General features: G+C 46.4%; 2 protein-coding genes across 7 annotated transcripts in view; both read right to left on the bottom strand.

Moving 5' to 3' along the window:
- Positions 1–13,932: 13,932 nt before the first annotated feature.
- Positions 13,933–66,320, bottom strand: LOC147033373 (uncharacterized). 5 transcript variants are annotated; one of them, XM_085854521.1, is made up of 4 exons: positions 65,405–66,320; positions 60,556–60,666; positions 32,764–32,823; positions 13,933–17,462 (listed from the first exon to the last, which is right to left on the bottom strand). In XM_085854521.1, the coding sequence occupies exons 1-4, from the start codon at positions 65,412–65,414 to the stop codon at positions 16,612–16,614; spliced, it is 1,032 nt and encodes a 343-aa protein (XP_085710647.1). In that variant the 5' UTR covers positions 65,415–66,320; the 3' UTR covers positions 13,933–16,611. The 5 variants fall into 5 exon arrangements, with proteins under 5 accessions (XP_085710647.1, XP_085710613.1, XP_085710631.1 ...); XM_085854487.1 differs by lacking the exon at positions 13,933–17,462 and adding an exon at positions 24,898–26,240 and having other exon boundaries at positions 65,405–65,917; XM_085854505.1 differs by lacking the exons at positions 13,933–17,462; positions 65,405–66,320 and adding exons at positions 24,898–27,663; positions 27,769–27,817.
- Positions 66,321–69,698: 3,378 nt separating this feature from the next.
- The window catches only part of LOC147033372 (uncharacterized), a 10,750-nt gene continuing 8,359 nt past the window's right edge, over positions 69,699–72,089 (bottom strand). For both annotated transcript variants that reach the window (XM_085854406.1, XM_085854396.1), the window contains exon 4: positions 69,699–70,881. In XM_085854406.1, coding sequence (XP_085710532.1) covers positions 70,352–70,881 — 530 coding nt within the window. In that variant the 3' untranslated portion in view covers positions 69,699–70,351. The remainder of the gene's footprint in view (positions 70,882–72,089) is intronic.

Genomic DNA, 72,089 nt, shown 5'->3' with positions numbered 1-72,089 from the left:
ATGGCCTACCGCGGCCGACTAGCCTGGTGCCCGGGTACCCACTCAGCGATACTCACCTTTCGCAGCCACGCTCCCAAGCCCGTCAACAGGGCTCCTGCACCCCTCCAAATGGGTCTCGAGCCTACATTCCCACCAACAGCAAAACGACCTCCGTTTTGTAAATTTGACTAACCCCCTAACTCACTTTACTCTGACCCCGGGGTCCCTTGGGCGGGAGTCACTCCTCCCCCCAATCACTCATCGCACCATGCATTCCCCATTCGCTCCACTCACACAGACCCGCTGGCCACACTCACTCACCATGTACTCACCTCACAACTCACCAACTCTTCAACACACATACCACTGAACTCTGCCATCCTTCTATCTGCATCCCCTAACTAACTCGTGCTCCCACGTCGTCCCTTAAACTACAGCACGTTCCATTTAACACTACGTAGCTAAGCTACGTTCCCGCTACACATCCACAAGTCTGTCCATGTCCTCAAATAATTCCATTAATCAATTTCCCAGGGGGGGGAATTTCCTCCCTTCCTACTGGGCTCGTGAACTCGTCGCAAGACTCTGAGAGCCCTGCGCCTCTGCGGGAGCGGCTGTTCCAGCACCGACTCCTCCGGCAAGACATATCCATGAGGGCGTAAGGTCGCCCTTGTAAGGCCTCAGGTGGTCCGCGTGGACGATCCGGGGGAGGGCTCGTGGTCCCATTTTAATTTTTAGGACCACGTCACTGACTTGTGCCAGGACGACCCCCGGGCCCTGCCAAGGTGAGGTGAGCTTCGGGCATCTGCCCTTCCTTCGCCGGGGGTTAAAGAACCAAATCTTTGCCCCCGGTGGGTATTTGCTCACCTGGCTCCGGTGGTCGTACCTGCGCTTCATTTTTATGCCCGCCTGTTGGAGCTGGTGTCGTGCGAAGGCGTGGACCTTCTCCAAGCCCTCCTCCAACCGACGGGCATAGCCCTCCCCCGGGGGCCTATCAAGCCGCTCAGGCGTCGGACCGCACAATAAATCGACGGGGCTTCTCAGCTCCCGTCCATACATCAACAGCGCCGGACTACATGCGGTAGACCCGTGCTGGGACGCGCGATAGGCCATCAGGAGGTACGGAAGGTGTTCGTCCCAGTCCTCCTGGTTAGTGGCGGTGAAGAGGGCCAACTGTTGGACCAGGGTCCTGTTGAACCTCTCCACCATGCCATCAGACTGTGGTCTCAGGGGGGTTGTCCGTGTTTTTCGAATTTCCAGGAGCCTGCACACCTCTTTTAGTAATTCACTCTCAAAATTTCGTCCCTGGTCCGTGTGCAGCTCCTGCGGAATCCCATACTGCATGTAAATCCTTTCTACGAAGGCCTTGGCCACAACCCCTGCTTCCTGGCTGGGAAGGGCAAAGGCTTCTGGCCATTTGGTGAAATAGTCCATAATTACGAGGACGTACTTATTACCCTGGCGAGTGGGGGGCAGTGGTCCCAAAATGTCCATGGCCACTCGCTCCAGGGGAGCCCCAACCTGATGTAGTTGGAGTGGGGCCCTCATCCTCTGTGGCGGTCCCTTTTTTGCAGTACAGGCGTCGCATGCTCGACACCAGTCCTGTACATCGCGCCCCATGTTAACCCAATAGAACCGCCGGCGGGCCCGAGATTTTGTTTTGGTCCTGCCCAAATGGCCGCCGGCGCGGGTACCGTGCACCTGTTTCAAAATTTGGGTCTTAAACCCATCAGGGACTATCACCAGCCAAGAAGTTTGTTCAGAAGGAATCTCCACCCACTTGCGATACAAGATGTTGTCCCTCATTTCTAGGGTCCTCCACTGAGCCCAGTATGCTCTTTGTTCGCGCCCGAATGGGGCGATTTCCTCCCCACTGGGCCTCCTGTTTTCCTGGACCCATTTGTACACTGGCCCTAGCACGGAGTCTTCCGCTGGGCCGTGCTCCATGCCAATCCACCAAATTCCTCTCCCGCGGTTAGTGGCAAAGTTGGGCCTACCATCCGGGCCGCACGGACTGGGAGTTTCGGGGAGGCGTCTGCCAATTGGTCCTCTCTCTCATGTCTCGTACAATATTTGCAGTTTTCCCTCAGACAGGGCGTCGAGAGAGCGCATCGCCATTCCCATGAGCCTTACCGGCTCTATGGACCACACTGAAATCGTACTGCTGCAATTTTTCAACCACCTGTAATTTGGCCTCCGGTTCCTTGAACCGTAAGAGCCATTGCAAGGAGGAATGGTCAGTTCGAACCAAAATTTCCTCCCGTACAAGTACGGGTGGAAATGGCTCACGGCAGACAGCATAGCCAATAGTTCCTTACGAGTTACGCACACCTCTGTTCGGGGCCTACTCATGGCCCGACTGTAATACGCGATCACTCTTTCCACGCCCCCCTGTGTCTGAGACAAGACTGCTCCCAATCCTTCCTGGCTTGCATCCGTGTCCAGGGTATACATCCCGTCATCGGTGGGGTACGCTAAAACAGGTGCGGATGTCAAACACCCCTTTAATTTGAGGAAGGCCTCCTGGCACTCCTCCGTCCAATTAAATCTCAGCCCCTTCTCCGTCAACCGGTGAAGGGGCCTGGCTATCTCCGCAAAGTTTGCCACGAAACGCCGGTAGTAGGAGCAAAGTCCCAAAAAGCCCCGCACCTGTTTGACAGTTGTAGGTACGGGCCACTCCTCTACCGCTGTAATTTTTCCGGGGTCGGTCTTCACCCCCTCGCGGCCTATCACGTGTCCGAGATAGGCCACCTCTGTCGCGAACAAAGTGCATTTCTCTGGGCTCAATTTCAGCCCTGCCTGCCTGAGCTGCCCAAACACCTGGTCCAAATAGGCTATCTCCTGGGTGAATGTTTTAGCGTGTACCAGGACGTCATCCAGATACACCAGGCATGACTGCCACGGCATGCCGCCTAGTACACGCTCCATCAGTCTCTCAAAGGTGGCGGGGGCGTTACACAAACCGAACGGCATCACAGTGAACTGATACAGTCCCTTCCCTGTGGAAAATGCCGTTTTCTCCTTCCCCGTCTTATCCATCTCCACCTGCCAATACCCACTCTTGAGGTCCAAAGTTGAGAACCATTTAGAGCCTGCAACGGCGTCGAGGGTATCGTCAATTCTAGGCAGGGGATAGGAGTCTTTGAGTGTCACGTTGTTCAGCTGGCGATAGTCCACACAGAAACGCGTGGTCCCATCCTTCTTTTTAACCAGCACAACTGGTGACATCCAAGGACTTCCCGAGGGCTCGATGACACCTGCATTGAGCATCTTTTCAACCCGTTCATCAGCCTCCTCTCTTTTGCTCCATGGGAGCCTTCGAGCAGGCTGACGGACAGGCCGGGCCCCATTGGTGTGGATCTGATGTTGCACCAGGCCCGTACGTCCAATATCCTCGGGTGACAAGGAGAAGATCCCGATGTGTCGGTCGACCAGCTTGTATAAGGCCTCCCGCTGGGCCTCCTCCAAATCTACACTACTCCGATTTACCATCTCACAAATGGGACCGGGCCAATTCCTAATCGAGTCTGGAGACTCCTTCTGGGGCCGGTCCGGCTCGACGTTATCGTCCCTCAGCTCTGCGACCTCTTTTACTGGGATGCAATCTGCCACCTTCGTGCCCTTCCTGATAGTGCGTGGTTCCGTGCTAACATTTATCACCCGTACGGGCACTACTGGCCCATCGGTACTTACCAGGGTGCGGCCCACGACTAAGCCCGGGGTTGACGGCCCTGCCGGTAGTTCCGCTAGGCCGCAGGGGCCCTGCCACGTTGGGGGTGCTCGCCACCGGGCCGGGACCACCGCCTCGGCACTCGGGGGAATGACCACGGAGTCAGGAGCCTCCAGCTCCACCCTCTCGTCCGTGCTCACGCCTCCTAACGGCAACTCCTCACCACCCAACTGCATGACCCCCCGGCCCAAGTCGATCTTACAACCACCGGCCGTCAGCACATCCAACCCTATTAGACATGGGTCGTACACCTCTGCCACCCAAACCTCTATCTTGGTTTTCACAGTGCCCAATTTAAACGACACGAAACCACGTCCTATGATAGGGGCCGTTGCCCCGGTAGCTAGCTGCAAACTATGGTTTTGCAGACGGTGGATCTCATCCCAACCGTCTACACTCGAATCAAGGACCACAGGGCTGATGATCGTGGCGCTTGCTCCTGTGTCCACCACGGCGTCTACCCCTACGCCGGCAATCTTGCACCGAATTGTTAAGCTACCTTTGCCAATTTGGCCACAACTGATGACCTGTCGCAGTTCTGAGGGCTCTTCTCCATCTGAGTCTGCCGAACACGGCCCTACATGTTCGGCACTTCTAGTTTCCCGGGACTGGTGGGGGGATGGTTGGGCCTGGCTATCCCTATTGACCCGGGGCGGAGTTGGTGGTCTAGGGGGCCGTGGCTCTTCTCTTCGCGGGGGCCTTTCCCTGCGCGGGGCGTTACACCTCCGCTGCAGGTGGTCCCCTGCGCCACAATTATAACACCTCTTCTGGTAAGGTGTTTTCCTCCAGTACGCCGAATTATACCCCCCTCCATTCCGAATTGGGGTACCCCCCGATGGCCCATCTCCCGCCCTTCCCGGGCCTGACCACCTCTCCACAGGTCTCCCGAACCGGCGGTCGAACATGCCCTGCACCATCCTTTCCACTCGCGCTTGGTTGCCCAGGGTTGCCCCGGCTCCCAGCGCACTGTCGTGCACGGGGTCCACCTGTCGGACTGCCACCGCATGGCGCCCAGCCCCTCCCAATGGCGTTCTGGCTGCCTCCCAGCAGGCAGCAGTATCAGCCGCCTTCTGGAGGTTGTCCGGGCGCCATACGGTGAGCAATGCTCCGACATCGGTGCCCCCTATTGCTCGAAGGAAATGGTCCAGGGCAATCTCCTCCCGGTACTCCGGCGGCATGTTGGTGTGCACGATCCCCACCAAGCGGCGAATGTCATGTGCCAATTCTCCCAGTGATTCCTGGGGACGTCGTTTGCGCCCGTTGAGCTGAGCTTTAACAAGCTCGCTCTGCTGGTCCATGCCAAATCAGTTTTTTAGGGGCGAATGGAGATCCTCCAGGGTCGCCCCCTCACTGGGTACCGTGGTCAGGACTTCCAAAGCCACGCCACGCAGGGCCGCTGTGAGTTGTGCCACACCCTGCACCTCGTTCCAGCCATTGCCTCTGGCAACACACTGGAACTGGGCCATATATGCCCTCAAGTCCGTCTTGCCATCGTACGGGGGTAGCGGCACCCTCGGTTCTTTCGAGGTCTCCTCCCGTTCCCTAGGGACTCCGGGAGGAGTGTACCTCCCCAGTCCCAACGGTGCCTCACTCCCGCAGGGTCCGAGCCATTTGCCCGGGGGCTCCACCACCCTTGTCTGCGTCTGTCCGTGCCCCGCGTCGTCCCGCTTATTCTCCCAAGCCATTGGACTCGCACTCTGCACACCCCCTGGAACAGTCATTCTGGGTACCCCCATTAGGCCAAAAGACCCCGCGGTCTCGACCCTCCCCAAGCTTGGCATGCTCACCCCCGCATCGGGCAAGCCTCCTCCTCCGCCCTGTGACACCGGCCCCACCTGGGCACGATCCGCCTCGAGGGAGTATATTCTCTCCTCCTGTTCCCGAAGGAGGCCACCCTGCTTCTCACACCGGGCCTCCACCCTATCCGTCAGTCTCTTCTCCATTTCCTCCATTTTCCCCTTTATTACCCCATTTATTTCCTCCCCTATCGTTCCTAACGACAGTTCCCCGACTTTTTCTCTTATTTGCTCCACCTCCCCTTGTACCTGTGTCACCATCTTATTTGTCTTGGATATTTCCTCCCTCGTTGTCCTAAACTGCTCTTCTGTCTCACCCCGGTTTTTTCCTATCTGCTCCCCCAGTTCCTCTGTCTTTTCTCCGGCTTTCCGCTCCATTTCATTAATTACCTCCTCATGTCTCTTTCGACATTCCTCCGCCACCTTCTTTAATCCTTTCTGTGTCTCCACTTTTACCTCCTTTCGCATGTTTTCAACTTTGTCTGTCATTTCGCGATGTCTTTTCTCACAGTCCTCCTTCACGGCTCCCAATCCCTCCTTTATTTTCCCTTGTTCTCTTTTAATTCCTCTATCGCCGTCGTGTTCCTCCCGATTTCCTCCTTTATTTGGTCTTGTCCCTGTTTTACTTCTCCCAATCCTTTTCCTACTTTGTCTATTTTTCCCACCACCGTCTTTATTTCGTTTACCCTCTCTTGTTTACTTTCTTCCATTGCGACTCCCAGTGCTTTTACTTTCTCTTTTAACCCGGTCACCTCCGCTCGTATCGTGTCGACTTCCTTTTTCATTTCGTTTTTAGTTCTTCCAAGCTTCCTTTTAGGCTCATTCCCATGTTCTGCGTCTCACCCGTAGCTCTTCATTTCTTCCTTCATGTTTGCTTCATTCCGGTTATTTGCTTGTTCATTTCGTTTTTCATTTCATTTGTATTTGTATCCATCTTTTCGTTCATGCCTTTCATTTCGTTTGTATTTGTATCCATCTTTTCGTTTATTTGTTTGTTCATGTCTTTCATTTCGTTTTTTATTTCATTTGTCATTGCCGCATTCATTTGTGCCAGCATGGTGAATAGCTGGGCCATGTCGGATGCACTCAAGTGAGCCGTTTCGGCAAGGGTTGGGGAAGGGTTTTGGTGGAGAGGGGGGGGGAGGTGTCATACACCGCTGCCGCACCCACCTCGGGCCCTGGGTTCAGTTGGGCGAGTCCGTGTTCCTGCACAATCAACATTTCCTGCTCGGGGATTCCATCCTGGACCATGGATTCTACACATTCTACATCCATTTCTAATACCCCCGGCTCCCGCTCGCCTTGAGACGCCATCTTGCTTCTCGTGAAGGGTTAATTTGCTCGCTCGTAATTTGGAGGGAATCGGGGGTCGCTTCTCTCACCCCTGGACCGATTCCCGTGAATTTAGCCGGAGACAGGAGAGCCCGTTTTCCTGTTCTCCGATACCAGTGCCGCGAGGAGGGCGATGAATTTGTATCGCACGACCCTGACACCAGTGTTGCGGTATTCGCGCCCGCCGGCGTGCTGACGGCCACGTAACTCGAATCGCGGCACGTCGCCCACCGGACGGACAATCCAGTCAGGACCCTCTCGGACTAACGCCGGGAACCAGTCACGGGTGGACCTTTCGGTCTCACCGCGATCGGAGCCAATCAGCCCCGCGTGATAGGGTTGCTCGCCAAATTCGACCAACCCAAGTACCCACGCGGGAGGGTAGACCGGGACATCGCACCTCGCCGCAGGTCGATTTCGGACACGGGCCACTTAAGCGACCTGTTCCGTACTATCAGAATAACCGAGCGGTGTTATCGCCGACCTCGACGGTTCGATTAATTATCGGGCGTACTCAGCCCACTACCAACCCTTTACGTGAAGCAAGATGAGGGTTCAATGGGGGAAAAGACGAAGCGAAGCGGAGAACAGTTCAACAATAAAGCACATTTATTCGCGGCACACGGGAAGCACACAAATACAATTCCACCAAAAGCACACAAAAAAAGAAAACACAATTCCATTTACACAAAAAGCAAATATAAAAGTGAAAACACAGTGCAGAGCTAATACCGACTACCGAGCACACGGCAACACTTATACAATTCTACTTCACAGACGGCGCCGACAACACATACCCAAAACCAAGGAAAAGAAATACCCTCAAGGATGAGGCGGGCCTGAGGCCGAGACCGGGTCGCGCCTACCCGTCTGGTGATGAGACGCGGAGCGGCGATGGCGCCTCACTCCGCGGGCCTCGCGGACAGTGCCTGGCAGGGGGTGGGAAAAGGGGCCCCCTTGGTCGCACTATCTCAGCGCGGGGGGAAACAGGAGGGGGTTGCTGATGCTCGGGGTATAGAGGATCTTTATTATCCCGCGACGAGCGTCTCCACCTCGGCCAGGTCGCGCTGCCGGCCTTCCTCGGGCGTGCAGCTCCCGGCACCGTCGCGAGCACCCCCTCGTCTGCCTTCGCCGCTGCCGCCTCTCCGCCTCTGGACTCTCCACCCTGGACTCTTCTTTGGGCTCTCCTCGTTCGACTCTCTTCAGCTTCTCCAGCTACTGCAGGCTTCGGGCTCCAGACTTCCACACTGCTCTGACTGACGAACACCGTCCTTTTATCCCCCCGTAGCTTCGCCTTTGACCCCCTCCCTTCGACCTTTCACCTCGCTCCCCATTGGCCCGAGAAAAAGTGGGCGTGAAGGCTTTTTGATCCACAAATTTGCATATATCGATCGTTCTGGAGGCGGGGCCAACCGCCCCTCGCTCACCGATTGGACGGCAAAAGTGGGCGTGTGTCGTTTTGATCCGTTTTTGAAGCACAAAATCCGTGATTTTGTACACGCTGTTCAACGTGCGCCCTGCACGAGTCCAACACCGGTACCCACAGCGGGGCAAGAACGGTGGCGATGCTACGGTTGCGAGGTGTGACGTGAAGCTCGTGGCGGTTGTGGTGAAGCGGCGTTGTGGTTGGTGGTTGATGTTGTGGTTGTGGTGGTAATCATGGCGGGTGGTCCAAAATAAAGATAGTAAAAGAAAAACGGCTATCCTGAAGAGTCGCAGCTCGCATAAATGACATGTATTCCCACTAGACAACGGGTTTGGGCCTAACTACACATGCACTTACCGAGATACCTCACCTAAGGGACCTGAATGGTGGTTTGCGAATTTGGTAACCACAACAATATATATATATATATATATATATATATATATATATATATATATATATATATATATATATATATATATATATATATATATATATATATATATATATATATATGCCTGGATTGAAAAACATATCCAAAGTTTGACCAGAGTTTGATTTTGTCAAGGTCTAAAGAGAGGGAAAAAGGCTGCAGCTTGCCTGTCTGAAGGATGATGGATGGGATGTAATGGCAGAGGGTAGAGTAATCAGTAAATATATAAAGAGGATTTTCCAGTGAATCAGAGAGATCATTGATGAAGATGAAGGAATAGAACTGGGTGCAGAACACTGCCTTGGGGCATTCCAGCCTTGACAAGGAAAGGAGATGAAAGGATTCTGTTGAGAGATACACGGTGGCTATAAGAGCTGAGGAAGTCAGTAACCCAAGAGTGGAGCTGGCCTTTGATGCTACAGGGTGGGAGCTTGAAGAGCAAGGCCAGATGACAGACTGTATCAAAAGCTCAATATACAGGGTGGTCATAAAGTCTGGAAACATTGGCGAATATACATTATAAATGGTTTATTGACATAACATCACAACACATTACATGTTCATTGGCATTACATGACATGTTCAATGTGTTGTCCTTCATGAGAAATGCACAGTTCAATGCGCTGTGCAAAATTGCAATAAACACGAAGCATTAATGCAGCATTTCCATCAATCCCTGCACATGCATCTGTGATGCGTTGCCTCAGATGATTCGTGTCTGATTTTCACTGAATAAACTTGCATGCTCAGCATATCCCAGAATAAGTAATCAAGGGGGTTCAGATCTGACGAGCGTGCAAGCCCACTCCACAGGACCACGTCATCCAATCCAGTTAGGGAAATTATTATCCAACCATTCTCTATGTTTCCAGACTTTATGGCCACCCTGTATGTCTGGAGAGACTGCCCTGATCTCACATCCGACATTGAGGGCCTCCATCCATTGCTTGGAGAGTCGAGAGAGTCAGAGGAGAGTAGAATTGATAAAGTGTTGAGATGAATTGTTTTCATGATATTGAAGGAGGTCTATATTGAAGTCACCCATAATAAACAAGAATTTATTTCATGAAAACAAGCCATTCAATAATATATCTAATACATTTGTAAAAATGATCATAATTGACAGTTGGGGGTAAATAAATCACTCCAACTGCAAAGTTTTTGCCATCTTTTTGATCAATTTCAATGAGTAACTAATCACGTAAGGTGTTACTTCGAACTAGGTCATCACTTTGGAAATACTTGCTACTCCACCAACACCCTTCTCACATCTATTTTTACTTACAAACGAATAATCATGAATCTGCAGCAATGCGTTGATATATTTAAGCCACGTCTCAGAGAAACTGATAACATTTAATTGGAAGATCAAGGGATTTAGAAAACCACAATCGGATCAATATTCTTTTGAATGCTTCTCAAATTAAAATGTACACTAGAAAAAGTACTTTCTCGGTCCACATTGCTAAATTGATCGACAAATGATCGATATTATAACATTGAGAATCATTCGTATTTTTTCAGAAATAAATTTTTATCTGGTTCTTGTTCTTCTTTACTCCCAACACTTATCCTGGGCGGTAAACAGATGAAATCGCAAATTTGTCAATTGATCTTTATTTGCATCATCATTAGACTTTTATAAAAGCCCGTCAAAAAATGAGGGGTTGGAAAGATTTTATTCGAAATATTCAAGGAGCTTGGAAAATATGATGTTTTGTAACAAGAAGCATTATTTTAAAACACATGTACAAATATAACTATATTTTCTTTATCTTCTGGGAAATTTCCTTTTGACGGTACAGCCGCGTGAGCTCGTCAAAGTCTGAAGCCTCGGCCTAGTGTCAGGTGTGCTTATATCTTCTATATTTATTCGACATCCCACAGACATAAATGAACACTTGTTTTACTCTGCGCACGTTACACATCTTGTGCAGTGAATTTCACCTCGCTGCACCTTGTATTTATTGTTTTGTTTTGTTTTTAAATGCTTCTGCACACCGCCCTTGATGCCCGGTTGCAAGTCACCATCTACATTTCCAATTGAAGAAGCGTAATTACTCTTTTATGAAAAATGTTTTTCGATTGTTTTTTTGTTGTCCTGAAAAATAGACCGCAGTGAACACAGTCATGCTAAAAGATTGGCCTTGAAAACCCTTTGTGAATCTTCCTTATGAAGGGGGACAGACAAATCCACAAATCCACAAATACATCCATCCATCCATCAGGACCATCCATCAGGACTCTGTGCAGAGTGTTGCTGCTGCCGAAGCAGTCTCCTAAGCTATTGAGCACAATCCTGCATGGGTCACCACTCCAATGCAGGACATTTGAATGGTTCAATCATCTCAGCAAGCTGGTACTCATTTTGCCAACCTCAAAAAGATGACACAGGCTGAGTAAACCACACCTGGTATTAATGCAGCAACCAAGCAGGATTTGAATTCAGGACGCGAGGCTCCCAAGCCCACCACCTAAACTATTAAACCAACACCAGGAATACAAACACATACTGTGTTTTATATCGATAGTTCGTAAATCAAAAACAATATTATCAGAATCTTCTGAATCAAGGTCATTAAAAGGAAGGAGATATGGAGAGCAGGTTTGACAAACATGAAAACTGGCATTCGAATTACAATCAGGAACATAGGAATTGCACATATGACAATAGCATCGCTTGTTTCTTGATGAAGAATATTTTCCAATTGAATTGGTCATTAAGGATGGTATAGTGAGCTGACGTGTGTACTCATATTCCTTTCAAAATCGGAGCATGGTGCCATCCAATCGTTTATTACTTTAAGTGATATCAGAACCACGAAACATTGATCATAACAAGTTTGTTTACTATGAAGTTTTGTTTTTAAGAGCATAATGAAACGAAACACCAAGAAGGAACCTGAAGAAGTAAAGAGCGAAGATGGAGTCATCAGGAGGAACCCGGATAGGATTCGGGTTTCAGCCGCTACTCCACGACCCTCAAACCCATCCAGGCGCAGCCAAGTGAGCCTTCCAGAAAATTTTCTGCAAGAATTCACTTCTCCTTCGAGAAATAGATAATGAAAGAGAGGAATAGAGAGGTGAAAGATAAACAACATAAACACCATAAATCTACATCATTTGATTGCAATAGATAGATTACAGCTGTAACGAAGACACCCAAAAAAAAGTCAAACAAAATTTCATAATTTTCTAACGAGCAGATATTGCCGCATCCCAAAATTTTTTTTAAAGTAAAATAAAATGAATATTAATTGATATTGGCAATTGACTTCCTTTGCAGTACATATTAATAATTCCTTGTTGGAACAAATCATTCAAGAATTGCGTTAAATATCAGCAAGCAAAATAGATCAAAATATTTTCAGTTCACAATATCAGGATCAGCAAGCAAAATAGATCAAAATATTTTCAGTTCACAATATCAGTTCACAACATCATCATTAACATCACCTTATTGTTTCACTTTCATGTCTTTGTAAATGAAAGAGCAAATGAAACATCAATTTACACACTGTCACGGTGACCGCTTCATTCCATTTTCTTGATGTTCAGGGAACAACTCTGTGTCGATGAAATGGATTCCAATTGATTCACCATGCTGTTTGTGGAGGGTGTACGTGGTCTTCTCGAGTGGATCTCGCTTCCTCGTCCGTGAATCCGAGCTTCATGATGGCGTCGTGAACCACAGTGGCTGCGTTCTCCAACAGCTCAGTAGGCAATCCGTACATGGGCAAGTTTAGCTTCCTGTTATGTATTTAATAAAATAACCATTCCTTTTACGCCGTGAGGTGCATAGGGCTGTCGAGGCAGTTTAATTTGGCTAAGGAGTATATTCCTGGACAGGTCGCCACTCCGATGCAGGATACTTACTACCCCACTAAGCTGGTCCTCATTTTGCTGACCTCAGAAGGATGACAAGCTGAGTCAACCAACCCACCTGGTGTTGTTAAACAGTCTGACAGGGGCTCAAACTCAGAACTGAAGATCTTAAGCCAGCCACCTTAACCATTAAGCCAACACCAGGCATCCTGTCATGTATCTCCAAAGTGATAATGGTGTTCATTACCTTTGACTCACTTTGCTTGCTCTTCTTGGCCATTGTAGGTATGGTCACGTACACTAGCTTTATCAGTCGGTCAGATTGGTTTATTACCGTTTTCGGAAGCTAAATCAAAGTGGTATTTATTCCTTTAATTTCATGCTGCACAATACCGACATTTGTGTTCATTACCTGGAGTTTCTGTAGTACCTGCTCAGCGAATTTATCAGTCACTTCAAAAGGATGCGAGCACCTCCTCAGTCGCATTGCCCTGCTTGCCTCCAGGCATGGTGTTCTCGGTCTTCGATTGCAGCGCGAGTTCCTTGCACTTTCTTAACAGATAAGGCTGTTTTTAATTGCATGAAATGTTCCCCTTCCTACTGCTCATATGTCAAACACGAGATTCTGGCATATTTCGTTGGATGCAGCTGGATTTAGCTCATGATTCAGAGATCAGAAACGAAGCAAGGCATCCATCTTAATCCATGATAAACTCAGAGAATAGTTGATGCATGCAATTGTCTCACTGGAAAGGTAGTGGCAGCAGAAAATATAGATAGTTTCAAATTGGAATTAGATAGGTACCGATAAGGCTATCTCAATAAGCACTGGAGATAGAGGCGTACAGGGATATTGGCAAGACTTACAGATACCTTAAGTATGGATGGGTGATTGTGTACATCTGTGCTGATTTGATCTCTATAAGAGGTGTCGTCAAGGGATAGTATGTGGTCGGTGATATATATTGTTGACCCTTAAAACCATCCCTAAAACTCCCATCCATTTTTTAAAATATTTCATTCAACACAAAGTTGTTAGCTTCACAGATTTATTTAATCTGGAGTTTGTGTAGCACAGGTATGATGGGCCGAATGGCCTCCTCTTCGTTATTCCTTGATACCGCTTGCGGCAGGTGCACGCCAAGCCTGGCAGCTGGCACTCCCCCACCCTAAGCCTGACACCCTGGGTGGTCACCTACCCCTAATTCCAGCCCTGTGTGGAAGATAGTCTGTAAATCTGTTCTCTTCGGCTATCACCTCTTTCCAGCCCTTCATCTCATGAAGCACTCCGACAGGTGCTTCGGAGTGGAGTGCCATTAGGAAGTGAATACCCCTTACCCTGGTCGTGATGTTATACGACAGAGTAGTTGCACAAGATAATACAGAACTAAAAACTCACATCAGAGCTTGATAATGCAAGTTGTTTATTCTTAGAACCAGTCATCCAAAAATCAGATTCTCATCATCAAGTAATAAATAAATAAATAAACAATGACCAATCATCAAATTCCAGTGATAGATTGTAAAGAACAACGGAATGCAAAACGGAAGGAACGGTCATTGTAAATCGGACTTGATATCTACTTTGGATAAGTTTTTAAGCATTTTATTCAAGGATAATTTGAATACATTTACAACTGCACAGGAAGTTCTCATGGATACAATTTCTCCATAATTATAAGGTTTTTCCAGTTTTTCAATTGGCTGTACTTTCTTGTTTTGTCACGCCGTTTCAGGATTCACCCGGAATTGGAACTCGAATTGCATCTCAAATATTTGAAACTTGGGAGGAAGAAATAGATGCAGCTTTAAGCCAATTTTGCATTGCATTTCGCAAGCAAATCAGAATGTGGTGCGTTACCATTTTAATTCAAGGTTGAACATCAATGGAGATTTGGATTTATTGGGATTAATGAATGTCTTTGATATGCAAATGTACCTTTTAGACGGTGCATACTGGGCAAGTTTACACAATGATAATTATTTACTTTAACTTGAGGTCGTGTGTTTTTTACCTCTGCCACCGAAGGTGAAGGAGGTTATTTTTTCACCCCTTTCTGTCTGTTTGTCTACAGGATATCTCAAAAAGTTGTGGACGAATCCAGATGAAAATTTGTGGACAGGTTCGGAGTGTGACAGGGACAAACTGATTCGATTTTGATAAAGATTCGGATCTGGATCCGAGAATTATTTAACTTCTAAGTGATTCTTCACCATTGAAAGATAGGGCCAAAAACGACATAACACTGTAGAGCATGATATTTCAAAAATGTATTGGGCCAGATATGTTCTCGTGGATCAGGCATTACGTGGCGGAGGTATGCTCTGTACAGAGTGCTCTTCTAGTTTTAATCTGTGTCTGCCTGTTTGGCAGCCAAAGAAAATTGAAAATCATTCCAAACAGGAAACTTTCTGTTTTTATGGATGTCAAAAAGGATGCAAACAACAGGCATGAAGAACTAATGTAACATGTTCAATGAAGTGGTGTAAAAGACATAAACAACGATGGTGGTAAACTTCTGAAATGTGTGTATATTTTTTTCTACAACCTTTAAAATCTTTAATTTATTTCCATTGAATTATACACTTGAACAGTGTAGAACACAAATCGCCATTTTGCTACTTTCAAAACCCTCCTGTTTAGCAGTTTAGTACTTGGTCAAAATATTATGCCATTTTATGTCATCTTGACCAAACAATTTTCCGCTCGTTCTCTCAGCATTGGGGAATATTGAGATTCAGACAAAATGATGGCTCGTAGGAAATATAGATCGTGTTCAGACAGGCAATAAGCAAGAATCCTCAAAAGATCCTTCCTATGTCATTCTTTTTTTTTTCTCTCAAGACTGCATGGGGTAAAGTGTTCTATGAACTCTCAAGTACTGTCGGACCCTGACATTCATGGGGGATAAGTTCCTGAAAAATTCCATGAATGTCGAATCCGCGAATGTCGGGGCATTGTTTCAATTAGAAAAAGGGGGTTAGGTTCCCGGCGCTTCGTGATTCATCAAGGAAAATAAAAAAAATCCCATGAAAAAACTGCGAATACATGAAGCACAGGGCCACAAATGTAGAAACAGGTCACATTTTATGAACCGCGAATACGCGGGGTCGGGAGATAGCGGAGCTGCAAACGTCGGGGTGAGACAGTATAATTGTTTCCCGTGTTAAACGATTCAGGCCAGAATTGTGAAATCGACTCACACCAGCCTTTCCAATAGCATTCCCACAGCTCATGTACAGGTTTCATTGCCGGAGTATAAATGTGGATCTGGACTCGATCACTTTCGATTCAGTGCTTCATTCCATATATTCAACTTACTGACAATTCTGTTCCTTTTATATTTGCTAACGGTAGGGCAGTATCTTATTTTCATCCTCATTCATCGGCACAAATGGATTTCCATCGGGATTTAGTCCTGACATGGATTCAAGAAGTTTCAAGTGATATAAACTGCACGATAATAACTTCCAAGATTGGAAAATATTGAACAGCACAGCGTGGACATTATTTAGCTGACTTCCTTTGTCAAAGTAACTCTGAGGTGGAAGTCTTTGTCTCCTGCATAAACCTCATCTGTAGGAAAATGTTTCACACGTTTCACCCAACGAGCTTGCCATGCAAGGCCACCCAAATCATTTTGATCAGATGTCAAATCTTCCACTTTTCATTGTTTAAATCATTGGTCCTCAAACTGTGGCCCGCGGGCCGCGCAGCCCTATACTGCGGCCCGCGAGGACTTTCAAATCAAAACACATTTCCACGTAGCAATTTTAAAGGGGTTTACACAATACCAGTGCCGCTTACCGCCGGGAGGAATCAAATCAATTTGATTTTACCTTCCGGCATCTTGCGGCAGTATTTAAAATTAATTACACCCCGAACGGAAATTTGTTCAGAATTACAGTGCGTGAACAATCGATCGATGGAATACATATAAAATTTATTAATTAAAAAAAGAACACTCCAATAAATCCCCAAACGTTGTTTCGATTTCTCAATTTTTTCTACGATTTTTTTTTCTGGCTCACAACATCCGAGGGAGTAGTGAATGCGGCCCGTGGGATCAAAAGGTTGGGGAACACTGGTTTAAATGTTCTTTGTTACAACGACCTGAGTACTATCGAGTCTGGAATGGGATTTTATATGTCTTCTACAGGATGATAATGTACAAAACGCTTTAACACACACGGTGCACTTGTATGGACGTTCGTTGCTGTGTGTTCTCGTATGCCGCTGAAGGCCAGAAGCCTGATTAAAACCTTTCCCACAAACAGTGCACTTATGAGGGCGCTCACCATTATGAACCCTCAAATGAGTGTGATAGTTTGACGAACATGTAAAGGTTTTTACACAAATTGAACACCTGTACGGACGCTCACCATTATGAACCCTCAAATGAGTGCGATAGTTTGCCGACTGGATAAAACCTTTTCCACAAGTGGAACACCTGTACGGACGCTCGTCATTATGAATCATCAAGTGAGTGCGATAGTGTGACGACAAAGTAAAGGCTTTTCCACAAGTGGAACACCTGTACGGACGCTCACCGTTATGAACCCTCAAATGAGTGCGATAGTGTGACGACTGAATGAAACTTTTTCCACAAGTCGAACACCTGTACGGACGCTCACCGTTATGAATCCTCAAGTGAGTGCGGTAGTGTGACGACTGAATGAAACCGTTCCCACAGACGGAACACCTGTACGGACGCTCACCGCTGTGGATTCTCATGTGCCGCAGACAAGATGACGACCGACTGAATAACTTTCCACAAATTGTGCACTTGTATGAACGCACACCGATGCGGATCTCTGAAGGAACATTCAAACCGTCTTTGTTGTTTGAAACATCGGAGGTCCGAATGGAATCGCCCTCTCGATCACTCGACCCCGCGTCATCCTTGGTGGAGGGAATCGTTTTGTCCTCTTCTGATGTCTCTGCAAAAATGAAACGACAAAACAAAACAGAAATAGATAAATAACACATTTTGACGATCACAAAATCACCTTGTTGGCACGAACAGTACACTTCGCCAGGTGTACTAACATCAAGTTTCTGCATTCAATACAAAGACGACTTCATAATATAAGTATCAGACATATTGCTCAGTTGGTATGACAGAAAGCAGTCAAAGTTGTACTCACCATGTGGAGGAAAGAGGACATTTGAAGAGGGGACAAACACAAGTGCTTCGACTTGTCTGTCAATTGACAATACATCATTATGATATCAAATTGTATGATGATGATGATATCAAATTGCATGATGATATCAAATTGCATGATGATGATGATGATATCAAATTATATGATGATGATGATGATGTCAAATTGTATGATGATGATGATATCAAATTGTATGATGATGATGATGATATGAAATTGTATGATGATGATATTAAATTGTATGATGATGATGATATCAAATTGTATGATGATGATGATATCAAATTGCATGATGATCATGATGATGAGATCAAATTGTATGATGCTGATGATATGAAATTGTATGATGATGATGATATCAAATTGTATGATGATGATGATGATATCAAATTGTATGATGATGATGATGATATCAAATTGTATGATGATGATATCAAATTGCATGATAATCATGATATCAAATTGCATGATGATGATATCAAATTGCATGATGATGATATCAAATTGTATGATGATGATGATGATGATGATATCAAATTGCATGATGATGATATCAAATTGCATGATGATATCAAATTGCATGATGATGATGATGATGATATCAAATTGGATGATGATGATGATGATGATGATGATGATGATGATGATGATGATGATGATGAGCCCAGGGTAAGTTCTGTAGCCAATAGATCTCCCGGCAGCAACGCAGAGATCCCTCGCATCCAAGACGTTGTTCTCTTGCCTTCATGGAACCAGGACCGCACAGTCTTCCATAATGTATTTTATTGTGTGTGGGGTGACCTGGCAGACATTGCAGGTGTTGTTGAGTCTATATTTTACTGTAAAAGCTGTGGGTGGTAGCCACAGCAGAGGCATGAAAGGTGAACACTATCAGACCAGGGAAGTAAATTGTCTGCGTCGTCAATGGGTGGGGATTTAGTGACCAGGATACTGTTTGGGCCCAGGTTGTTGATTGTGTTTATGGTGATATGGGATTGGATGTGTGTTTTTTAAGACTCCCGCTAAAGGATAGGGGGAGGCTTATACTCTTAAGGTCTCCCCAAGTTTTCATGGCACCTCAGAGTTTCTTAGACACATATGAGTACTAAAGCACCATTAGGGGGGTTCCTTCCTTTTTTGTCTGCCAATGTCCGAGCTGTATCTCGGACCCAGTTGCGACTTACGGAATGAAATTTTACATCAATAATGGGAATAAAAAGTATACGGAGTTTATGTACTTTTTTGACTTTGACCTAATTTTTAAGGTAATGACCTGTTTAAATAATTTTTTGCTTAAAATTTTTTTTTTTTTACCATAACTCAACTAATTGTTGTCCAAATGGAACTAAATTGCCCTCTTTAGATAGCCTAGACTCTACAGTATGATGCATTTACGCTTGATTTAAATCAATAATCACAATTAAGCCCTGAAAACATGTCAAAACTCGGTATCCAACAAACATAACCGGGATCCAATCCCAAGATGGCACCAGAGATCAGGGCTCTGATATACCAACCCGGCGACACAAGGGCAACTCTGACCCCTGTGACTCCTCCAATGACATCAGTGGAGGGGAAGGGGGTCGTAGAAGGGGGGGGGGGGAAGAGAAGATGCAATGTTAGGGGGGTACATGTGAGAGAATCGTCGTCTTGGAGGAAAGTCAGGAGAATTGAGGACTTTGAGAGAGATTCAGGTCTTGCTCGAGAGTCCGGTCATCTTCTGAGTCCTCTTTGTCTTGGGTGCGTTATGCCTCCCTCTATGGCATAGGGGAAGGCTTATTGCTCTTATAGGTCGAGACCCCTCGGAGTACGAACCCACCATTTGGAATAAATAAATAAATATTCCTTCACTCTCAACACAACAAATTTCCAAACTATATATCAATTTCCAAGCTGGATCTCAGAGTCAGCTGGGACTTTCAAAATGAAATTTTGCATCAATAATGGCAATACAATGATACAAAGAATGTGTGGTTGACACGATTTTGACCTTGACCTAATTAAGGTCATGCATGACCCAATTAAAGACATTTTTCACCATACCCCGACTAATGTTTGTCCGATCGGAACGATACTACCCTTACTAGAAAGCCGAGAACAATTCACATTTAAGCTTAATTTACATCATACCCCTCTGGGGCTAAAAGGTAAATGTCTTATACCCCGATGAGTACCAAACCAGGATTAAGGTTTTTCGCCTTTTTCTGGCAAATTCCGAGCTGTATCATGGATCCGACTGGGACTTTCAGATTTAAAATTTGCATCAATAATGGGAATAAAAAGTTTGCGGGGTGTGAGATATATGTTTTTGACCTTGAACTATTTCTTAAGGTCGTGAACCAATTATAAACATTTCAACATTTTTTTTCACCATAACTCACCTAAGGTTTGTCTGATCGAAACGAAATTTCAGTTGATACATAACCTTGCCCAAGGTGCATTTACACTTCATTTACATCGTACCCCTCTGTGTTAAAGATCAAGGTCCAATGTTGGTCTGAAAAAAATGACGAATTCTTTTTGTCATTGCTGAATTTTGCCAATGTGGAATCTCAAAGATCGCTTGGCCTTTCAACATGTTCTTGCATCAGAATTGTGTACCTGCACTGACATTGTGCACCTGATTAGTGTGTTTGACCTACTTTTTTTTGGAGTAACTTAATTAACAAAAAAAACCCCCACCTTTTTGATAATAACTTGAATAATTTCCCCCCCCCCCCCAACTTTCATGAAGTTGATTTTTATGGATAGATTGTAGATGGGGACAAATTTTCTTAATTTAAACTCGATCCCTAAATGTTGAAGGTCAAGGTCAAATGGTGGTCTGAAAAAAAATGTGGCCATCACTGGATAATGGGCCATGGGTAAGTCGTAGACGATTGCTAAGGTATCATCATGATGATACCTTGACCATCACTTTGTGATCGCAGATATCTAGTTCGTGTCTTGTTCTCATCTTAGTCTTGATCCTCAGAGCATCAGTATCTTGGTCTTCACCTCATCTTTGGTCTGGACGCCCAAACCGAATGGTCCAGGGATCGCGCGGTGCTCATAAGCTTTGCCGTGGTGTGCGGTGAAACACAGCAGCTTGGAGACACGTAGAACGGGACCAGCGCTGGAGTGAGAAGGACCAGGACCAAGAGAGACTGTGAACCAAAGCTGTTGGGGGCATCGGCTCAGCTGAACTGATGCAAGGTGTGATGGTTTAATCATAAAATGCATGATGTGACGGATTATGAACATTGTGCACAGATTATGCCAAAATTGCTGGATGAGTTTGGTTGGTAAGAAAAACAGGCCAACTCGATTTTGGTTGAGGACCAGGAGAGGACGAATTAAGAACCTATCATCACCTCCACCACCGAAGTTGGACAGAGGTTGTTTTCACCTTGGCCTTTCAATATGTTCTTGCATCATTGCATCATTCTCTCCCCCTCCCCCCTCCCCATTGTAAATAAATAAATACCCCAATTGTTCGATGTTTCAGCTTGTTCGTGTCTATTCCTTCATTGACTGAACATTGCTGCGTGTTGGAAAATTAGCCAGGCCATTGCCGTTGTAATGGGATATTTGGGACCGACGGATCTCGGCGATAAAACCGCTCGGATCGCACACGGAACGAGTACGCTAAGCGGCTCGTTCCGTACGGGAGTCATCGAGGGTGAATTTCCCTGGTAGGTTGGACCACGTGGATATTTAGGTAAATTGAAATTGGCAATCGACCCTACCCCATGTGGTCTGTCTATTGGCGAACTTCGGTCCAAAAAGTGACCCGTACTTTCCCGAGAAGGTACGATCTGAATTCCGGGCGATCAGTCGAGCCGACTCTGCAGCTCCATCCATCTAGCGGTCGTGCTCGCGGCCGACCCCGCAACAATATAGCACGATATCTCAAAAAGTTGTGGATGGATTTGTATGAAACTTGGTGAACAGGTTGGGTGTGTGACCACACCGAATTGATTCGACTTTGGTGAAGATCCGAATCCGGATCTGGATACGAGAATTATTTAATTTTTGAAGTGATTCCTCACCATTGAGAGACAGGGCTCAAAAACGATTTACAGCATATTTCAAATATACCATCAGAGATGGGGAACCCCCCCCCCCCCCACCATTGAATGAAAAAGGTCATACATATTCCAGATAATGAGGGAGGTGAATTGGAAACAAGACACCATTTGGTCATCATCTCGAAAAAGTTCCCCAGGGGTGAGGAACGTAGGAACCAAAAATAATTGAAATCAGATAAGCGGTTTTCCATTTATTACAAAAAACATTTTTTTCAAGATGGCCGCCCTAGTCGGCCATCTTGGATCTGACCACGCCCAAAATCAATAGGGTTCTTCCTTTTCAGGTAGTACATGTGTGACCCAAATTTCAAATCGATATGGCAAACAGTTTATGAGTTATCACACTCACAGCTATAAATGTTGACGCCCGGACGGACGGACGACCCTGGTGACAACAATATCCCCCTTCCGCTACACGGCGGGGGATAAAAATGTATTGGGCCAGATATGCTCTCGTGGATCAGGCATTACGGGCGGAGGTATGCGCTCTTCCATGTGCCATTTTGTTGCTTTCTGTTCTGTAATTAGTGTTTGAATCCTTTCAACTATGTCTGGTGCATTGGATGTTGTGTTTGAGGTTATATCGTTGTCTGTTAAAGGCGTGTGATTTCTGGCATGTAGTTGGGGTTGTAATTTTTAATATTTCCCTTTGGAATGTATTCGGTAGCTGCGGTTGTAATGATCATATTTAACCGTTTGATGTGGATGTCAATGCTCGTGATGTTGTTGGAATTATTGTTTGGTATCATGTTAAAAAATTATGTTATATTGCTTTTTTTTGTTATTGGTGAATTTTTTTTTTTTGCTTTGAGGTCTCGAGCTGTGTTTATGGTAATGATTATAGATAGGTGATCTGTAGGGAGTTATTATACTGTTCTCAGCATGGTTGTGATCCATCCATCCATCCATCGGGACCATACTCTGTGCAGAGCGTTGCTGCTGCCTAAGCAGTCTCTGTGGTTATTGGGCACAATCCTGGACGGGTCGCCACTCCGACACAGGATACCACCAAGCTGGCACTCATTTTGCCGACCTCGGAAGGATGACAGGCAGAATCAACCCCACCTGGCATTAATTCAACAGCCGAGTGGGATTTGAACTTTGGATCCTGGGATCCCAAGCCCACCACCCGAGCCATGAAGCCAACACCAGGCATTATGGTTGTGATGAAGAACAGAATGTTATGTCTATTGATGAGTGAGAGAGACAGAGACAGAGACAGAGACAGAGACAGACAATGGTTTGGCCTTTGGTGTTTGATTGGTATACCAAAGCATGTCTTTGGCGTCAAAGTCCCCTCCGATGATTTTTTTTTTTTGACATTTGCCGTAAACAAGGCTGAGAGCCACTAAATGTGTCGGGCTACAGAGAAAAAAAAACTGGCAAAATCTTCACCAAAATCTAAAATAAGAAAACCTCTTCACAGGACCACTGTGCAGAAGGGGGTAACTAGTCCAGGTGGAAAAATAACTTTTCTTACCCACATTGAGTGTTTTTTTTTCTCTTTTTTAGGAGACACCATCTCCATAGCGGATGTCTGTTGGTTCCCTTAAGGGAGCTCATCCACCCTTTGTCAGGTGGCATTTTCAGTCCTGGCAAGGTGTTACAGTCACCCTCCCCACTAGCAAAGCTCGTCGCCGACAACCCGACCGATGGTACATCACATCCTTGGATGATGGTATTTGGGAGGAAGCAGAGGTTCTGCAGTTGAGGTGAGTATTTGGTTAGTACAGTGGGGGATGTGTCTGGTGGTATGTAAATGTTTTTGATGTTTGTGTGTTCTTTGTTACCGGTTTTAATTTTGAAAGCTCGAAGTTCGAGTGTGTTGTCTGGAGGTAGAAGGGCTATGTGAATGTTGTTTGTGAGAATGAAGTGTTTAAGTCACATGGTCTTGCTGATGAGGCCGTCTGTGTTGTATCGGAGGATATCAAGGTAATATGTACGTTTTTGGGTTTGATGCGGTTGGTTGCGTGCAAGTGGTCGTGGTGAACGAGATGGATTTGATGAGGGTGGTGGTAATGCATTTGGCATTTGTGTAGCTGCGTCATTGTTTGGGTCTGAGTTTGTATTCAGCAAAACGCTGCAGCCACAGGTCCTTGTGTGTGTGTAATCTGATAGTTCACCAATAGCAGTGCAGGCCAGATGGAGCCATGCACCACACCTCGTGTATGTGGACGGAACCCCCTTTGGCCTTCGAGCTCGTGAGGCAAGTTTTACACGTTGGGAAAGTTTAGATTGTGGTAGGCCCCGACTTCGTTTATATGTTTCCGGATAGGAGGGGGAGAAAGTGAAGGAGTTTGGGGGTCATTCCCCAAAGAGGAGAAAAGGTTTGTTGTGGATATATCATGCGTTTGTGAGGGTGATGATTTGAATGTGCGTGTGAGGGATTTGTGCGGAACATGAGAGTTAGTGGAGTGGGCTGGTCAACGGGGACTGATCAGCGCTCTGAGCTCTGCCAAATCTGGGCAGCAAAGAAAAGTGTAAAAGACTTGACCCGTCTTGCATTGGAGGGTACAGCCACCGGGAAAAGGCATCCCAGCTCGTTGCTCATTATCGTGTTTAACAAGATGGTGCAATTTGGCACACTTTCCCGAGAGCTGTTCAACCTGGATTTGATTCTCTGCCCGACTATAAACTGTTGCATTGGTGCTTCACAGGCAGGACGTTGAATCACACACTGCACCATTCAACATCAGGTGTCAAACTGTGTTGTAGGCACATGACAGACTAATCCGTCTGCGAGCATTAGTTGGAGGGTGTTAAATTTCCCACGTTGTCTCTCGCAATGAGTCATGTCCTGGAACCTGAACAAATTAATGTCTTAAACAGCTCCAATCCGACAGCTGAAGGGGTGTGTAGCATTGGGATTCTCATGTATGTACTATTTGTGAATGTCTTTCGAGGTGTGGGGGAACTCTGGGAATGGTTTGAAACAGCAACAGGCTTACCTTGGGTAGCCTTTCATGCTTGCTTTATGCAGCTTGTTTGGCCAGAAGAGCATGGGATGAATCATACATATATGCCTTGTCTTATTTGTTTTTTCATGTACATGTAGGTCAGTATAGATCTTTGTGTTGTTTCTTTTCTTTCTTTCATAATCACATGGTTAAAAAAAAAAAAATTCATCTTTTTCAAACACATCCACACATTCATTTTCTTTCTTTCATCATCGCATTGTTTATTCAATTTCCTTATCTTTCTCAAACATCTAAACTCAGATTCATTTTCTTTTCTTTCATATTGAAAATGTATTCAATGTGTATTTATTCATGTATATTATTGTCATTACTTTGATTCTTCATTTCATAAGAGGTTGCTTCGTTTGCATCGTTTAGAAATGTCCTGCATGGAAGTAAAACATTTCCCTTTACGTTTCATCCATCGATATCGTGGTGGGCTAGGCAGCTGTGCATGTAGGTCTGGGTGTGCTTAAACCAGCGGGCGCACTTTTCTTGAGTGATGGCATCAAAATTCTGCCGAGCTACCTCTTGAAGAAGCTGACATCTCCATTGCTGCAAGTTCAATCCTGCTTGGTGGGCTGCGTCTCTATCTCCAACTCGGTGCTGCCATTCTGGGAGGGCAAGATCTCTCTTCACTGAAGCCTTGAACACAGAATGAGCAATCTCCGTGCAGTTGAGGAATGGGGAGTATGGAGGGAGCAACTTCAGTTGGATGTTTGGGTAGGCATCCGGTGGGAGTTGGGCCTGGACGTGTGGTCTTGCATTATCGTAAATAAGGAAGACAGGCTCGCCAGCGGGAAACACGTTGGCACATTCACGGGCCGTATTTGCAAGAAAGCCCTCAAAACTTTGTCTCGTTACCGTCTCAAAGGCGATCTGGTAATGGACGAGGCCAACCTCCGCGCATACAGCAAACGTAATGTTGCAGTTACGTCCTCGTTGTCCGTGGACAACGCGTCTTGCCGGAAGTCCACGCGGGGCTCTTCCAAATGAACGCCGTGTCCAAACATTGTATCCAGTTTCGTCAATGAAGACGCAGTGGGCAACGACACCATGCTGGAGAAACCATTGTGCATACTGCATGCGCTGGTCAAGCACGCGAGGTGAATTTCGTGCATCAGGTACGTCTTCGGTTAGTTTGAGAGTCAGAAGCATACCATCAATGCTTCTGGCAATGGTACTCGTAGATACATGGGGCTTGTTTGGCAGAGCGGCTTGCAAGTTTTTCTTCATCTGAGTCAAAGTCAGAAGGGGATTGACATCGAGGAGATGCTGCAGACATTGCCGCATGTCGTTATCCATCTTCGCGTTGTGTGCTCCTCCCTTTGGCAGTCTTTCTCGTCGACCAGTTCTCAGATAAATTGAGACAATCGATCTTGCTGTTGCTCTGGTGATGCCTAGATTGTCAGCCAATTCGAGATAGTCCAGCATGTTGTTTTCGAAGGCATCAATGAGCCTATCCCTGTCTACATCGGAAACCCTTCTATAGTGACCACGGGCTGCCATTGCTATTTGTGAATCTGAAAATGAAGAACCAGCCTACTCATACAAACACAAAGAGATGTGTAATGTCTTTCTCAATATTTCACAGATCTCAGAAGATATATATTCTCTAAAATAATGTTTGTTCGTGTCATAATATGTCTACACATGCAAATGACATGTACGCACTTTAGGTCGGAATTTGAAAGCACATATTGTGAATTCCAATGCGCATGCATGAATTTGAATGTCCAAATAGCAACACCTGCTGATTTGAGTGAAATTCAATGCAGTTCTTGAGACTTTCAAATTGACTGCAGTTTGAAGGAAATGAAATGCTGAGAAAATGAATTTGAACAACCGATTTAGATATTTGAATGACGACATCGAAGGGCATTCAACTTCAAATGAGACCGAACGATCGTGCACTCAAATTGAATGGCAAAAGATGAAAATGGCCAGGAAAACCCACAACAAAATATTTACAAGAGATACTTTTTGATGCAAAGGTCTCATCTCATGGAGGAGATAAATGGCAAAGGCCGACGCGTTTAAAGACGACCAAAGGGTATGACCGGAGTGGACGTATGAGAGTTGATCAAAAGGTTCGTATTTTGACCTCGAAGGAATTTAGATATCAGGTTGAAATTTTTCCTGCCTCGCATAAAACTCTTTCTGGGAGTGTGTACCAAATTTTATCGTTTGCCTAACATTGTTTTCTTGTTTTTTTTGACAGGCATTTGTGTGAAGCATGTCAACAGAAAACCTGAAAATGGAGAGATCTGAGATGTGAACTGTCATCCAATACCTCAATTTGAAGGAGGGTACGACTCCGCAGGAATGCATGCGAACATGCGACAGACATTAAAGGACTCTGCTCCAGCTTGTTCCACTGTTGTCAAGTGGTGTGCCTAATTCAAGCATGACAGAGCTTCACCTGAAGATGCGCAACGGTCCGAGCGACCACCGACGACGTCGGTTTCTGGGGAAACTGCTGGAAAAGTGATGATCTCCTCTTGAATGATCGTCGAGTGGGTATCATCTCTGCCTCCCAATAAATTATGTCACACTACCTCCGCGGGCAAAGTCGGAGCATCCGTTTTCTGGGATGCTGAAGGTCCTGTGCTTGTTAATTACCTGGAAAGAGGAGTTAGCATCACAGGTAACTATTATGTACAGTTAATTGGGAAATTGCATCAAGCAACCAAGGACAAGATGAGGGAAGTTGCGACGTGGTGCGCTGCCTGACCAAGACAACGCGCCCACCCACACGTCTTCAGTTGTAATGGCTGCCATCAAGGATGTAAGATTTTAATTGCTCGAACACGTGCCCTATTTGCCAGACCTTGCACCCAGTGATTTACACTTCTTCCCAGAACTGAGGAAACACTAATGATGACAGCTCACACCCCCACATTTCTCCATTTTCGGGTTTTCTGTTGCCGTGCTTCACACAAATGCCTGTCAAAAAAACAACAACAACAACGACAACAACAATGTTAGGCAAATGATAAAATTTGGTACAACCTACCAAAAAGTTACATTAGAGGCAGGTAAAATGTCAACCTGATATCGAAATTCCTTCGAGGTCAAAATTCCAACTTTTTGATCAACCCTTGAACACAAGGAGGAAAGGGATAACAATCAATCGTCCAGAGGGGAACAGAATTGGAAATAATCAGCATTTGTGGAAGAGATTGTGGATGTGCATGGTTGAGCGAAAGTGGTAATGATAGGCGGTGCATTTGAAAGACTGAAGCGAAGAGGATGAGATAATAGACACAGGCAGTGTATGCCACAATCCGGAGAATAAGGGAACAAATCGATGAAGGTGGACAACCAGCTTGGACTCTGGGAGGTTGAGGAGGTGAGGATTTCTTAAGGAATGCACATGATCTGTGCTAGTTATGGAGGGCAGTGACAGGAGAAGGCAGGAGGAACAAGAGCAGATGCAAGTTGATATAAAATAGACAACTAACACTAACTTGCTGCCAGTGTGTGAGTGACAGCTCATGGGAATCTGCCTCTTTTCTTGACATGCCAATGGTGTGGAAGGTCTCATTCTTTCCCCTCTCAAGAAGGTGGGAAGAAGGATGACCAGTAAAGGGTGGGGAGCGATAGCTTGATGAGCTCGGTGGAACTCAGGAATGTATTTGTTAGCTCCGCCACCTAAGGTGGAAGGAGGTTATGTTTTCACCCCTGTCTATCTGTTTGTTTGTGTGCAGGATATAGATATAATATATATTTATATACATATTATTTTTGAAAAACAATATCAAGGCTGGTATAAGAGCAAACACACAGAATATATTACAATGGCAGTAGGAGACAAGAGGGGTGGGAAAGGGAAGCACAAAACAGTAGGGAACAGAGACATTAGGAGATCTATGAAAGGGAGAGGGATGTGGTGGGGGTACACGGGGTAAACGAGATGGACATTACAGGGAATTTCAGGAAGGAAAGCAGGGAATTTGAAGGAGGGGTGGAACGGAGGTAGAAAAGATCATGGTTTTGAATAGGGGAATATATGAGATGGAGGTGAACAGCTGTTTTGAAGACTTGGAAGGAAGAGTGGGATTGAAGAGAGTGTGGGAGTTTGTTCCAGAGGCAGGAAAAAAAAAAGAGGAATGAAAAGAGTGAAGGTGAGGATGTCTCAAAAAGTTGTGGACAGATCCTGATGAAATTTGGAGGGCAGGTTGGGTGTGTGTGACAAGGACGAACTGAATAGATTTTGGTGAAGATCCGGATCCGGATCCGGTTACTGGAATTATTTAAGTGATTCGTCACCATTGAGAGATAGGGCCAAAAACCAAATACTGTATAGCACAATATTTCAAAAATGTATTGGAACCGATATGTTCTCGTGGATCAGGCATTACGTGGCGGAGGTGTGCGCGCCACATAGTGCCCTTCGAGTTCTATACATAGAATACCCTGATGATGACCAGCCTTTCATGCCACTTTTGTGATATGAACTTCCGATGGAAGGTTAGAGCAGATAGTGATGCCAAGGATATCCAAGGTCTGCACCACTTCAAGTCGCTATCCATAGAAGCAAATTGGATAGTTCGATTAATGATCCTCGTGGAGAGACTGAGCCAGAGCATGTGGCTTGCCGACATTAAATGGCACGTTCCAAGTAGCTAAACAGCAGCTTGTCTTGTCCAGGTCTGACGAAAGATATTCAGCAGTGTCTGGCCATTCACAAGAACGATTCATTGTCCTACACAGCATGGAGTCATGGACAAAATGGTAAAGATGCTTTGCAACAGAATCAGATGGATCATCGTATATATATTGTGATGTGGAAATATGGCCGGGGGGCGGGGGGGGTGGGGGTAATTTCCTGTCGTAATTCTCTGCAGACTACTGTAGTTGGACCTCTTACCAACTATAGTATATGAGAGTACAACTCTCATATACTATAGTTCAAACTGTAGCATTTTTGCCTGGGTTGCCAGTGTGTACCAGCCATGGTGGTGTAGTGGGCTGTGGAGCCCAGAAGAAAAGATGGTACATTTATTTTTATTGGGGCCGCCCCATGGGCAGCACCCCAGAGAAAGACTTCGCCCGGGAGGAAGAAGAGAACTCCACCGACCAGAGAGAACCAAGAGGCTTGTGTGGAAGGAGGTCGAGCAAGTGGTTCATGGAGGAGCCTGAGAAGCAGAGATTATTGTAGTTCGCCCTGCAGAAGTTTTGGGATAGACCCAAGCTAGTATCACCTGACCTTTTCAAAAAAATCCCAAAAAGATTGAAACAACTTTGACTTCTTGCCATTTCTTTGTTTTTTGACCGATACCGTTTTCTTTTTCAGGGTTTGGTGTTGTTATCATGGTATTTGTTATCTGGGATTTCTATCTGCATAGCTCAACTATGCCATTGACAGTGAAGCAGAAGACAAAAGTGGTGGCTCTGTGCTATGAGACTAAATCGTATGTCGACACCCGCCGGAGGTTCTGCCAGGAATACGACCTCAGAACACGTGATGGACCCACAAATTGTGTCATTCAACGTATTGTAAAACATTTTTAGCACAAGAATACAGTGCACAACCAGAGCAAGGGCAACAGTGGCAGGACAGCATCAAGAACCAAGAGCCAAGCCAACATAGACGTCGTGTGGGATTCTGCAGTGGACAGTCCCAAGAAGTCCCACCGCTGGCGCTCCCAGCAGCCAGACATCAAACCAACATCAGTCTGGCATATCGTCACTAAGGAACTCAAGCTTTTCCCACACATCATCTCGATTAGACATAAACTGAGTCAAGATGACATGAGAAGGTGACTTGATATGTACAATTGGCTCAGTGACAAGATTGAGCGGTACCCAAACTGGATCAACCTGATGATGAAGCCCATTTCCACTCGAACGATGCCATCAACAACCACAACATTTTCTGGCGGGTGTCTACATATAATTTAGTCTCATAGCACAGAGCCACCACTTTTGTCTTCTGTTTCACTGTCAATGGCATAGTTGACCGACTGAGCTAGAAATCCCAGGGAACAAACACCACGATAACACCACCAAACTCTGAAAAGGAAAACAGTACAGGTCAAAAAACAAAGAAATGGCAGGAAGTCAAAGTTGTATCAATCTTTTTGAAACACCCTGTGTATCCAATGTGGAATGGCCAAGTCAGAAGCTAAACTTGTCATCAGATTAGCACGTTCCAGAACAGATCGTTCCCTTTGTTTTGGTGGAAGCCAGGTGGTCGAAGAAATAGACAAAAGTTGAATAGTGTATGGAACAAACTTGTGAAGAGAAATTAGTCCATTGCAGAAAAATTCCAGGAACACTCACTGTTCGGAGGTGATATGATAATGGACCACTCTTGAGTGGAGATCGCAGATTTGAGGCGAGACCATTCAGCTTTACTGAACCACACCATTGATGTTCACACATCTGTGCCTTGGAGGGTTCTCTAATGCTCACTTTTATCAACACATAGTCGGAAGAGGACAGAGGACAGAGGAGCTGAGTGGGAACAGAACAAATTTGAGGAAACGTTTTACATGACAAGGTCCAATTATGAATGATTATCATTTTAGGAGATGAATGTTGGAAAAGAAACAGATAGAGCAAGTCCAGATGTTTCATGGAGTGACTCAGCTACTCAGCGTTGTGAACCACCACAAAACCAGCCAGCATGGTGGCAATTAAAGTCTGCACAGATTGGAACGAGCTCACAGAAGTAATAGGAGAGCGGAGTGAAAATGTTTGCTGAAAGAACCTCGCACATCGAGTCATTGGAGTTCGGTGAATGGTAAACCACACAAAGATACGATACATTATGGATGCACACGAAGCCAAATGTATTACAAGAGAGTGAAAAAGGACGGTGGGTAGGGAGTAACGAACATACACTGCTGGTGCTGGCATGTCGGAACGAAGTGTACTACAATAACCAGGGGGAAACACAGAAAAGAGTCTGGAAATGTTTCAATGAGACATGCGATAACTGGGCGAGCTACAGCATCGATTAAGTTAAAGTGCAGACCTTTGATACGAGTGGACCAAAAGGTGAGAGACAGAGAAACACACACAGGATAACCCTTAGGGGGGGAGGGCGTGAGGGGAGGGGACAGTAAGCAGGGTTTAAAGACACTTCGTTCATATGCAGCACAAGGCTGCAGGATAGCATCATTGCCAGAAGGTGCGGCTGTCCTGCTGAATGCAATGCCCTCTGCTGGTTAGGACAGGCGTTTGGAAGTTAGCCATAGTGCCGGTGATAGCTCGCCTACTCTTCACGAAGGACACCATGGAATCTTTAACGTCCAACAACAAATCCTGGCAGATGGGACGCCCGTTTAATATCCATCCAAAGGCCGGCACACACAATGATGAAGCACTCTGCCTGTGAAACACCGGGATGACAGTTTGTAGCTGGGCGGAGATTCAACCGCAGGCGAGACAGCTTAAATGCGAGTATGTGTACCTCCAGGCCATCCTGTGAGCCGATTTTAAGACACGAGCTGACTCCAATCACATTTCAGTGAATTTGATTCATCAACACACAGTCGGGTATTTAACATGAGTGCGAGCAAGGGTTGGATATGTGTGTGGGGAGTTGGCGAGGATGCATGCGCATCTCGGTGGGGGGGATGTAACGTGGCTCCTGTGATTGATCTGGGAGCATAAAGTGTCTAATCGCTCCTCACAGCCTTTTCCTTATTTATGTTACATCCAGATGAAAAGAGAGCTCGATTGTTCGTCATGGTGTAAGATAAGACAGGTGTTTGTAAGTAAAGGGAGGTAATAGAATGGAGTGAGGAAAATAATGAAATAAAGGAAAGAGAGCGCAGCAAAGCAAGTGGCACGGCACGGTTTATGTGGATGAGAACAAATAGAAGCAGATACATAACCGTTTACACAAAGCATCGAAAATACAACTTCAGACCGGTGGGACGGGCAACAATAAAATGAAAAGACAAGTAACCGGAAGCACAATTTGGAACTTGGACATCTATAAAGGTATTCATGTCAACCTTCTTTAGAAACAAAAAAGCCATTGCGTGTAGATATTGGATTCAAATTGAGCAAACAGGAAATATCTCATACCTTCTTTAAATTCCATGCACTCAATAGATCCAGGCTCAATTTTCACTCTTCTGACCATTCCTGAAGAAAAATATGAACAGTGTTGCAAACAACAACTTTATGACCAGGTACGTTCTTACACACAAGCGGAATCCTGCCGGACGAGTGTCGAGAGGAAATGGTTAAAAGAAAGACAGCTTCAGGGGAAACAGGCAGAGGAGGCACGTGAGAATGCAGACATGCCACAGCTCGAAGTGTGGGGTTCCAGGAGAAAGGGGGGATACGATCTCAGTGAGTGTAGCAAAACTCAGAGGTATAAATGAGAGAGACATCAAAAGTGGTGGTGCACACCTTAGGTCAATGTCAAAAAAGAAAAGCAGGAGACAACAAACTCAGGAAGACTGCTCCATACGTCGGAGAAGAGGAGGAAAGAATCAAGTTGAGTGTTGAGCTTCGACTTGCAGAGGATGACAAGATCGGGGTTTCTGGGAGAATGCGTGCAATTTGTGACGGAAAGAAGAGAGAGGGTGGGAGGAGGATGACCGTACGAGATCCATTTGAAAAACAAAATAATAACACTGAGGCAACAAACTTGCCTGTGGAGAGTGAGAAAAACAATGGGAAGCCAATGACACGGAGGGTCTTTGACTCCCTGGCGACAAAGGAGGCGAGATAGGAGGTTGCAGCATAAGCCGAGAGTGTGGACCTTTATTTTACGTCACTCGCACTACAAGAAAAATACTCTACATTTCAGAAGTCGCACTAGTAGATGTTAATTCTGGGGAATTGCTCAACTGCAAGGATGGGTTCTTCACTGGTAGCTATATTTTGAGATTTCCAGGTGGGCCTTGAGGAATGGGTAAAGTCAGAGCATCTGACTTTTCTGCATAAAAAACGGTTTTTGTCAATGTAAATGGCCAGTTGCACAGTTTGCGTTTTGAAGCTCAGCAGAGAGTGACACGACAACAGGGGGTATGCCTGGCAAATAGGGAAGGAAAAGTACAGAACAGGATGGCATAATCTGCAAAATCTTAGTTTCCAGCATTTGTGTTTGACATGCTTCTCCTTGCTCAGGATGAACTACTTTTGGAGGTAAGGATACCATTCTAGTCTTGTCTCACCGAGCTGTTATCACATGTCATCGGAGCTGTTAAAAGCCTGCTGTTGGCTTAAGATCTTAACGCCTGTTCTTCATTGCACGGCCCGCAAGCCACTAGCGGCCCCTGGTGGCCTAAATTGTAGCCCTGACACGCGGCCGATAATACATAAATGTGAAGACACCCCCATCATAATACAGCCACAAATGCTATCAAATTGATTCAATGGTTCCAAATGAGTGTTCCAATGTGAAGCATAAAAGTAACATACAAGGTATGTGGAGGTAGGGCCTAATATCATCCATTATGGAGTCCTGCAAGCGGCAGCAGCTCTCAGATAGATGTCTTATCGGCAAAATTATCGGCAACAGTCACATTTTGCTTCCGGAGCTTAACTACAAATCCCCTCAAGATATATTTACGAAATTTGGCACAGATATCAAGCAAGTGGTGAACCTTTTGATATTTTCTAATTGATAGGTCACATGGGTTGGCAGCCATGTTGGATTCAAGAAAATTATTAAATAATGTTTTCTCTGGAATCACATAACCTAACGAAGTGAAAATTTGCAACTATCATCTTCCATCATGTCTGCATACATAGCAAAAATTATGATGTCACAAGTCACATGGTTTGGTGGCCATCTTGGAGAGAAAAAAAAACACCTCATCCGATTAACACGAAACTTCACACACATATTCCACTGGAGGATTGGAGGCAGAATGTAAATTTATGATGTCATAGGTCACATGGTTCGTCAGCCATCTTGGATTGAAAATTACCCGGCATTGCCGGAAAACAACCCTCTCCGCATAGAAAACCATCTCTGCCATGGAGAAAGAAGAAGGCGTTCCGATAACGCACGGATTTTCCTCTTACTTTCCCGCGCTTTGGGATGGGGGAGGGGCGAGTGGAGGGAGAATAGAGAAGTGCTACCAGGATGATTGCTACGAAAAACCCCGACCCACGAGGGAAACGTCCCCCTTCTGGAAGTTTCCCGCAGGAGCTGGAAGGAGGGCGGGGCGAGGAGGTGCGGGGGGGGGGGGAATAAAAGCGAGCGTTGAACGCAGCAGTGTGTGTGTGTGTGTGTGTGTGTGTGTGTGTGTGTGTGTGTGTGTGTGTGTGTGTGTGTGTGTGTGTGTGTGTCGTAAAAGAGGAGCTGCGTGGAGAGAACCGAGTGTCTGTCGGGGTTCGGAGTGTGTCTGTCGGGGTTCGGAGAGTCTGGAGAAGCCAAGAAGCTGTGTGGAGGTCTGGGCTCGTGTCAGAGTCGGGAGCTTGGAACAGTCAGTCGGTGGAGGTCCGGGCGCTGCGAAGGAGACGCGGGCTGGAGGCGCCGCCCTGCTGTGTCACGCGAACCTGCGCGTTCATGTGGGGAGAGCCGGAGAGAGCTCGCCTGCCACGCGGAAGGCCCGAGCTCAACCGCGGAGATGCCAGCTGCCGTGGGGATGGGACGTCGCGACTCGCCCCATCAAAGCACCACGAGGGTGCAGGTAACCGGCAACGGTCACGTGGGGCAATTTCGGTCACCAAAGCCCCACGTTATGAAGGCCCACGGGCCCAGTCTGACTCCCTTGTCTATGAGGGGTCTTTCTTGCTTTTCTTTTGAATGAATGTTGTGGCGCCGTGTCCCGCCAAGTAGAAACTGATTAAGTGTACAATGATAATAACTAATAGACGGTGGTAACTCTCGGTCCTTGCTTGTGTTTTGTGCCCGTCTCGCGCATTGCTTGTTTGGTTGCATGACTGCATGCATGTTTTTGCATACCTGCATGGCTGTATATGTGCATGTGTGTAAATAAATGTGCTTAGTTGAATGTGAACCCGTTCGTCGTGTCATTTTCCCATATTGAACCGCCGTATTGCATTTCGGAATGATAGTTGGTTTTTGAATACCGATAAAACAATCGGGTCCGGCGAGGTCTGGCTAAAGCGGTTCGTGTCCAAGCAGGCCTTCGCCGAGGTACGATCTCTCGGGAGGTTACCCGCGCGAATACTTAGGTATATTGATATTCGGCGATTGACCCTGTCGCGCACGGGTAGAATACGGACGAGGCCGTGGTGGGGTTAAGAACCCACCCGTGACTGGTTTCTGGCGTTGTTCCAGAAAGTCGTGACTGAATTGCTCGTCCGGTGGGCGTGCGGCTGCTATTAGTGAAAAGTGGTCGTTCACACGCTGGGTGGGCGGAAAATTCGAGACAATATTGCACACGCTTAGGGAATACAAGTTTGTTAATCCTCATTTACTATGGCAGGGGATATCGAAGACTTTGTCTTCAACGGATGCAAGTTACTTTTGTCATGAGAAGAGACCATGGCAAACACGATTAGCTACATTAACACGGATATACACCTTAAAGGGGAACCCAAACGCTCGGAACACCTCAACACTAATCTATCCCTTGATACACTGCAACATAGATATGATGAGTCTTTTTCCAATTTCCAAATTATGAAGTAGATAAATTTGCGATTAAAAAAGTCAAAATCTTCTTGTTATTCAGATTAGCCTTGACGTCACACCTGGGAGTCGAATGCCAGATTCGTACTGTGTACGGGTTGCATTGCAGTGTGATTGAACTCAAACGGCAAATAATTTTAGATTTTCCACAAATGGCAAATAATATTAAATTATATATATATATATATATATATATATATATATATATATATATATATATATATATATATATATATATATATATATATATATATATACATATATATATATATATATATATATATATATATATATATATATATATATATATATAAAGACCACAAGGTGAAAAGCAGAGATGTCACTTTTATAAATTTCACGGTTATTGCACCTGCCAATAGTTGGCAACATAAGGTTTTCTCTCACAATATTACTTCAACAAATAACCAGGTATGTCACATAATTTATATGGTATAAAGTTTAACCGTGCAATGAAAAAACAAGTGTTGTCAAAGCTGAACAAGTAGAAACCCAGAATTGTCAGTACTTTACTCCTGGTTATCTCCCTTTCATTCATGTTAACTGTTCCACCATAATATTCAGAGTTGAGAAACTAAAAAATGAAAGGTTGTAAAACTTTCACAGCATAAACTCTGAGCACTACAATAGCCAATTTGGTTATATCATGGGCTCCGTAGTTGGTGCATATCGTGGTTCAAGCCTGGTCAAACCTTTATTGTGACTTTTATGGGACCCACGCCGTGCCTTAATGGTTAGCGCGTCTGAGTACCCATCCTCATTCGATGTACCCACCGCCGAATCAACCTGCTTAGGTATATGAGGGAGTCACATGAGGTGACTTCAGCTATCGCGGGGTGGTTTATCCTTGGTTTCCTCCCGGTTTCCATCATATGAAGTCGTACGGAGTAAGAAATGGAGAATCCGTCATCATATAAGGACATATATACATATACATATACATATACATGTATATAAACACATATATATATATATATAAACACATATATATATATATATATATATATATATATACATATATATATATATATACATATATATATATATATATATATATATATAAACACATATATATATATATATAAACACATATATATATATATATATATATATATATATAAACACATATATATATATATATATATATATATATAAACACATATATATATATATATATATATATATATATAAACACATATATATATATATATATATATATATATATATATATATATATATATATATATATATATATATATAAACACATATATAAACACATATATATATATATATATATATATATATATATATATATATATATATATATATATATATATATATATATATATATATATATATATATATATAAACACATATATAAACACATATATAAACATATATATATATATATATATATATATATATATATATATATATATATATATATATATATATATATATATATATATTGTTGTGGTTGACCAAATTCGCAAACCACTATTCAGGTCCCTTAGGTGAGATATCTCGGTAAGTATATGTGTAGTTAGGCCCAAACCCGTTGTCTAGAGGGAATAAATGTCATTCATGAGGGCTGCGACTCTTCAGGATAGCCGTTTTTCTTTTACTATCTTTATTTTGGACCAGCCGCCATTATTACCACCACCAACCACGTCTCAACAGCCATCACACAACAAGCACCAACCACAATGCGGCCATCACAACAACAACCACCAACCACAACGCCGCTTCACCACGACCGCCACGACCTTTACCGTCACAACTCGCCACCATCGCATCACCGTCATCTCGCGCCACTCGTGGGCACCGATGCTGGACTCGTGCGGGGCGCGCACCGAGCAGCGTGTTCAAAAACATCACGGATTTTCCGCAGAAAAACGGATCAAAAACGACTCACGCCCACTTTTGTTCCGTCCAATCGGTGAGCGAGGGGCGATTTGGCCCCGCCTCCAGGGCGTTGGAGGGCGGTCGCTATATGCAAATTCATGGATCAAAAAGCATTCACGCCCACTTTTCCTCGGGCCAATGGGGAGCCAGCAAGAGAGGTGAAGGGTCGGAGGCAGAGGGTCAAGGGTAAAAGAGCGAAGCCACGGGGCTTATATAAACGGCAGTTCAGTTGGAAGTTGAGAAAGAGTTCAGTTGGAAGTTGGGTTGAGTGTGCGGAGTGCAAGAGAGTCGTCGGTGGAGCTGGAAAGAAGTGGTACTAGTCGGAGTGAAGAGGACGGAGCTGTGGAGAGGTGACGGCGGCAAAGGCGGACGAGGGGGTGCTCGCGTCGGTGCCGGGAGCGGCACAGGGAGAGGCCAGCAACGCGACCGAGGTGGAGGAGGAGACGCTCGCCGCGGGACCCGAGACAGGGTTATATCCTCCTTTCCCCGAGCATCAGCAACCCCCTCCTGTTTCCCCCCGCGCTGAGATAGTGCGACAAAGGGGACCCCCTTCCCACCCCCTACCAGACACTGTCCGCGAGGCCCGCGGAGTTGAGGCACCACCGCCGCTCCGCGTCTCATCATCAGACGGGTAGGCCCGACACGGTCTCGGCCCCAGGCCCGCCTACCCCCTCATCCTGGAGGGTGGTTCTCTTTTCTTTTGCTTTGGGAATATGTGTTGTCGGCGCCGTCTGTGAAGTAAAATTGTACAAGTGTTGCCGTGTGCCCGGTAGTCGGATAGATCTGCATTGTTGCATTTGCTTTTTGTGTAATATTGCATTGTCTTCTTCTTTTACATGTGCTTTTGGTGGAATTGTATATGTGTGCTTTCCGTTCATCGCGAAATAAATGTGCTTATTGTTGAACTGTTTTCCCGCTTCGCTTCGTCATTTCTTTCATTGAATCCCCATCTTGCTTCACGTAAAGGGTTGGTCGTGGGCTAAGACGCCCGATAATTAATCGAACCGTCGAGGCCGACGAATAACACCGCTCGGTTATCCCGATAGTACGGAACGGGTCGCTTAAGTGGCCCGTGTCCGAAGTCGACCTGCGGCGAGGTGCGATCGCCCGGTCTACCATCCGTGTGGGTACTTAGGTAGGTCGAATTTGGCGAGCAACCCTATCCCACGCGGGGGCCGATTGGCACGATCGCGGTGAGACCGAAAGGTCCACCCGTGACTGGTTCCCGGCGTTAGTCCGAGAGGGTCACGACTGGATTGTCCGTCCGGTGGGCGACGTGCCGCGATTCGAGTTACGTGGCCGTCCGCACGCCGGCGGGCACGAATCCGCAACACTGGTGTCAGGAGTGGGATACAAACCCATCGCCCTCCTCACGGCACTGGTAACGGAGAACGGGAAAACGGGCTCTCCTGTCTCCGGCTAAATTCACGGGAATCGGTCCAGGGGTGAGAGGAGCGACCCCCGATTCCCTCCAAATTACGAGCGAGCTAAATTAATCCTTTAAGAGAATCAAGATGGCGTCTCGAGGCGAGCGGGAGCCGGGGGTATTAGAAATGGATGTAGAATGTGTAGAATCCATGGCTCAGGATGAAATCCCCGTGCAGGAAATGTTGGTTGTACAGGAAAACGAACTCGCCCAACTGAACCCAGAGCCCGAAATAGGTGCGGCAGCGGCCGCGGTGTATGACACCTCCCCTCCCCCTCTCCACCAAAACCCCCCGACCCCTGCCGAAACGGCTCACCCAAGCGCACCCGACATGGCCCAGCTATTCACCATGCTGGCAAAAATGAATGCGGAAATGACAGCGAGGATGGATGCGTATACACAAAAGATGGAAACGAATGCGCATGAAATTATAAACGAAATGAAAGGCATGAACAAGCAAATGAAGGAAGAAACTAAAAAGCTGCGGGGTGAGACGCGGAACATGGGCCGAAGCCTGCAGGCGGGCATGAAGGCAGTAACCGGGGAGCTAAAAATGGCGACTCCACGTGTAGGAGCGAACGAGCTGGAAGGGGGTGCAACGGTGACCGAAAGGGAAAAATTAAATGGGGAGACCAAAACGTGCGAGACGAGACACGAGGTGACGACAAAGGAAATAAAAATAGTAGAGACAAGGGAGGTAAAGGGTGAAGAGGTGACTGAGTTGGCAGAGACACGGGAGATGGGAACGATAGAGGGAAGACTGCACGATGAAGACGGGGTAAGTGACGCACACACACACACACGGAGGGAGTGGAGGACAATGGGGGTGAGCTGGTGGACTGGGTGGAGGCCCGGTGCGAGCAGCTGGATAGCCTCCTCCAGGAACGAGGGGAGGGAGTCTGCCCCCTTGAGGCGGATCACGACCAGGTGAGTTCGGTCGTGCTTTGCGAGTTCGAGGGGAGGAGTGCTGCGAACGGGTGCACGGAGAGCTTGGGGGGTATAGAGGCCCCGGAGACCCTTGTGGGGACACGAATCCCCAGTGTGGTTGTCCCTGTGTGTGTGGTGCAAGGTGTGAGTGCGTCCCCGTGTGTGGAAGCGACCCCGTGTGTGAGTGGTGTGGTGGCGATGGTGCCGGAGTGCGTGCTTCCCAGCACGACGTGTGTGGATGAGGCACCGTGTGTGAGTGAGGCCGTGTGTGTGGATGAAACGGCCAGTGTGGATGAGGCACCGCGGGTGAGTGCCTCCGCGTGTGTGAGTGAGGGACGGTGTGTGGATGAGGCACCGCGGATGAGTGCCCCCGCGTGTGTGAGTCGTGTGGTTTGTATGAATGGAGCAGCACGAGTGAGTGGAAGGCCGCGAGTGAGTGGAGTCACGTGTGCGAGGGAGGTAGCATGCGTGAGTGAACGGCCGAGTGCAAGGGAGACCGTGTGTGTGAGAGAGCGGTATGTAAGGGAGATGTCGGTGGGCATGCGGGAGCACGCAGCCGCGTCTCCCGGGGTGAATGTGATGGAATGGACTGTGAGCGTCGTAACACGCAGGTGTGCGTGGGTTGAATGGCGACGACGACGGTGTCATGTGAAGAAAGAAAGCCAGGTAGCGGCTGTAGTTGTTTCGGGGACCGTGCCGGGTTCACCCAGCAATGAGCACGAGGTCCGTGCTGTGCAACGCACGAGACCCCCACGTGCTCGTTTGCGAGAGTGAAGTCCCGGTCCGGAAACGCACGCGGTGGATTTGCCGAGCCCGCGGACGGACAAAGTTTGGGCAGGATTTCGGATTTGGACCGGATGGGTTCTCCGCGCGATCGTGTGTGTTAAGCCCCAACGGGCAAAGCACATGTGTTCGCGTGGGGAACCCCTCGAGACGTGGGGCTTGTGTTTTTTTTATGCGCACGGTGACGTCATGGCTGCACGTGGGGTTGGAATCCGGCAGGAGGGGTATCCCTGCCGGATGGTACCGTCCAAGGAGGGAAGAGGAACACGTGCAGCTGCATGACGTCACGGGCAAGTGCAAAGTGCGCGAGTTGCCGTGCTGGTGCTGTGCATGTAAAGAAAGAAAGGGAAAGGCAAGCCTCACTTTCGGGTGCACAGGATTCCTGGGCAAGGGGTGGAAGACCCCCTTCCCTGGGCACAGGATGGAAACTAGTTAGGGGGAAGGGTTAGCTTAGTTAGACAGACTTCATGGGGCAGGGGTAAGTCCTCATGGAGTCCGTGGAATGGATTAGGTAGAGGGATTTAGATGAGCTTTAGGTTGGGAAATAAAATGATTTTTTGATTTAGAAGACAGTGACAGACAGTGAATGTGTAGCGGGGACGTAGCTTAGCTACGTAGTGTTAAAAGGAACGTGCTACTAGTTTAAGGGACGACGTGGGAGCACGAGTTAGTTAGGGGAGGTAGTTAGGAGGATGGCAGAGTTCAGCGGTGTGTGTGTTGAAGAGTTGTGAGGTGAGTACATGATGAGTGAGTGAAGCCAGCGGGTCTGTGTGAGTGGAGCGAATGGGGAATGCATGGTGCGATGAGTGATTGGGGGGAGGAGTGACTCCCGCTCAAGGGACCCCGGGGTCAGTGTAGAGTGAGTTAGGGGGTTAGTTAAATTGAAAAATGGAGGTCGTTTTGCTGTTGGTGTGAATGTAGGCTGGAAACCCGTTTGGAGGGGTGCAGGAGCCCTGTTGACGGGCTTGGGAGCGTGGCTGCGAAAGGTGAGTATCGCTGAGTGGGTACCCCGGGCACCAGGCTAATCGGCCGTGGTAGGCCAAGGGCCCATGGGGGGCCGGGATAGCGTAGTGGGCACGGGTGCGCCTGCTTGGTGCGGGGGCCCGGGGCGCCATTAGCCGCGTGGGCAGTGTTGTGGGCATGGGTGACCCTCGGAAAGGGGCCTGGGAAGCCAGCCTGCCACGTGTGCGTTTCAGGGGAGGTGCCATGGGGGGCACTCCCTGGTGTTAGGGAGCTGGTAGGCTCGGAGGCAGTGTAGTGCCCGGGGGTGCCATAGCGGGAGAATCGGCAGAGGGTCGTGCCTGCCAAAGGGAGCCACGTGTCCCAGCCATGAGACCGTGTGAGGGCACGGAGAGAAAATTGGGGGGCGAGGCCCGAAATTCTGAGGACACCAACACAGGCGACGGGAATCTGGGGTGTTAGAACCAATAGTATAAGCGAGAGGCGCTTGTTGAAAGCCCCGGGGTAGTTTAACAGTTAAATGGATAGGGTAGATTAGGAAGTGTACCCCTCCGCACCATCCATCCCCTCGCTCTCGTTGTGGGCCGCTGGACCCACTTTGTGTTATAGATCGCTGAACTCTGGGGAGGCCATCCTGAGGCTTCGTTGGGCCTCGACACAGGACGCTAGCTCTCCCTTGTTCCCCTCCGGGAAGGGAACGTAGGGGTTGGGAGTAGGCTAGGTGACAGGATAGGTTAGCTGAACAAGGACAGTACAGGGGGTTAGGGGACGATTTATAGTGGGGAAGTAAAAATAAAAACAACAAAAAATAAGTTGGGGCTAAATTGGGGTTTGACAAATTAAGGGAGTGGGTATAGACAATGACAGGCAAAGGCGATAGGTTGGGAGGGAGACCGTAGGGTAGGTCCGAGCCCGCCTTCCGAGTGGCCAGCACCACCGCACTCCCTCCACCAACCTCCACTGAACGGCAAAAGCTGGCCAGCTTCATCTGCTGGCTGCGTTGCTGCAAGGCAGAGGCCGGCCCACTTCATCGGCAGCTGTTGTGTTGCTGCAAGGCCTGTGCCGGCCGGATCATCTGCAGCTGTGGTACTTCAAGGCCGTGCCGGCCAATTCATCTGCCGGCTGTGTTTGCCTGCAACGGCCTGGTTCTGCAGGCTGTGTTTGCCTGCTGCCTTTGCCATGCCATGCCATGCCCACTGCCCACGTTCACCAGCCCCGTTCAATTTTGCTTTGCCCCCCCCCCCTGTTCATTTCCATGCGCGCCGGGATCATCGTAAAAGCAACAGTTTGCAAGCTGCAAGAACTGCCCTGTTGGCAGCTACAACACGGGCCTGCAGTGGCGGCCCGTGCACCGTGTTTGTGTTCATCCATCCATTCGTTGTGTTCATTGCGTGTACCACTTGAGCTGGCACGGAGACTGCATTTGTGCAGCCCATGCACCGTTGTGGTTCACTGCGTTCAGTTCAAAAGGGAAGGCCTTGGACTGCGTGTGAGCAGCCAGGCACGTTCCCTGTCACCTGCATTGTTTGAGCCAGAGACTGCATGTGAGCAGCCTGGCTCACTGCTAACTGCTTTCTTTTTGCAGAGTTCATTGATCCTGGGCCATGGTTTAGTGTAAAATTTGTAAGTTAAGGTTAAGATGTACTGTAAATATGAGTGCGCCCCCGGCATGTTTGTCTTAGCGCCGGCAATTTTATTTAAGTCGTCCGTGTGAGTGAGTTTGTTTAGGTAGTTACTCAGCCCTTAGGTTATTTATTTTGGGGACACGAATACCATGAATGTCGCACTCAGGGATCCGTAGGTAAAATGTACTAGGGGAAAACTACACATGATGGCACACGAAAATTTGACGACTCGGGACGAGTCTGTAAAAAGGGGAGGGGGTAGTGTTGTGGTTGACCAAATTCGCAAACCACCATTCAGGGCCCTTAGGTGAGATATCTCGGTAAGTATATGTGTAGTTAGGCCCAAACCCGTTGTCTAGAGGGAATAAATGTCATTCATGAGGGCTGCGACTCTTCAGGATAGCCGTTTTTCTTTTACTATCTTTATTTTGGACCAGCCGCCATTATTACCACCACCAACCACGTCTCAACAGCCATCACACAACAACCACAACGCGGCCATCACAACAACAACCACCAACCACAACGCCGCTTCACCACGACCTTTACCGTCACAACTCGCCACCATCGCATCACGGTCATCTCGCCCCACTCGTGGGCACCGATGCTGGACTCGTGCGGGGCGCGCACCGAGCAGCGTGTTCAAAAACATCACGGATTTTCCGCAGAAAAACGGATCAAAAACGACTCACGCCCACTTTTGTTCCGTCCAATTGGTGAGCGAGGGGCGATTTGGCCCCGCCTCCAGGGCGTTGGAGGGCGGTCGCTATATGCAAATTCATGGATCAAAAAGAATTCACGCCCACTTTTCCTCGGGCCAATGGGGAGCCAGCAAGAGAGGTGAAGGGTCGGAGGCAGAGGGTCAAGGGTAAAAGAGCGAAGCCACGGGGCTTATATAAACGGCAGTTCAGTTGGAAGTTGAGAAAGAGTTCAGTTGGAAGTTGGGTTGAGTGTGCGGAGTGCAAGAGAGTCGTCGGTGGAGCTGGAAAGAAGTGGTACTAGTCGGAGTGAAGAGGACGGAGCTGTGGAGAGGTGACGGCGGCGAAGGCGGACGAGGGGGTGCTCGCGTCGGTGCCGGGAGCGGCACAGGGAGAGGCCAGCAACGCGACCGAGGTAGAGGAGGAGACGCTCGCCGCGGGACCCGAGACAGGGTTATATCCTCCTTTCCCCGAGCATCAGCAACCCCCTCCTGTTTCCCCCCACGCTGAGATAGTGCGACAAAGGGGGCCCCCTTCCCACCCCCTACCAGACACTGTCCGCGAGGCCCGCGGAGTTGAGGCACCACCGCCGCTCCGCGTCTCATCATCAGACGGGTAGGCCCGACACGGTCTCGGCCCCAGGCCCGCCTACCCCCCTCATCCTGGAGGGTGGTTCTCTTTTCTTTTGCTTTGGGAATATGTGTTGTCGGCGCCGTCTGTGAAGTAAAATTGTATGAGTGTTGCCGTGTGCCCGGTAGTCGGATAGATCTGCATTGTTGCATTTGCTTTTTGTGTAATATTGCATTGTCTTCTTCTTTTACATGTGCTTTTGGTGGAATTGTATATGTGTGCTTTCCGTTCATCGCGAAATAAATGTGCTTATTGTTGAACTGTTTTCCCGCTTCGCTTCGTCATTTCTTTCATTGAATCCCCATCTTGCTTCACGTAAAGGGTTGGTCGTGGGCTAAGACGCCCGATAATTAATCGAACCGTCGAGGCCGACGAATAACACCGCTCGGTTATCCCGATAGTACGGAACGGGTCGCTTAAGTGGCCCGTGTCCGAAGTCGACCTGCGGCGAGGTGCGATCGCCCGGTCTACCATCCGTGTGGGTACTTAGGTAGGTCGAATTTGGCGAGCAACCCTATCCCACGTGGGGGCCGATTGGCACAATCGCGGTGAGACCGAAAGGTCCACCCGTGACTGGTTCCCGGCGTTAGTCCGAGAGGGTCACGACTGGATTGTCCGTCCGGTGGGCGACGTGCCGCGATTCGAGTTACGTGGCCGTCCGCACGCCGGCGGGCGTGAATCCGCAACAATATATATATATAAACACATATATATATATATATAAATATATATATATAAATATATATATAAATATATATATATATATATATATATATATATAAATATATATATATAAATATATATATAAATATATATATAAATATATATATATATATATATATATATAAATATATATATATATAAATATATATATATATATATATATATAAATAAATATATATATAAATATATATATATATATATATATATATATATATAAATAAATATATATATAAATATATATATATATATATATATATATATATATATATATATATATATATATATATGTTGTTGTTGTTGTTCATCTTTCAGCTGCTCCCGTTAGGGGTCGCCACAGCGGATCATCCGTTATGATCCGCATACTGATTTGGCACAGGTTTTACGCCGGATGCCCTTCCTGACGCAACCCTGGTCGCCTCTTACGACACAGGGATCAGGATTTGGGTTTCGCCATGATTCCGGGCTGCTCTACACCCTGCCCAGTGCAGAGCCCCCGTCCTCAAGCGATCCTCCAACCCAAGCCTCCGAGTAGCCGGATTACAGGCGCACGCCACTACGCCCGGATATATATGTATATATGTATGTATATATATATATATATATATATCATACATATATATATATATATATATATAAATATATATAAATAAATATATATATATATATATATATGTGTTTATATATATATATATATATATATATATATTTATATGTATATATATATATATATATATATATATATATATATATATATATAAACACATATATATATATATATATATATATATATATATATATATATATATATATATATATATATAAACACATATATATATATATATATATATATATATATATATATATATATATATATATATATATATATATATATATATATATAAACACATATATATATTGTTGCGGTCTTCGCGCCCGCCGGCGTGCGAACGGCCACGTAACTCGAATCGCGGCACGTCGCCCACCGGACGGACAATCCAGTCGTGACCCTCTCGGACTAACGCCGGGAACCAGTCACGGGTGGACCTTTCGGTCTCACCGCGATCGAGCCAATCAGCCCCCGCGTGGGATAGGGTTGCTCGCCAAATTCGAACTACCTAAGTACCCACGCGGAGGGTAGACCGGGCGATCGCACCTCGCCGCAGGTCGACTCGGACACGGGCCACTTAAGCGACCCGCGTTCCGTACTATCAGAATAACCGGCGGTGTTATCGTCGTCCTCGGCGGTTCGATTATTTATCGGGCGTACTCAGCCCATTACCAACCCTTTACGTGAAGCAAGATGGGGGTACAGTGGGGGAAAAGACGAAGCGAAGCGGGGGAGCAGTTCAACAATAAAGCACGTTTATTCTCGGCACACGGGAAGCACACAAATACAATTCCACCAAATGCACACAAAAAAGAAAACACAATTCCATTTACACAAAAAGCAAACATAAAAGTGAAAACCCAGTGCAGAGCTAATACCGACTACCGAGCACACGGCAACACTTATACAATTCTACTTCACAGACGGCGCCGACAACACATACCCAAAACCAAGGAAAAGAAATACCCTCAAGAATGAGGTAGGCCTGGGGCCGAGACCGGGTCGGGCCTACCCGTCTGGTGATGAGACGCGGAGCGGCGATGGCCCCGCAACCCGCGGGCCTCGTGGACAGTGCCTGGCAGGGGGTGGGAACGGGCCCCCTTGGTCGCACTATCTCAGCGCGGGGGGAAACAGGAGGGGGTTGCTGATGCTCGGGGTATAGAGGATCTTTATTATATGCGACGAGCGTCTCCACCTCGGCCAGGTCGCGCTGTCGGCCTCCTTCGGGTGCAGCTTCCTGCACGACGCGAGCACCCCCTCGTCTGGTGTCGCCGCCTTTCCACCGCTCCGTCCCCTCCGTTCCGACTCCCACGCACACGACGAGCAGCTCCACCGCCCGCGAAGTCTTGACCCTCTGCTTCCGACTCTCCTCTTCTTGACTCTCCGACCTCGTTCTGCTGACTCTTCTTTTGGACTCTCTTACCCCGTTCTGCTGACTCTCTCGTTCCCGTTCTGCTGACTCTCCTTTGCGACTCTCCGACCCACTCTGACTCTTCGTTGGACTCTCTCGTTCCCGTTCTGCTGACTGACGAACACGGTCCTTTTATCCCCCCGTAACTTCGCCTTTGACCCCCTCCCTTTGACCTTTCACCTCGCTCCCCATTGGCCCGAGAAAAAGTGGGCGTGAAGGCTTTTTGATCCACAAATTTGCATATATCGATCGTTCTGGAGGCGGGGCCAAATCGCCCCTCGCTCACCGATTGGACGGCAAAAAGTGGGCGTGTGTCGTTTTTGATCCGTTTTTGAAGCAGAAAATCCGTGATTTTGTACACGCTGTTCGACGCGCGTTCTGCATGAGTCCAACACCGGTACCCACAGCGGGGCAAGAACGGTGGCGATGCTACGGTTGTGAGGTGTGCGTGAAGGTCGTGGCGGTTGTGGTGAAGCGGTGGTTGGGGTCGGTGGTTGATGTTGTGGTTGTGATCATGGCGGTTGGTCCAAAATAAAGATAGTAAAAGAAAAACGGCTATCCTGAAGAGTCGCAGCACGTATAAATGACATGTATTCCCACTCAGACAACGGGTTTGGGCCTAACTACACATGTACTTACCGAGATACCTCACCTAAGGGACCTGAATGGTGGTTTGCGAATCTGGTAACCACAACACTACCCCTTCCCTTTTACAGACTCGTCCCGAGTCGTCAAATTTTCGTGTGCCATCATGTGTAGTTTTCCCCTAGTACATTTTACCTACGGATCCCTGAGTGCGACATTCATGGTATTCGTGTCCCCAAAATAAATAACCTAAGGGCTGCGTAACTATCTAAACAAACTCACTCACACGGACGACTTAAATAAAATTGCCGGCGCTAAGACATACATGCCGGGGGCGCACTCATATGTACAGTACATCTTAACCTTAACTTACAAATCTTACACTAAACCATGGCCCAGGATCATTGAACTCTGCAAAAGAAAGCAGTTAGCAGGGAGCCAGGCTGCCCGCATGCAGTCTCTGGCTCAAAACAATGCAGGTGACAGGGAACGTGGCTGGCTGCTCACACGCAGTCCAAGGCCTTCCCTTTTGAACTGAACTCAGTGAACCACAACGGTGCATGGGCTGCACAAACGCAGTCTCCGTGCCAGCTCAAGTGGCACACGCCATGAGCACAACGAATGGATGCATGAACGGTTTGAACTGAATGCAGTGAACCACAACGGTGCATGGGCTGCACAAACGCAGTCTCCGTGCCAGCTCAAGTGGCACACGCAATGAGCACAACGAATGGATGCATGGACACAAACACGGTGCACGGGCCGCCACTGCAGGCCCGTGTTGTAGCTGCCAACAGGGCAGTTCTTGCAGCTTGCAAACTGTTGCTTTTACGATCCTGGCGCACATGGAAATGAACAGGGGGGGCAAAGCAAAAATTGAACGGGGCTGGTGAACGTGGGCAGTGGGCATGGCATGGCAAAGGCAAGCAGGCAAACACAGCCCGCAGAAGAAGGCCGCTGCAGGCAAACACAGCCCGCAGAAGAAGGCCGCTGCAGGCAAACTCAGCCCACAGACGAACTGGCCGGCACAGGCCTCGAAGAAAAAAACAGCTAGCAGATGAACTGGCCGGCACAGGCCTTGCAGCACACAGCTGCCGATGAGGTTGGCCGGCCTCCGCCTTGAAGTAAAACACGGCCAGCCGATGAAGTGGCCAGCCTTTGCCGTTCAGTGGAGGTTGGTGGAGGGAGTGCGGTGGTGCTGGCCACTCGGAAGGCGGGCTCGGACCTACCTACCTGTCTCCCTCCCAACTATCGCCTTTGCCTGTCACTGTACATACCCACTCCCTTAATTTGTGAAAAACCAATTTAGCCCCAACTTATTTTTTTGTTGTTTTTATTCTTACTCCCCCACTATAAATCGTCCCCTAACCCCCTTTATCGTCCTTGTTCGGCTAACCTATCCTGTCACCTAGCCTACTCCCAACCCCCTACGTTCCCTTCCCGGAGGGGAATAAGGGAGAGCTAACGTCCTGTGTCGAGGCCCAACGAAGCCTCAGAATGGCCTCCCCAGAGTTCGGCGATCTTAACACCAAGTGGGTCCAGCGGCCCACAACGACAGCGAGGGGATGGATGGTGCGGAGGGGTACATCTCCTAATCTACCCTAACCATTTAACTGTTAAACTACCCCGGGGCTTTCAACAAGCGCCTCTCGCTTAAACTATTGGTTCTAACAACCCAGATTCCCGTCGCCTGTGTTGGTGTCCTCACAATTTCGGGCCTCGCCCCGCAATTTTCTCTCCGTGCCCTCACACGGTCTCCTGGCTGGGACACGTGGCTCCCTTTGGCAGGCACGACCCTCTGCCGAGTCTCCCGCTATGGCACCCCGGGCACTACACTGCCTCCGAGCCTACCAGCTCCCTAACACCGGGAGTGCCCCCATGGCACCTCCCCTGAAACGCACACGTGGCAGGCCGGCCTCCCGGGCCCCTTTCCGAGGGTCACCCGTGCCCACAACACTGCCCACGCGGCTAATGGCGCCCCGGGCCCCCGCACCAAGCAGGCGCACCCGTGCCCACTACTCTATCCCGGCCCCCCATGGGCCCATGGCCTACCGCGGCCGACTAGCCTGGTGCCCGGGGTACCCACTCAGCGATACTCACCTTTCGCAGCCACGCTCCCAAGCCCGTCAACAGGGCTCCTGCACCCCTCCAAATGGGTTTCGAGCCTACACTCCCACCAACAACAAAACGACCTCCATTTTTCAATTTGACTAACCCAGCTAACTCACTCTACACTGACCCCGGGGTCCCTTGGGCGGGAGTCACTCCTCCCCCCAATCACTCATCGCACCATGCATTCCCCATTCACTCCACACACACAGACCCGCTGGCCTCACTCACTCACCAAGCACATGCTTCCACTTCACTCACCAACTCTCCAACACACACACCACTGAACTCTGCCATCCTTCTAACTACATCCCCTAACTAACTCGTGCTCCCACGTCGTCCCTTAAACTACAGCACGTTCCTTTTAACACTACGTAGCTAAACTACGTCCCCACTACACATCCAAAGTCTGTCTCTGTCTCCAAATAATTCATTTTATTTCCCAACCTATATCTGGCTACAATCCCTCTAACTAATCCATTCCACGGACTCCATGAGGACTTACCCCTGCCCCATGGAGTCGGTCTAGCTAAGCTAACCCTTCCCCCTAACTAGTTTCCATCCTGTGCCCAGGTCAAGGGGGTCTTCCACCCCTTGCCCAGGAATCCTGTACACCCGAAAGTGAGGCTTGTTTTTCCCCTTTTTTTTTTTTCATGCCCAGCACCTGCGCGGCAACTCAGAGCTCGCGCACTTTGCACCTGCCCGTGACGTCATGCAGCTGCACGTGTTCCTCGTCCCTCCTTGGACGGGACCATCCGGCAGAGATACCCCTCCTGCCGAATTCCAACCCCACGTGCAGCCATGGCGTCACCGTGCGCATAAAAAAAAAACACAAGCCACACGTCTCGAGGGGTTCCCCACGCGAACACATGTGCTTTGCCCGTTGGAGCTTAACACACACGATCGCGTGGAGAACCCGTCCGGTCCAAATCCATTTACCTGCCTAAACTTTGTCCGTCCGCGGGATCGGCAAATCCACCGCGTGCGTTTCCGGACCGGGACTTCACTCTCGCAAGCGAGCACGTGGTGGTCTCGTGCGCTGCACAGCACGAACCGCGTGCTCACTGCTGGGCGAACCCGGCACGGTCCTCGAAACAACTACAGCCGCTACTCGGCTTTCTCTCCTCTGTCGCCGTCGTCGTCTCCATTCAACCCACGCACACCTCGTGTCCCAGCACACAGTCCACACCATTAAACTCACACCGGGAGACGCGGCTGCGTGCTCCCGCATGCCAACCGACATCTCCCTCTCATACCGCTCTCTCACACACACGGTCTCCCTGGCACACAGCGACCTTGCACACGGCCGTTCACTCACGCACGGTGCCTCACCCGCACTCCGTGCCTCATCCACACACGCGGGGGCACTCACCCGCGGTACCTCACTCATACACACGGCGACACTCACACACGCGGTCTCTTCCATACACGGTGCCTCACCCACACACGCGGGGGCACTAACCCGCGGTGCCTCACTCGCACTCCGTGCCTCATCCACACACGCGGGGGCACTCAACCGCGGTGCCTCATTCACACACACGGCGTGCTGGGAAGCACGCACTCTGGCACCATCGCCACCACACCACTCACACACGGGGTCGCTTCCACACACACAGGGACAACCACACTGGGGATTCGTGTCCCCACAAGGGTCTCCGGGGCCTCTACACCCCCCAAGCTCTCAGTGCACCTGTCCACAGCACTCGTCCCCTCAACCTCGCAAAACACGACCGAACCCACCTGGTCGTGACTCACCTCAAGGGGGCATACTCCCTCCCCTCGTTCCTGGAGGAGGCCATCCAGGTGCTCGCACCGGGTCCCAACACGCTCCGCGCCTCCAGCCCCATTGTCCTCTTCTACCTCCGTGTGTGCGTGCGTTTCACTTACCCCGTCTTCATCGTGTAGTCTTCCCTCTATCGTTCCCATCTCCCGTGTCTCTGCCAACTCTTCACCCTTTACCTCCCTTGTCTCAACTATTATTTCCGTTGTCGTCACCTTGTGTCTCGTCTCACACGTTTTGGTCTCCCCATTTAATTTTTCCCTTTCGGTCATCGTCACGACCCTCGCCCAACACGTTCCCACAGAATTATTTTTCACCCGCCTCCACCGCGGGCCTGTCCCGTTGCACCCCCACCCAGCTCGTTTGCTCCGACACGTGGAGTCGCCATTTAAGTTCCTGCTCACGGCCTTCATGCCCGCCTGCAGGCATCGGCCCATGTTCTGCGTCTCACCCCGTAGCTCTTTCATTTCTTCTTTCATGTTTGCTTCCATTCCGTTTATTTGCTGTGTATTCGCATCCATCGTCGTTTTCACTTCATTCATTTGCTTGTTCATTTCATTTGTATTTGTGTCCATCTTTTTGTTCATTTGTTGTGTATTCGCATCCATCTTTTCGATCATTTTCGCATTCATGTTTTCGTTCATTGCCGCCAGCATGGCTGTAAGCTGGGCCATGTTGGATGCACTCAGCTGAGCCGTTTCGGCAAGGGTTGGGGAAGGGTCTTGGTGGAGAGAGGGGGAGGTGTCATACACCGCGGCCGCTGCCGCACCCACCTCGGGCCTGGGTTCAGTTGGGCGAGTCCGTGTTCCTGCACAATCAACATTTCCTGCTCGAGGATTCCATCCTGGACCATGGATTCTACATTACTACACATATACATTTCTAATACCCCCGGCTCCCGCTCGCCTTGAGACGCCATCTTGCTTCGTGAAGGGTTAATTTGCTCGCTCGTAATTTGGAGGGAATCGGGGTCGCTTCTCTCACCCCTGGACCGATTCCCGTGAATTTAGCCGGAGACAGGACAGCCCGTTTTCCTGTTCTCCGATACCAGTGCCGCGAGGAGCGCGATGGTGTATCCCACTCCTGACACCAGTGTTGCGGTCTTCGCGCCCGCCGGCGTGCGAACGGCCCGTAACTCGAATCGCGGCACGTCGCCCACCGGACGGACAATCCAGTCGTGACCCTCTCGGACTAACGCCGGGAACCAGTCACGGGTGGACCTTCGGTCTCACGCGATCGAGCCAATCAGCCCCGCGTGGGATAGGGTTGCTCGCCAAATTCGAACTACCTAAGTACCCACGCGGAGGTAGACCGGGCGATCGCACCTCGCCGCAGGTGGAAAGCTTCGGACACGGGCCACTTAGCGACCCGTTCTGTACTATCAGAATAACCGGCGGTGTTATCGTCGACCTCGACGGTTCGATTAATTATCGGGCGTACTCAGCCCACTACCAACCCTTTACGTGAAGCAAGATGAGGGTTCAATGGGGAAAAGACGAAGCGAAGCGGGAAACAGTTCAACAATAAAGCACGTTTATTCTCGGCACAGGAAGCACACAAATACAATTCCACCAAATGCACACAAAAAGAAAACACAATTCCATTTACACAAAAAGCAAACATAAAAGTGAAAACACAGTGCAGAGCTAATACCGACTACCGAGCACACGGCAACACTTATACAATTCTACTTCACAGGCAGGCGCCGACAACACATACCCAAAACCAAGGAAAGAAATACCCTCAAGAATGAGGTAGGCCTGGGGCCGAGACCGGGTCGGGCCTACCCGTCTGAGTGATGAGACGCGGAGCGCGCGATGGCCCGCAACCCGCGGGCCTCGTGGACAGTGCCTGGCAGGGGGTGGGAACGGGGCCCCTTGGGTCGCACTATCTCAGCGCGGGGGGAAACAGGAGGGGTTGCTGATGCTCGGGGTATAGAGGATCTTTATTATATGCGACGAGCGTCTCCACCTCGGCCAGGTCGCGCTGTCGGCCTCCTTCGGGTGCAGCTTCCTGCACGACGCGAGCACCCCCTCGTCTGGTGTCGCCGCCTTTCCACCGCTCCGTCCCCTCCGTTCCGACTCCCACGCACACGACGAGCAGCTCCACCGCCCGCGAAGTCTTGACCCTCTGCTTCCGACTCTCCTCTTCTTGACTCTCCGACCTCGTTCTGCTGACTCTTCTTTTGGACTCTCTTACCCCGTTCTGCTGACTCTCTCGTTCCCGTTCTGCTGACTCTCCTTTGCGACTCTCCGACCCACTCTGACTCTTCGTTGGACTCTCTCGTTCCCGTTCTGCTGACTGACGAACACGGTCCTTTTATCCCCCGTAGCTTAACGCGGACCCCCTCCCTTTGACCTTTCACCTCGCTCCCCATTGGCCCGAGAAAAAGTGGGCGTGAAGGCTTTTTGATCCACAAATTTGCATATATCGATCGTTCTGGAGGCGGGGCCAAATCGCCCCTCGCTCACCGATTGGACGGCAAAAAGTGGGCGTGTGTCGTTTTTGATCCGTTTTTGAAGCAGAAAATCCGTGATTTTGTACACGCTGTTCGACGCGCGTTCTGCATGAGTCCAACACCGGTACCCACAGCGGGGCAAGAACGGTGGCGATGCTACGGTTGTGAGGTGTGCGTGAAGGTCGTGGCGGTTGTGGTGAAGCGGTGGTTGGGGTCGGTGGTTGATGTTGTGGTTGTGATCATGGCGGTTGGTCCAAAATAAAGATAGTAAAAGAAAAACGGCTATCCTGAAGAGTCGCAGCACGTATAAATGACATGTATTCCCACTAGACAACGGGTTTGGGCCTAACTACACATGTACTTACCGAGATACCTCACCTAAGGGACCTGAATGGTGGTTTGCGAATCTGGTAACCACAACACTATATATATACACACACACACACACACACACACACACACACACACACACACACACACACACACACACACACACACACACACACACACACACACACACACACACACACACACACACACACACACACACACACACCGTGGTGCCCCCAGAATCTGAACGCCCTATTGTTTGAACAAATTGGAATCCGAACAAATTTTGAGAAAATTTTGCCCTAAAAACCAAACACATTTTCGAAAACCGAACACAACGTGGCGTTCATGTTTGTTCACATGCGTCTCCCCCGCCTGTTCGATCCGCATCTTCGCGCTTTGTTCATTCAGTTTGTCGGTGGAAGTACTCGTGAAAGCATTTCTCGTGTGTCGATCGCTTCTTTACCTCGTGTTTTCACCTTGATTTGTGCATTTTCTTTTCAATTATCACCCTTGTGAATTCACTATGGCACCCAAGAAGAGCAGTGAAGCAAATAGGAACAAAATACACCAGTGCAGGAGTGACGGTCATCTCTGCGAGAAAATATATAGCCTCCTGAAGGTAGGGCAGTTTTTGCAAACTATGAAGTCACATGACGCGAAAACGAAAGCGAAATTCGAAAATCCGTCCTGACCAAATTTAGATGTTGTCCCATAGATTCATATGCCACAATCAAATTCAAGATTGCTTGAGAAATGTATGAGATAGATTTTGAAAATGGTCATTCTCGCATTTTTGCCAACTTTGAAGTCACGTGACACGAAAACGAAAGCGAATATCGAAAATCCGGCCTGACCAAAATTTAGATATTGTCCCATAGATTCGTATGCTGCAATCAAATTCAAGATCTCTTGAGAAATGGCAGAGGAGATAGATTTTGAAAATCGTCATTTTCACATTTTTGCCAACTTTGAAGTCACGTGACACGAAAGCAAATATCGAAAATCCGGCCCAACCAAATTTAGATATTGTCCCATAGATTCATTTGCTGCAATCAAATTCAAGATCGCTTGAGAAATGGCGGAGGAGATAGAATTTGAAAATCGTTATTATCGCAACTTCAAAGGCCTCGTGACCTTGAAAGTCATACCATCGTGTACGTCTCATCGACCTCTATCAGGATCACTAATGACCAGATCTCCCGCTTCAACTTCATTGTGAATGGACAGACGGACGGACGGATCGTTACCTCCGCTCTCAACACCAATATTTTTATGTCATGCTCGAAGAGATGACCTAATAAGAGGAAGTCCGTGAGAATGACGATTGAGTTGAAGAAAGAACTTATCGCTAAGCATAAGAGCGGAACGCGTGTGTCTGATCTTGCTGCCATGTTCGAGCTGCCGAAATCAACCGTGTGTAGGATTCTGAAAAATAAAGAAGCGAAAAAAGCGCGAAAACCCGTCGTGAAGAGAACTCATTCAATGAACCCTTTGATGAATCGGCTTTAACGAACTCAACGTTTTTTTTCGCGAGCATGGTAGTGATGTCATGCTGCATCACCCAATCGCTTCACCTCTTGATTCTCTCCCATGGAACCTTGCGATGAAAACGGCACACTTGTGTCTCCACAGAATGTACCGAGATATAAAACACCATTTTGTGCTTCATGGTTAATTACATACCTCCACCAGGCTGAACAGTTTACGTTTTGGATCCCAATGGCCACTGATAGGCCGGAGCTGCATCCAGACCTGATGGAACAAGCAACAACGCTCCTGCTCATCCCCCAGGCTTGGAAAGAGATTCATGACCCAGAAAAGGTCATTTACTCATCTTATTTTACCTTAAACATGGGTAATTTCAGTTGAAAGTGTCTTGAAAGTGGGTTTCCTTGGGGTCCAGGAACGGATTCATTCACTTTCCATTATTTCTTATTGGGAAAATAGTTTTGGAATCCAAACTTTTTGGAATCCGAACAGCCTCTTAGAATGAATTAAATTCGGATTCTGGGGGCACCACTATATATATATATATATATATATATATATATATATATATATATATATATATATATATATATATATATATATATATATATATATATATATATATATATATATATATTGTTACGGCTGTGGAAATTCGCAGAGCACAAGAAAGGATATCCCCAAGATCAGTTATATCGCTAAATGTGTGTTCAGTTAGATTTCCCTACCGTTGTCTAAAGGTCATTATTCGTGTGGACAGGGTTGTGATCTTTGAGTTCGCCGTTATTCTTTGCTATCTTTATTTTGGACCAACCACACCACCAACTACCTTTGTTACAAGCACCCAACCACACCACCCTCATGACCACCACACAACACCAACCACGCCACCATTACAACAACCACATCACCAATCACCTTCTCCACACCCACGCTACAACCCTCTCTGCATCAAAAACCATCTCTGCCATGGAGAAAGAAGGAGCTCCAACACCACGCATGGGATTTTCCCTCCTGCTTTCCCACACTTCGGGACAGGGGAAGGGCAAATTGAACTCGGGGTCAAAGGTAATGTAGGGTGGGGGCCTATTTTTGGGCGAAATATGGGCCCGGCGCCACACTCTCTTGGGGCCAGGGCAGCAGATTCTTCTTCCCCCGCGGGCCGCGAGGGGAGGGGCGGGAGAGTTGGGAATAAAAGGGCACGCTGGACGCAGCGCAGAGAGCTGCGTGGAGAGAACCGAGTCGAGAAGCGAACGGAGTTGGTTGTTGGTCGGTCGGTGGAGGTCTCGGTCTGGGTGGAGCAGTCGGTCGGTGGAGGTCTCGGTCTGGGTGGAGCAGTCGGTCGGTGGAGGTCTCGGTCTGGGTGGAGCAGTCGGTCGGTGGAGGTCTCGGTCTGGGTGGAGCAGTCAGTCAGTGGAGGTGCTCGACAGGGTCCATCGAGGGTCGCCCAACCAAGTCACCACGAGGGTGGAGGTAACCTGCGGCGGCCTCTGGGAGTCCCTTCGGTCAACCAGGCTCCTTGGACATAAAGGCCTACGGATCCAGTCTGACTCCCTTGCCTTTGAGGGGGTCTTTCTTTGCTTTTATTTGTGTGAATGTTGTGGCGCCATGTCCTGCAAGTAGAACTGTGTAAGTGCTTGTAAATAATAATCATAGACTGTTGTAGCACTTTTACCTTGCTCGTGTCTTGTCCCCTTCCCCCATTCATTGAATGACTGCTTACGTGTTGTTTTATAAATAAATGTCCTTGTGTGAATGTAAACCCATTCGTTGTGTCCTCTTTACCCATCCAACCGCTGTCTTGCTCTTGGAATAATCGTGGGCTTTTTAATAGCCAATAAAATAATTGGGTCCAGCGAGGTCTCGCGATAATACACCGCTCGGTTATCCCAGAACGGAACGAACCACTTAAGCGGTTCGTGTCCAAGCAGACCTTGCTGAGGTACGGTTTCTCGGTAGTCTGCCCGCGCGAATACTTAGGTATATCGATAATTCGGCGATTGACCCTATCACGCGCGGGTAGAGTGTTGACTAGGCCGTGGTGTGCGTTTGGAGCACACCCATGACTGGGTTTCCGGTGTTGTTCTGGAAGATCACAACTGAATCGTCCGTCCGGTGGGCGAGACGGCCACCATTGGCTAAAGCGGCTGTTCACACGCTGGGCGGGTGGAAGATTGGTAACAATATATATATATATATATATATATATATATATATATATATATATATATTTCCTCAATGTGTTCTTGGTGCTTGTTTACTAATACAAACCGAGATGGTTTCATGCTAAACCAATGGCCGAAAGCCCCAAATTTGCCAGATATTGGAAGAAATTTGTCCGAAATACCCAAGTGTGGATCAAGCCTACAAAACATGTTACAGAGCACGTTATGAAACAACAGAGATGGCGAGATCTTGTGGTTATCCGCCATGATTGAGAGAGGATGCCATTCCCATGATCAAGCTGAAGAAACAGCTGTCACTCAAAACTCAAACATCATCTCTACCCAGTTACCGTCACATATACACAAACGATGAGTGGCGAATCAAACACCCGTTTCCATTGCCCGGCAGTTCCCACAAGAGCACGAAAATAATTATCTATCATCAACAAAAATTTCTGCAAATCAAACGAACGAACATCTATTTATAGTGGAGAGAAAGTATGTATGTATGTATGTATCATCTCCTCCTCTGAGAGGATTTGACGTCGGAGGTTAAAACTTTCAAGGCCCCCCCCCTCCACCATCCCCAGCACCATCACACTCCCCTCCACCATCCCCCCACCACAACTATCACCCCCACAATACCTACCACCACCCCTTGCTCTCCCCCGCCCTCCACCATCCACTGTCGAGAAACATCAACACCTCACGGACATGACGGTGGGATACGGCACGGGCACAAATGGTGTCCGAGAAAAGTATGAAACGGGACGATCCGTAACATACCAGATACCGGGTCAGCTTGAGACGGTAGGCCAAAGCATTCGGCACCAATTTTGTCCGCGCTGTCAGGCGATGATGGGCATTTCTGCTTGAGTAATATATAAACCAAATTATCAATAAATACAAAATCCCTCCCTTACAAATCGTGAAATGAATGGAAAAATCAAACCCTATCGAGCAGAAGTGATCATGTGATCAGCGTTTTAATCTTCATGAACACTAATCCTCGTGGCCTGATCCTTCTTCCTCTGAATCGCTTATGCAAAGCTCTAAACGATACGGCTCCATAATTTCCCTGAATGTGTTTCCATTACTAATTTTTATCTCAAATAGTTTCTTCAAAATCCCATTGATCACTTTCAACATACTAAGAACCTTCAGAGTTACCATTGAGAGTGGAAACAGTATCGGAATCCAAGCTCGACATGGTGTCATGTCTGTTTTTGCCTGTTGTTGTCATGTCTGGAAAAACACTGTTTTTCCACATGCACTGTCGTTTGGATTAAAGTGGCTTCCACATGTGACGTCATTGACGAAATCGAAAATTGACACTCGACGGCTTTTCTCGACACGTTGAGATTGGGAAAAAAAAATTGTGTTTGGGTTCCCCTTTAACACGGATTTTACCCAAGGCGCAAAACCCCCTTGGGGAGGGGAGCAAATGAAATCGCTACAACCTCCATCGTCGTGTGGAGGTTGGAGCTACTTAATTTCTCCCCCTTCCCTTAGTCCTCCTGTCAAGTTTGGTTGAGAATGGATAATTAACAACCGAATGTATTGCAGTCAAAAAGACAGACAGATGGACACCAAATTGAATATTTTAGCATAATTCCAACAACTTACCATCATCCACGTCTCCTCCCACCTCTTCAGAAACATCAGAATTCACGTTCTCTATTTTGATCCTCAGGATTTCAAATTCCTCCACCTTCTCACTGTCCTTTACATGATCAGCTGCAACAGGCAGTTCATTACATTCATGTATATTACCAAAAAAAAAAAACAGATTCACCAATTGCCAAAACAAAGATTTGTTATCCAGATGTCAAGAAAATATAAATGTTTTTTTTCTGCTACAAACACATTATATTGAAAAAACCAACTCAGGAAAACAAAATCATGAGGACTTTAAGAGAATACCACTCTTGAAGAACAAGTCTTGCTCGTTTAGGCTGATGTCAATCTGCATTGGCAAACAGGTAGAAAAAAAATAGGGGAAATACCCCTGTGCGTTCACCTGACAGCATAATGATACTGAGGAAGAAGTCAACGAGTGACGAAATCAGCAAAATGTACTAATTAACCAATTTTATAGCAAATAAATATTTTAGGGAGCAACTCCCCCTCCCCCCAAATGTTTGTGGTGAGGATGTTGAGGTCGTGGAGAGATTCATTTACTTCGGCAGTGATATTCATGTCTGCTGGCTGTGAGTCAGAGGTCAATAGACGTCCGGGTCAGGCCTGGGGAGTCATGGATTCACTGGATAATGGGGAGTGGCACTGCCGGTACCTGTGCGGGAGGAAGAAAGTCTGAGTCTTCAGGTCCTTGATGCTTCCAGTCTTGCTCTATGGATGCGAGACTTGGACTCTGACCAAGGATCTGAGATGGAGACTTAATTCCTTTGGTACCAGGTCTCTTCGAGAATCCTTGGCGATCGCTGGTCGGACTTTGTGTCCAACGAGCGGTTGCTGAGAGAGACTCAAATGAGATTTGTTACCTGCATGGACCATGAGCATCAGCTCCGGCTGTATGGACATGTGGCTCGTTTTCCTGGCGCTGATCCTGCTCACCAGAATCTCTCAGCGAGGGAGTCTCATGAGTGGAGGAGGCCAATGGGCCGACCACATGCCTCGTGGTTGCAGCAGGTTGATTGGCATCTCAAGGAGATGGGGATGGGCCAGGCATCTGCCTGGGGGATGGCCAGACGGAGGCCCTGGAGTACCGGTGGAAAGTGGACGCAGCGACGCGCTGCTCTGGCACATGCTCCCATACCTACCCACCCCACCCCCCCCCCCGGGAAACCCTCTCAGACCCCGTTTTCTTAAGTAGCGTGAATAAAGTTTGGTACATCACGGGTGATGAAGGTTGTGGTTAAGTTTCAGAGATTGTGTGTGCGGTTTCGGAGAACAAAGCAAGTACATATTTTGGGGGGGAAACCCCTCGTTTATTTTTTTTGTCGTAAACAAACTTTAGTACATCGGGGTGATGAAAGTTGTGGTCAAGTTTCACCACAATCATGTGTGTAGTTTCAGAGAAGTTGCAAGTGTTTATAAACGGACGGACAGACGGACGATGTGCCATCCCACAAGCTCCCTGGAACTATGTTCGAGGTGAGCTAAAAATTGATGAAATCAAGAGTGGTTCATTGAGATATACTAACCACTGTGGAAAGCAAGAAAGATGATGTTTCGAGTGTTAACCCTTTGTTGGAGCAAAAAGGGTCAAAAGATGAACAGTTTTGGTGAATGGAATGAGTGCTGAGTGTTGTTCAACTTGGATGATGGATGATCCTCCTCACATCATCAGGTCCAGTATGTCAGGCTCCCAAGGCACTTTCATTGGTTAGGGGGGCACAATCCTGGACACATCAGCACTCCTACACAGGATGCTCAACTGGATCATCCCCAGCAAGCTGTAACTCATTTTACTGAATTCAGCAGAACGACAGGCTGATTTAACCCACCTGGTGAAATATTGGCACAGCTCGGGCTCGAACCCAAGACTTTAAGATCCTAAGTGTTGTTACCTCTGCCACTGAAGGTTATGTTTTCGTCCATGTTTGTCTATTTGTTTGTTTGTGTGGTACTTGTGAAATCAAAGATTCGCAAGTATATTGGTTGGTCAGGTCTGTGATTGTGTGTGTCCGTCTGTTTGTTTATTGCCTACAGGTCACAATTTGAAACCGATCTTCACGAAACTTCAGGAAATGGTAGAGTTTGTCATAAACAAGAAGCCTATTCATTTTGAGGTCAAAGGTCAACATCTGTCATATTTCTAAAATCCTCAATTTTCACCCGATTGAGTAGAAATTTGAAGAAGATTTGCATATCAGGTCACTGAATTCAACCGTCAATTATTTTTATGGTCAAATTTGTTTTATGGATTTCGCAAGTACCATACTCTGCACAACATCTTTCTCATTTGTTTTCTGTCTGTGAACAGGATATCTCAAAAAGGTGTGAACGGATTCGGACAAAATTTGGTGGAGAGGTTTGGTGTGTGACAAGGATGAAATGATTAGATTTTGGTGACGATTCGAATCTAGATTTGGCCCATCAGTGGGATAGAAATTACAAAACGCAACCTGTTCAACCTGGCAGAGGTATGCGCTCTTCCAAGTGTCATTACAGTTCAACTTCTATTTGTCCAAATGGCATTTGGTTGCATTTGACTTCAGAGTGCTCGAATACCTTCCACTGGGAAACCAAATTCACCATACCATGTGTTGTCCAAAAACTAAGCATATTCTTCTGGTAGCTTTGGTGAGGTGGGATCACAGGTGCAAAACCGATCATCCTGGACAAGATTAATGAGTGGTTTATCCATTTAGATATTCACAAGAATGTTCTTGTTCCTTGCCATTGCTTTGAAAGTAGTCCTTGTATTACCATTAGGTTCGATTTTGTTTTCTAACCTTGGGGCTTCCTTGCCGAGTTGTGTGTTTGCTTTGTGAAGACGTCTTCCAAGACGAAGGCACATTTTTATGTTAAAGAGAAAAATCAAAAAGTCTCTGCTGCTTTTCAACTGGTGCTGACACTGAAGCATTATTGGCAAACACCGGAATATGGAACTGCTTGAAAATGCATCTTGGTCTCCATATAGTTTCAGAGCAGGAAGGAAGGAAATGCAAAATTGGAAGTGGTCACCCTGCACCTCTTGATGGAGGAGTTGGCCTGGGTGTGCACGGAGTACTTGCCAGATCATGTTTACAATGCCGATGCGAATGGGCTGTCAAGGAAAAGACAATGTTGATGTCATTTTTCTGAAGTGTAATAGTTCATATTCAGGCAATGGCAGAATACAAGGAGGTCATCATTCTTTCTGAAAGAAAAAAAGCCATGCTTCCCATACCTTAAAAACTGGGAATCATCGTCAACATGAAGTGGCTGTATACGGGTGCAGGTATGGGTGAGAGGAGGCGAGTATACCAAATGCGGATGGAGGGGGGAGAGTTGAATGTGTAGCAACTGCAGGCAGGGGTAAGGTTGCAGTGAGTGCAGGCAGGGGGTTGTGGGATCAGTGAGTATAGATGAGTGGGATGAGCAGTCACCGGGGTGGAGATGAATATGCAGCAAGTGCCAGCCGGGGGAGAGGAGAGGGAAGGGTGAGGGTGGTGAGGATGCAGCGAATGCAGGCGGGATTGGGTGAGTATGCAGCGAGTAAAGGAGGTGGTGAGGGTGAGGAGGAGGGTACAGTGAGTACAGGCCATGGTAGTAAGGATAAGGATGCAGTGATTGCACATGTGGATGTGTGGTGATGTGAGTGCAGGCAGGGAGGGGGGGAGGGGAAGGTGATAGCTCATAATTTACCGAGATGGGTTAAAGTCTGAGAATATTATCAAATATAAACGGCAGATAGTTGGAAATAAGAGTAATTAAACAAGCTCTACCAGTCTTCGGTATATTTCTGTTCATAACTAAAAGAATCATCGGCTGAAAATGAATTTGAAAGGAGAGGTACCAACAAAGCCCGAGTGAGGATACAGTCATGCACCCCTTGGGGTATGCGAATAAAAAAATGAAAATCAAAATAAAGATCTTTTGCAAAATCAAAACAAGTTGTCAATAACAAACTGACAGCATTTAATGCGCTCTTTCTTTTGTCATATTTAGAAAATACTTTGAATTTATTACAAAATAAGGACAAAGCTAAAAATAAAGGAATAAAGCAACACTGGTCAGGATGGTCTTGATAAATGATGCGAAAACGTATCCTGGACATTTCCCCAAATGTTCAACTTCATCTGGTCTTCAAGCTTAGCTCAAGGGAAGTTCTGATATAGATGTAAAGACCCTGAATCAGAAGGGTCTGCAACTGAGATGCATGTTTTCCCCTTCTTGGTGTTAAATCTAGGTAACATCTGGCAGGCTGACACTTTCATTCTGGACATTAAGCTGAATATTTTGCTGTTGTTTGAGCCTAAGATCAGATCTTTCATTTTCATCCTTTTAATACCATGTTTGTTGTTAATTTAATTTTAAAACAGCCTGAGAAGTGATTAAATAAATTTAATATTTTAAATAAATATTTGTTGCATTTTGTATGATTTGTTTTGAGACTTACTCTTACCAATGGTGAATCCCACTGACCCAGGAATTCGGATTGATTGTGACGTCACGAATGTGATTGATTGGGATCAAAGTGAAAACAAAAACCCCATTGAGTGTTGTGGATAGTTCCAATGGCATAATAATATAACATATAACAGATTCCTTGGATGGACGATACACGTACGTGACTGTCTGAGGAGACATTGTACCTTTTTGTAAGAGGAATCACATACAACATCGAATGTCCATCACCCAATGAAGGAGAAAGGCCTTAAAGCTGTTTTGGATCGAGGTTGTGATTGAAACAATGATGAGGGATAAACAAGTATTAAACAAACCATGTATAGATTCTGCTTTGGACCTGAAATCTACATTAAAACACAAACGGGAGGAACAATAAGGATTCTACAGTAAAGAATACCGGGATCCATTGGACGAGGAAACAATCACAGGAAGAAGAGGAATCTGGAACAGCTGGGTGATGCGATCGTGTTGTGGACGAGGAGAGCGTTGGCTGCTGCGTTGTTACTTGTTGTGGAGATGTGAATCGTCGGGGGAACCCCGTCCAGAGACGGCAGAAGAGCACGACACCCGAGGCGACCCGTCGTGACGCAATGCTGCGTAAAGAGCAGCGCGAAGATAAATCCACGGAACGTTCCCAGTTACTGAGAACGGACGTGATTGTGAGAGGTCAAGGAACATCACGTGGTTAACATGGCGGCGCCCAGGGCACACGTGGGCCAGTGGCACGGGCGGTCAGTCCGTTGACAATCACCACCATTGCGTTGTTGTTTGGAGAAACAATAAAGCCACAAAAAAGTAAAAAGGAGAAATCGAGGGATTGTTAAAAGAGATTGCTAAATCAATGAAACAAACAAAATCTCCGGTTAGAGAAAGCAACCTCCAAACCGTTGAGGAGAAGGTAGGAGAGGAGAGAGGAGAGCTTTTATAAAGACTCCATCACATGTTCAGGATTCCCAGGTGAATACATTGGGAAAACAACACGAACCTTGGGATAATGAGCCAAGAAACCTCCAAGGGTATTTCAATGCAATTACTCGGATAGTTCAGCTGTTAGTAGGGATTTTACAAAAAAAACAACGAATGTCTGAAGAATTCAGTAAAAAAAAAGAAGTTAATATTCAAAGTAATGACCATACATTAAGTACAGTTAATATTCAAAGTAATTACAAATACAATAAATACAGTTAATATTCAAAGTCATGACAAATACTTTAAACACAGTTATAATATTCAAAGTAATTACAAATACAGTTAATATTCAAAGTAATTACAAATAAATGAAATACAGTTAAAATTCAAAGTAATTACAAATACATTAAAGACAGTTACTATTCAAAGTAATTACAGATACATTAAATACAGTAAATGTTCAAAGTAATTACAAATACAATAAATACAGGTAATATTCAAAGTAATTACAAATACAATAAATACAGTTAATATTCAAAGTAATTACAAATACAATAAATACCGTTAATATTCAAACTATTTACAAATACAATAAATATAGTAAATATTCAAAGTAATTACAAATACATTAAATATAGTTAATATTCAAAGTAATTACAAATACAAAATAAATACAGTTAATATTCAAAGAAATTACAAATACAATAAATGCAGTTAATATTCAAAGAAATTACAAATACAATAAATGCAGTTAATATTCAAAGTAATTACAAATACATTAAATACAGTTAATATTCAAAGAAATTACAAATACAATAAATACAGTTAATATTCAAAGAAATTACAAATACAATAAATGCAGTTAATATTCAAAGTAATTACAAATACATTAAATACAGTTAATATTCAAAGTAATTACAAATACATTAAATACAGTTAATATTCAAAGAAATTACAAATACATTAAACATAGTTAATATTCAAAGTAATTACAAATACATGAAATACAGTTAATATTCAAAGAAATTACAAATACAATTAATAGTTAATATTCAAAGTAATTACAAATACATGAAATACAGTTAATATACAAAGCAATTACAAATACATTGAATACAGTTAATATTCAAAGTAATTACAATACATTAAATACAGTTAATATTCAAAGTAATTACAAATATAATAAATACAGTTAATATTCAAAGCAATTACAAATATAATAAATACAGTTAATATTCAAAATGATTACAAATACAATAAATACAGTTAATATTCAAAGTAATTACAAATACATGAAATACAGTTAATATTCAAAGAAATTACAAATACAATAAATACAGTTAATATTCAAAGTAATTACAAATACATTAAACATAGTTAATATTCAAAGTAATTACAAATACATGAAATACAGTTAACATTCAAAGAAATTACAAATACAATAAATACAGTTAATATTCAAAGTAATTACAAATACATGAAATACAGTTAATATTCAAAGTAATTACAAATGCATTGAATACAGTTAATATTCAAAGTAATTACAAATACAATAAATACAGTTAATATGCAAGCAAATTACAAATGCACTAAATATAGTTAATATTCAAAGAAATTACAAATACATGAAATAGTGAATATTCAAAGTAATTACAAATACATTAAATACAACTAATATTCAAAGTAATTACAATACATTAAATGCAGTTAATTTTCAAGGTAATTACAAATACATTAAGTACAGTTGATATTAAAAGTAATTACAATACATTAAATACAGTTAATATTAAAAGTAATTACAAGTACAGTTCATTCAGTGCAGTTAATATTCAAAGTAATTACAAATACATTGCATACAGTTAATATTCAAATTAATGACAATACTTTAAGTACAGTCAATATAAAAAGTAATTTCAAGTACATTCAGTCCACTTAATATTTGAAGTAATTACAATGCATTAAGTACAGTTAATATTCAAAGTCATGACAATACATTCAGGACAGTTAATATCCAAAGTAATTACAAGTACATTCAGTCCCGTATCTATACGATAGCCGTTTGTCTGTGTCGCCATTTTTCTCAGAGATGGCTGAACAAATCTTCATCAAACTTTCAGAGGTTCATCAGCGAGTTGCCAGGGGGGTTGTCGGCAAAAAAAAAAAAACAAGTGCAGTGCAAGTAATTACAAGAGCAGTGAAGGACACTCTAACCTTGAAGGATAAATGATAATAATCGATTAAATCTTGAACGATAACAATGGGAGGATACAATTAATCCAAACTTTAAGCAAAACAAGTCCGACCAGAGATCAAAACCTTATTGTTAATCTAGAATGGAGACCTCGTCTTAATAGTGAATGCTCATGTTGTTTTGGGATGGGTCACAGGCATAACGTAAAAAAAAAACATTCCACCGTTTGAAACATGGTGATGTTGACCTTTTGGGTAATTACTAGCTCTTTTTCTCCGACGAAGGGTTAACACCTGAAACGTCAGCTTCTCATTGTTTCCCACAGCAGTTATAATCTCTTAATCTTTGTGGAGACTTCAACTTAGCTTTCAATTTTTTGTTTTTGTATACACAGTCAAGGCTTGTGGAAGAGCTACTGTGGTACTAATATACTGAATGGATCAGGACACAACAGGACAAAATGAATAGTTGAGAGAGGGGAAAAACACTTGAAGGAGAGGGGGAACACAACAGCAGAGCTGAAAGCCAAGATAGGAGTTGGCGGACAAACAATGGGTGTGGGGAGAAATGGGGGCAGGAGAGGAGGTGTGGAACAGACAAGATGGATACAGAAGAAAACTCTCAGGAGGGAAAACTGGAAATTTTGAATGAGGAAGGCTTGGAGTGAGATGAGAGGGGGTTAACGAGGGTAGAAAAGGTCATGGTTTTGGATTGGGGATGATCTGAGAAGGTGGCGAACAGCTGTCTTGAAGACATGGAGGGAAGAATGTGATTGAAAAGAATGTAGAAGTTGGTTCCACAGGTGGGGAAAAAAAAAAAGAGGATACTCTTTAAGAGGAATTTTAAAAAAGAGGATAAAAAAGAGATAAAGAGGAACAAATGAGATACTCCATTATTCATCTTTTCTTGTTGCAAAAAAAAAGATCATCTCTTTTGACCTGAGGGATTCCTTTCTGGAGCTTTAGACGACTAATCCTGGCAACACATTGGAGGGGTCACAAAAATTATATGCAATCTCGTTACCTCTGCTAAGGAAGGTGGACAGAGGTTATGTATTCACTGCTTTTGTTTGTCTGTGAGCAGGAAATCTGAAGTTATGGACAGATTTGGATGATCTGGACAACTTGGTGGGAGAGGTTGAAACCTGGGGACTCCTCCGTGGGACCACTAACATGTTCTTATAAGCCTGGTGTTGGCTTCACGGCAAGGGTGGCTGACTTGGGATCTTAGGGTCCTGAGTTTGATCCCCGTTGGCTGCTGAATTAACACCAGGTGGGGTTGACTCAGCCTGACATCCTTCTGAGGTCAGCAAAATGAGGACCAGTGCACTGGTATAGGGGCACAGCATCAGTGGCACAGCCACACCACAACAACATGATAGCTACCTGGCAATCAAGCTGCCAGACACAGGAAGAAGATGTTCTTTTTTGATGTTGGTGTTTGTTCACAATGTTCTTTGATGTCAAAACCTGCATTTGTCATCGTCTTAGCAGAAACCCATCCATATTGGTTTGGTCAGCAGTAAAATAAAGAGGGGGTGAAGGGCTTCGGGGAACTGTGTAAATAAACAAGGAGTGCTCCAGATGGCATCAACAGTGCAACCGGATATAGAATTTATTAAAAGTGATTCTTCACCATTGAGAGATGGCTGACAGGATAGCTGAGAAGTATGCATACTCGCTCTCAGCTATCTCGCCTGGGTTTGAATCCCAACCCAGCTATAAACAGTCATCCTGGTGATTCACAGGCAAGGCGATTCATCAATGTGTGTGCTGTCCCTCAGATGGACGTTAAACTGGGCATCCCGTCTGCCAGCATTCGTTGGTGGACGTTAAAGATCACATGATGTTCTTCACGAAGAGGTGAGCTATCACCGGCACCATAGCAAAATTCCAAATTCCTGCCCTAACTCGTCGAATGTCAGGCCTGGCCAGCCGGTTCATGAAGACTCGGGCCAAGCTTCCCCCGGCCAACCCCACAATAAAGGTGGGATAATGTTGGCCATGAAAGGACATTATTAGAAGAGGAAGAAGAATCCCTTTCCTTGAAGGACTAGTTAAAATTCATTTCACCTTAAATAATAAAAACAATGAACTTATTCATTTTATAAACTTTATGATGTAATCATTAATGAGTAATAAAATAATTATGCACAAATAAATGAATTTATTAATTTAAACCCAAAATGACCTTCACTTTGTACATTTCATGAAATAAACTATCATCACAAAGTGAACAAAATCATCACAATGAGCAAAATCGAACGGAATCACCAACATGGTTATAAACCCCAATAGCGGGGTTAACGGGGTCCATGAAGTTCCCCTTGAACACATGCAGAACCCGCGAGTCCCCAAAACACCTCAACTCTCCCGCCTCACATTCCAAGAAGAACCCAAACCGTTCAGGATCCCCCGGCACAGTGAGGAGGGTCCGTTCATCGTTGTGCCATGCTGAGTATTGGTTGTAATATTTCTGTAGGCACCAGGATTCAGAATTCCCTCCCAATAAGTGTTCTTTCCCTCCTCCTTTCCTCCCCATCGAGTTGAAAGCGACGCCGATTCTGCACCAACGACTCAAACTCACATCAACTTCCCAGTAGTGACAGCCCGAGGAGAAACTCTCTGAAGAAAGAACTTGTTGATAAACATCAAACCGATCAGGGTGTTCAGGATACATTTGTTTGGTGCTGGTTCGAGTGGCTGTCCTAAGGTCCTGAGAGATCATGATCCAGGGATTTGCAGAGTTCGGGTCCAGACTCGGGGTCCCTCCATCTGTGGATACAATAAGACGTGGTCGTGAACTTTGTTGGACAAATAAACAGAAACACAAACAGACCAACTTATCCTATAATGAGCGGTGAAACCGAAATAAAAACCTTTAAACTATACGTATAAATATATTTTCAAGTGCTTGCGTGTAAATTATTCTTTCACAGATTGACTGTCGTACCTGAAGACCCCAAATTTTGTGTGAAGATACTTCAGAATCTGGGCAAGGTTTTAAGCTGCCACACATCATGGCCTTGACATCCATTTTGAGGCCATCAAAGGCCAATATAAAGTGGATATTGGGGCGTGGGGTCAGGCAGTGCTGACGCCGGCCAGCAGGCAAAAGATAACCCACCATGGGGCCAGTAACCCCATAGTTTTTCCATGTCCATCACATCCTGAAACCACCACCAGGAAAAGGTCACCCAGCCAGGCAGCGCCGGGTATTTCCCCACCTTCCTCCGGGCAGTGTCGGGTAGCCCCTGCTAGTAACCAATTAAAAAACCCAATATATTTTTTTCACTCGATCTCTCCTCTGGTGACAGAGAAGAAACAGAGGTAGAAGAAACAGAAGTGGTTCCCTACCTCCCTTACGACATTGTCTGCTTTAACATCTTGCTTCTCACCGATAAGGCTCTAAACGGACTTGTGCCTTCAAACATTACAGAGATCCTCATACTGAAAGAGTTTACATTTTCCATCAAACTCCGTTCATCATCTGGTGTGCCTGAATGGAACGGAGCCTACACTCACTCTGGTGATAATTCCGTCTTTTGCCACCCCAAAGCTCTGAACCAATCTTCCTCTTCCAATCCATGAAGTCCCTTCATTGGACATATTTAAAACTACACTAAAAAGTATTTATATTTTCTTTTAAAAACAAACTAACCTTCAATAGAATCAAGAGGTCAATAGATTTCCGATGTAGGGATGGCACAGAAACCCCATATGTTTAATACAACACACATCCTCAAACAAACAAAGAAAAAAAAATCCACCAACATAAAACTTGCAAACCTATAAAGTATTACCAAGTCATCTCCGGAGGATTTCACATCTAACAACATTCATTAAACATTTGGACAGCATCGCTGAGCTACAAAACCGACCGACACATAACACTCCGTTTGCTATTCCTCTTCTTTTCAGACAGCCAAACTGAAAATTGGTTTAAAGAACCCATTGTATTTTAAAGTGGGAAGGTCGATGAC

Source organism: Eptatretus burgeri, chromosome 2 (assembly GCF_056783735.1).
Source record: "Eptatretus burgeri isolate ZD-2024b chromosome 2, Ebu_testis_v1, whole genome shotgun sequence".
In the NCBI taxonomy this organism is placed as follows: domain Eukaryota; kingdom Metazoa; phylum Chordata; class Myxini; order Myxiniformes; family Myxinidae; genus Eptatretus; species Eptatretus burgeri.
This window is presented reverse-complemented; position numbering and strand designations above follow the sequence as displayed.

Coding starts and splice junctions, on each gene's coding strand:
- LOC147033373 (XM_085854487.1), bottom strand. Junction 32,824..60,555: donor GGGAGGAGACGTGGATGATG/GTAAGTTGTTGG, acceptor ATTTTTCTTCAG/GAATGGTCAGAAGAGTGAAA. Junction 26,241..32,763: donor GTGCATGGAATTTAAAGAAG/GTATGAGATATT, acceptor CTTCATTTTCAG/ATTCACAAATAGCAATGGCA.